Source organism: Cibotium barometz, chromosome 18, assembly GCF_041138505.1.
Source record: "Cibotium barometz isolate CiBa-2024 chromosome 18, ASM4113850v1, whole genome shotgun sequence".
NCBI classification, from domain to species: Eukaryota; Viridiplantae; Streptophyta; class Polypodiopsida; order Cyatheales; family Cibotiaceae; genus Cibotium; species Cibotium barometz.
Window position 1 is genome coordinate 38470521 of NC_141063.1, and position 72089 is coordinate 38542609.

The 72089-nt window shown below is 42.0% G+C and overlaps 1 protein-coding gene across 2 annotated transcripts; it reads left to right on the plus strand.

Moving 5' to 3' along the window:
* Nucleotides 1-1981: 1981 nt before the first annotated feature.
* LOC147629292 (SPFH/Band 7/PHB domain-containing membrane-associated protein family) lies at nucleotides 1982-41442 on the plus strand. Of its 2 annotated transcripts, XM_086812558.1 has the most exons (10): nucleotides 1982-2139; nucleotides 2768-2879; nucleotides 3052-3119; nucleotides 3213-3272; nucleotides 3457-3615; nucleotides 40322-40468; nucleotides 40560-40774; nucleotides 40870-40978; nucleotides 41068-41160; nucleotides 41241-41442. In XM_086812558.1, the coding sequence occupies exons 1-9, from the start codon at nucleotides 2032-2034 to the stop codon at nucleotides 41134-41136; spliced, it is 1047 nt and encodes a 348-aa protein (XP_086668684.1). In that variant the 5' UTR covers nucleotides 1982-2031; the 3' UTR covers nucleotides 41137-41160; nucleotides 41241-41442. The 2 variants fall into 2 exon arrangements, with proteins under 2 accessions (XP_086668684.1, XP_086668683.1); XM_086812557.1 differs by having other exon boundaries at nucleotides 41068-41442.
* The last annotated feature ends 30647 nt before the right edge of the window (nucleotides 41443-72089 follow it).

Genomic DNA, 72089 nt, shown 5'->3' on the forward strand with positions numbered 1-72089 from the left:
TTTTACACACCCATACTTTAGATTGAGGTGTATTCACATGGCTTGTGTTTTGTGGACATTGTTGACATGTTGATATTGACATCGAGCTCTTTTGTGGATTTTTTTTCACATCCATCGATTTTTGTTATTAGGGATTCATGATGGGAGTTTTGGCCGAGATAGAGGATTTTTATGCAGTATGGAGGTGCCTCAGGATGTGGGCAATGTTGCCACATGTATTCACCAACAAGAGCATGACTTATTAGGAGTTTCAGGATGGCTACCTGGCATATGATGATCGTGATTTTTGATTGTGGGGAGCTATCTATGACTCATGGTGTGACATGATTGGGTCCTTGGAGGACATGTGTCATACATGCTCGCACGTGTCACTTTCACAGTGGTGTTTTTTGGCTTTTGTATATGTTGTTTGTCCATGACCATACTCCGATTTCGAGGACGAAATCATTATAGGATGGGATGCTTTGTAATGTAGTGATTTTAGGTGCACAAGTATATGGGGGGAATGGCCTAGGCATATGGGGGCTTAGGGTCGTTTTCATACATGGGGCACATGGGCTTTGGGACTATAAAAAACACGTCTTGTGCATTTGATACCTTATCACCTCATTACCTTTTTGACATATTATACATTGTCACCTTTCTTAAAGCGTATGACCCAAGCTTTCATGGTTGATTCATGGTAGACTTTCCATGTCTAGGTGCTACTCCCTACTATGATGAGTGGGACGTGTACACTCCATGCTAAGTAGCTTTCACTAGATCTTTTTCTTGCATTGGTATCAGAGCTCTTGGTCTAAATCCCTTTCTTGCAAATTCTAGAGTGCATGCATGGAATTCACATAAGAATTTGGTAAAAATTAATGATTCAAGACAATGCTTTTTAGTTGTTTAAGCATCAACTCTAGAGTGCATGCATGGAATTCACATAAGAATTTGGTAAAAATTAATGATATGGTTGATGTACTCATTTCAACAATTTCATTGTGGAACCTACTTGTGCACTTACTCAAAAATGAAATAGACCTACTTGTACGTTTTTAAGATTAAGTCATGGTGGTTGATGTACTCATTTTAACAATTTCATTGTGGGACTTACTTGTGCACTTACTAAGTCAAAAGTGAAATAGAACTTAACTTCATAAACATCAAAATGTTATCATTTTTCCTCAAAAAACAAGTGTTGGGTTCTTAACTTCAATTGATGAAAAGTGCATTGAATGCCGTTGTTTCATAGTTTTGACATGAGTTCACCTTAAGTGAAAGAAAAACTCTTAAGGCTAGTCATAGAAACAAATGGCTATTGAGTGCATGTCCACTCCATTGTCCTTCTCCGAATTGTTGCAAGCAAACTAGGGATTGAGAAAAGGTAGGTTCAACTTAGCTCAGAACCTCTTAAAAATTTGAGAAATCCTTCTCAAATCCTTCTCAAATTGACGGGAGAAGGAAAAAATACATCCTTAAACATTTCAAGATTTAGTTTTCTCAGATAAGAGTATGAAGAAAATGCCTCTTCAACCCATGATTGATGTAAGGCCCAATAAAATTAGCTTTCCTAACACTGGCTTATATTGAACACTCACTAAGCAACATGCCACCCTAATACTTTGACCACTCTTATTAAAAAAAAACGTTGTTTAGTGTATTTTTCAAGGCTTAAAATGGGTTGAAATTTTGATTGCCTTGAATATATATATATATATATATATATATATATATATATATATATAGTGGGTGTTGTAATTTTTTTAAAATGAAATAAATTGATGTGGAAGGTTTTTTTTTGTTATGAAATAAATTGTAGAAAAAAAATTTGGCTAGTGGATCTAAGAAGTCAAGTTTGGATATATCCGGAAGAATTAATAATGGCCAGTTTTTTTTTCCTAGAAAAGTATACTATACTTTTAGAAGGAAAAAAAGAACTGGCCAAAGGTGGAACAAAAGATTTAAATTAGGAGTCAAGTTTGGATTTATCCGGAAGACTGTCTATTGACCTTGACAAGAGACCTCTACAGCACCTACACATAAATTATGCGACCGCCTCCTGCGCCTCCTGCGCGAGGCCCTGACCCTGCTAACGGAGTTCCATTGCCTCCCACCATGGTGTACCTGCCTGTGGCTATCATCGTTGCCGTCGGGGTAAGCTTTCTCTTCTCCGTGCTCTTTGATCCATGGCTAAAGCTTCCCTTTCAAAGGGAGAAACCGTAACTCATCCCTAATCCCCACCTTAAGCGAGAAAGGTCACGAATATGCAACGCAAAATGTTTTTGACCAGGATGGTGTCTGGACGCTGTTGTTTCTACTTGATCACGCCATAGCGGGCCTTTTGATCTCTAAACCCTAACCGTCACCCGAAGCGCGAAAGGTCACGAATGCATTAAGAAAATGACGAACCAGCAATGCTAGATATTTTGTCTTGTTGAATCTCGACGCAGTTTTGCCTGCTTGATCACAGCATAGCCAGCTTTTCCTGTGTCGTTGAAACCTAACCCTAACTGTAATTGATAAAAATCTTTTGACCCTAGGTTTAGTATCAAGAAGGTTGAAGGTTTACTGCATGCTTTTTTTTTTCCCAAATACAAAATATAAGACCTTGTATACTGGACGTGGCTTCCACAAACATATCTATCATGGTTAAGCTAATCTGTTACGAGTTTGTAGACTAAGCAACGCTTAATATATTTACAACCTAGCCCTCACTGAGATCAGTTGAATGCAAGGCTGAGAATTTCATGTTCTTAGACTTTGTCCGATTCTCGTTTTGCAGATTCTCATCCCTGTAGTTGTTGCTAGCTCAAGTTTCTTTCATCAAGTTCCTGAAGGCCACGTTGGTGTATACTGGCGGGGTGGTGCCCTTTTGAAGTCTATCTCAGAGCCTGGTGTGTTTTCTGGCAACACATTTGATTTGCTAGATTATTTTTATATGAGTTAATATATCAAGCTTAATGCAGCTAGGTTAAGGTTAATCAGCATTAACCATCTTGAAGCAAGCCATTGCTCCTCTGATGCTGCACTTTTTTAACAAGGTTCTTCTGTGCTTTATGGTAGTAGGTTTTCATTTGATGATACCTTATGTGACACGCTATGAACCAATCCAAGTCACAATCCAGACAGATGAGGTAGTTTTTGAATTTTCTGCAAATACATGGAATTAGTTCCAATATTTTATTCCATAAATGTCTGATTATGGGTTTCGTTATGTGGCGGTTCAGGTTAAGAACATCCCTTGTGGTACCAAGGGAGGCGTGATGATATACTTTGAGAAAATTGAGGTGAGGAACTCCTTTTTCTTTAAGTAGTTTCCTTCATAGGCAGAGGGAATGAAGTTGCTCTGTTAATGGTGGAAATTTAGCTGCAGATTAGGTAAAGTGTAGCACCCTGAAGTGTTCTGCAATGCTTTGATCTATCAAAATACGAAGTTTCAACTTGACTGTGCTGGTTCTTGTGTGCTTGCAGGTTGTGAATCGCTTAAAGAAACAATTTGTGTATGAGACAATAGTGAACTATGGTGTGACTTATGACAAAACTTGGGTGTATGACAAAATACATCATGAAATCAACCAATTTTGCAGTGCCCATACACTGCAGGAAGTATACATTGACAAGTTTGATCAGGTGAGGCCTAATCTTCTTTTTGGGTAAGGGTGCTTGGAGAAGGTAAAACACTTAAATTGGGAAAGAAAAGTAAGCTTGAGGGACGGAGGGGGAAGGGAAGCAAAAGGAGCGCTTATGGAGAGGAAGGGATGGGCACAAGACTTCTGTTTGGTATGGTATATCTAGCACATTGTCTTTGCTCCCTTTTGTCAGCCTTAATCATTTGCCAAGACTGACTTTTGTTTGGTATATCTAGCACATTTTCTCTGCTCCCTTTTGTCAGCCTTAATCATTGCCAAGCCTGCCTTTTGTTCCCAGCCTTAATCATTGCCAAGACAAAACTTTTATAAAGATACAAATATTAAGGCTCGCGTGCATTTGAGACTACTTGAATCTATGTAGATTCATGTACTTCTTTGCATAGATAGTAATGGCATAGTGTGATTTGTGTGTTATGCATCGAGTTGATGGTCTACAGGTGTATGGTTTTTTTCATGAAGAGAATGTCAACTATTGCCAAATATCTACCTATGCACATGTCGATCTCTTTTTGAATTTATTTTCATTTATCTAGAATGGTATGTGAGCCGAAAAAGCTACCTTCTCTGAGTAATCTATTGAAGCTTAAAAAAAGAGCTGAAGCATGTGTCATGATCTTTATGATACTTGGAGAAGAATTACTCTTAACACAAAAATTAATAGAACATAGACTTCGCACAAATTGAATACCAAAACCTTATGTAAACAATTCAACAAAATAGCATAAACCATGAAAGCTTGAAAATAGAGAAGAGATCATTGTCGACACAAGGTTGGGTTCAATCTCCCCTAGGTGAGTGTGGCCCATCGTACCATTCACCCATATTCAAATATATTGATGCTTGCTTTTACAAAAAGATTCTCCAAAAATAAAGTCTAATAGCTTTTTGAGTCCTTGAACGTACAAGCTTCTTCCAAAAATATAGCAAGCCTAATTATAGAATCTTGGGCCTATTAAAGGCATAAAATACTAATTGGTATGTACAAAGGATTAAGGCCTAGGACTTTTAAAAATATAAATGCCAAATATGAAAATCTAAAACGTGATCCCATGTCTTCCAAGATATCTCATTGTGGTCTCACCCGCGACTAATACACAGTCCGCAATGATGTTTAGGATGGTAAAGGGATAATTGATTTCAATTGTCTGATTCTTCTTCTAGTGCTGATCTGTCACGCAGAGGGAGCTGATAGAAATTATGGAATTGATAGAACTACGTTTTGTAGAGTGTATCTAGTCTTAGGCATTGATTATTTGGCCTGGGTAGTTTTATACAATGTGCATGATGGGGTTGATGGTGTAAAGCTTTTAAAATTTTATGAAGTTAAATGCATGTTGTGGGTGGACGCATTGGAGGAACTTAAGACAAGGATGGGATAAAGATCCCCTAGTTTTATGAAGTCAAGTTTGCATGTAGTGATACTAGTGGGTGGATATAGAGGCTGATAGCAAGGATGATATCTATCATAGAATTAATCTGATAAAGATTCCTAGGAAGTAGTTGAAATCTGTCTAGATGCATGTTAGAGAAAAAGCAGTTCCCAAGGGAAGTAAGGAGCTCTCTGTCAATGTTTGAGTTTGGTGTAGCTGACAAGATAGTTTTAATAAGTTTAATTATTGAGCAGAGCTTACTCTTCAAACAAACGCCATTGTTGACTAGTGGCCCTCCAATTGTTTAGGGGTAATATTTGGTCTCAATCATTGTCATACCTCATCATTAGTAAAGCTGTATGTCATACAAAATGCACAAGTTTGTAAATTTTTGAAGTTTGTGTTTGTCCTAGATCTTATTAGGGGGCTCCTATTCCTCATCCATGCATCCCGTACGCTTTCTTGGTGTTTAAGCCTTGCTTTGGAGGAGCACAACCAACTGATAATATGAGGCCTTGTTATGCCAAGGCCTTAGAAAGACATTGAGCCAAAAGCTCAACGTTTAGAATCTCTGCTTGCAGCAAGTTAAAAGGTAAGCCTTTCTTAATAATGTTTCTTGGTATGGCAAAAACTCTCAGCCCTACAGAATAGATGCATCTATAAAATTTAGGTGGGCTGAAAATGGGCCTTCCTCTTGCCATTAGCAGTCGATGGGGAGAAGCCCTTCTCATGGAAAGTTATTAGGATATCGTCACTTCAGTTGTTAGCAGTCATCTCCTGTCTGTACACTACACCAGGGCCTTTGTTGTGTGTGCCCGCCCGTTTTTGGTATTTTCCCATTTTTCCTCACTCTTCATGTATTATTCCATTTTTTTTTTGAGGTGTGGCGGGCTGTCGGCTGATTCCTAATTTGAGGTGTTGATTGAAGATTGCTTGGGTTGTTCGGGACTTGGAGATCAGGTAGAAGGCGGCCATCACCGTTGGACATCCACCTTGCATATTATTTGCAGCCCTCCCTTCACAAGACCTTGTGAACCCTTGAGATGGTAGACTTGCTTGAGATGGCTGAGAAGCGCGTGAAGATCCCAACACTCCCCACGTTCTCAGTGGACCGACAGTTGGACGGGAACAACTATGGCATATGGAAGGTAATGATGGAGTCCGTTTTGGAGTCTTATGACTTGGCTGATTTCATTGTTGTTGGTGTTCCACGGCTGGAGTTGAAAGACGGGGAGTTACCCTCTATACGGAAGGAATGGGAGGCTCAGGCACAGTTATTAGATCATGTCAATGTCCGCGTCCGTTCTTTCACCTTCCTAAATTGCACACCACAAGTGATCAACCATATAAAGCATATGATGCTGGCCAAAGGGATTTGGCAGCATTTGGCTTCTTTGTATAACAGGGTATCACTAATGAAGAGGATCTTCTTGGAAGTTCAGATGCGGGTGATGAATCCTGCAAAGTCGTCGACGATGCGGGAGCACATTAACAAGTTGCAGGCTCTTCAATAGGAGGTTCTCCAGGCATGGAAAGAGATATCGTTAGAGGATATGGCCATCACGTTGTTGTCCCATTTGCCCTCTTAGTACTCAGCAATTTACTCCTCTTTGATCACCAATGGTAGGCTCAGCATTATCACGTGAGTGTGGGAGGAGCTTGTGCCAATGGTCTTGGACCAGGAAGAGCGATTTACGAACTCTCCACAAGGCGGAAGTTCTGAGGCCTTGACTAACCAACGGTCGAAAGGCCATAACAACAACAAGGGCAAAGGGAAGTCGTCGTTGGAGAGGTCTTCTGTGAAGAAGCCCGATTCAGACCGTGAGAAACTGAAAGTCGAGCGGACGTGTAACGATTGTGGCGAGAAAGGCCACTATTGGAGGAAGTGTTCCAAGCATAATAATGGAAGAGTGTTGATTTTGCACCTGCAGTTGCAAAGACTCCAGCTTTTGTGTACTTGGAGATTTTGGACACAGATGCTTCATCTTCTTTGAGCGAGGAGGCAATTGGCTTCACCACCAGGGATACTCGGGAGTGGATTCTTGATAGTGGTGCTGAAACCGGCCTCTGGTAGAAAGCAAAGTGCGGTAGACTAGCAGTCACCCGTCCACTTGTAGTCTAGATATGAAAATAAAAATAGATTGGAGCTAGAGTGCCCAAATCTGAAAACAAAGCGACATCTGTTGGCCCCAAAGCTTGGCGCCCCTTGCGGTATTTCTTTATTCAATTTCAAAAGTATGTAAGGCTGAGTACAACAAAATCAGCCAAGAGAATACACCTGTATGTCCAATCTGACAGCCCACAATACCTCTTAGCACAGAGGATTCACATACACAGATCTGTGTCTCAAAGCAACACTCTGTACCTCCCTCTGATCAGCCAAGACCATTTAGCAGGGCAGCCATGAGCATACATCTGGCATATCTCATGCACATGATCCAACATCTCAGCACAAACATACATTTACTGGTCAATCTCTGTCTCCACTCTTTTCAATCTGCCATACACCTCCTCTCACAAGGGGCCAGATAGCTCAAATCTGCAACAGACATAAGGCAATAGAAAGAGAGATAGATGAACAAGTTCAGAGCTTACCAAAATCAGCTCGTGGATCTGCACCGGAGGAAATAGTTTCAGTCTGTACTTGCACACTTGTTTCAACAACTCTGCTTCACACGTGTGGGTGTACCTGTCTGTACCTTCCTCGCTGCATCCACTTCAGTGTTGTACCCAACTGTATAGTCCTGAAAATCTGTACTGCACCAATCCGTACAGCCTCTGCACACGTGTCTGAATCTGTCCGTACAGAACTGTACGGACAGTTCTGCTGTCGCCTGAGTGAACTGGTGCGCCTGCTCCCTCTGCTGTACCCGATTGTACTTGCTGTACAGTTCTGTACCTGCAGTACAGCCACCAGACAGCAGTCGTACGTTTGTACCTGCTGTACGGCTTCTGTCAGAACCCACAGCTCCTGTGCCTGCTCAGCATGTCAGCGCCGCCTGCACCAACAGAGAAAACTGTAGCAGCCGTACTGTACTTGCAGTCGTACAGGGCTGAACGGGCTGCACACGTGGATTGTACGGCTGGATTTGCACAGAAAAAACAGCAGCAGCACAGTATTCAGCAGTCGACTTGTTCCCTCTTGCTCTCCACGCTTCCCCAAGCACGTATGCTACACGCTTTTTCCAAAAAGAAGAGAGAGAAGGAAGTGAGAGAGGCATGCACTCCAAAAGTGGAGTTGCCCCCTCCCCATACTTGTCCTAGGGCCCCAACTTTAATAAATATTAAAGTTCCCTAGGGGCCACTAAGGCCTAGGGGAAACCATTCATAAAACATTAAAATACTAATGTTCTAGTTCCCCCCTTCACACCTAGGGATGTCCACACATCATTATCTCTGTCCAGGCACCCCACATGTGAATCATTCAATATTTTGACTCAGCAACCACCATGCTCACACCTGTGCTGTTCCATTTTCACAGGGCCATGACATACCCCCCTCTTGAAAATGGCAAGCGTCCTCGATTGCATTCTGGTGATACAGCAAAATATCCAAAGTGAAATATACAATATGGCAAGATCAGCGTCCCAATCTCTCTAAGCCATGCACATGTAACATCATTTACTGCAAACCAATGGCGTAGTAGTAGTCCAAGTTGTATACCACGGTGAACCATACATATCCACAAAATCCCATGTGACTAGTACACATATATCATAGAAGTCCCGTAAACAGATGTACTGTCAGTCTCAGTACCTACGGGTGAGATAAAAACTGCACCAAGCGACCTCTAGATGTCATCTGAGCCTGTCTGTATCAAGCGAGTGGAGGTGCTACCCCCCTCTTGAGCATCAGGTAATGCTCCAGACCCATGCTCTGTTGAACCTGAATGAGCCACAACAAGAGTCGGCTCTAACTCAAAGGCATCGAGATAAAGCTGCAAAACCTGAGGTGAATCTGTTAAGTCACCTTCCTCCATCCACTTCGCATCCATCGGTGAATAGTTCTTGAACTTCACAAGATAGCGACGGGAAACTTTACCTCATACCTTTCTTTCCTTATGTGCCAGTATCTGCTCTGGAATCAGAACCTCATCAAGTTCCTCAATTTCCGACTGAGCCTCATCTGATACATCCTCAGGCACATCCCCACAGAAAGGTCTAAGAAGACTCACGTGAAAAGCATTGTGAATCCTCCAGTGATCTGGTAGCTTCAAGCGATAGGCTACCTCACCAATCTTTTCCAATACTTGAAAAGGCCCATAATAACGCATGCTCAACTTAGGGAATAAGCGCTCTTTACCCTTTATCTTCTTGAGTCTAGCCTTTTCAAAGCGCAAAAGAACCCAGTCACCCAATGCAAACTCTAAATCGCGTCTGTGACGGTCTGCGGCTTTCTTTTGCTTCTGCCGAGTTTTCTGGAGTGCCAACTTAACTCTCCGATAAGCTTCATCCATGTTTTCCACATACTGATCAGCCTCAAAGATCTTATCCTTCGTATGCAAAATGGGTGGTACCTTCTTCCCTCCTTCCACAATCTCAAAAGGCGCCTTGCCTGTCGAGGTATGTACAGTGTTGTTATATGCAAACTCCACCAAAGGAAGATACTTTTCCCATTGTTGCTTGTGCTCTGACACATAACACTTGAGAAGATCCAACACTGTAGAGTTAGCCTCTTCTGATTGACCATCTGTTTGCGGATGAAATGACGATGAAAACTTGAGAGTTGTACCCATGTTGTCAAACAATCCTCTCCAAAACAAACTCGTCATCCGTGGATCACGGTCACTAATGATAGACGTAGGCAAGCCATGATACTTGAAGATGTTCGCCGTGAACAACTTCACTATATAATCCACTTTGATCGTCTTACGCACGGGAATGAAATGAGCCTGCTTACTGAACTTGCATATGATAGTCCAAATGCCATCATCACCCGTTTGTGTCCGTGGAAGATCAAATATAAAATCCATGGCAATGCTCCATTGCTCTCCCAAGCTCTATCTGGAATAGGTAAAGGCTGTAATAACCCTGGTGTCTTTTGACGGTCAAACTTTACCTTCTGACATACGATGCATTGCCTCACAAAGGCATCAACATCTCTTCTCAAGGTTGGCCAATAAAAGAAAGTCTCCACTACTTTTACCGTGGCGTCAATACCTCTATGACCTGCATACGGTGGAGCATGACTTTCAATCATAACCTTGAGGCGCAATGGCCTGGTAACACACAGTCTGCCATGCATCAATAAAAACCCATCTCTGAGAGTGTAATGCTCATGCCGCTGACCCTCAGACATCTGATCATACACCTTTTCAAAGTCCTCATCATGGGCATACTGCTCTTTCATTTCATCAAGCTCATGATGATAAGCAAGTGAAACTGCAGAGACCTGTGGCCTGCGTGACAAAGCATCTGCCACTACATTCTTTTTGCCTTCCACATGCACAATCTGAAAGTGAAACATAGACAAAAAGTTTGCCCAACGCATATGCTTCTCTGAAAGCTTAGTCTGCGTGAGGAAATAACGCAAGGTCTGATGATCTGTCTGCACAGTGAAATCAGCCCCAAGCAAGTAGTGTTTCCATTTAGAAAGAGCGTGAATTACAGCCAACATCTCTCTCATAAACCTGTAAATGCTTCTCGGCATCTTGCAATATTCTACTCTCATAGGCTATCACATGTCCCTCTTGCATGAGAACTGCACCAATGCTACTTCCGCATGCATCACACTGGACAACAAAAGCCTTTCGGAGGTCCGGTAACACCAATACTGGATCCGAAGTAAGCTTTTCTTTGAGCTTTTTGAATGCTGTAATTTCCCGATCAGCCCATCTAAACGGAGTTGCCTTCTTTGTCAAGGCATGAAGAGGCGAAGCAATTTCAGCAAAGTACCGTATGTACCGCCTGTAATAAGAACACAATCCTAGAAAGCTGCGTACATCATGCACGGTGTAACTTGGTTGAACACAATGCTAATCAATACACTTAAATACACTAAGATTTGAAGGACACTTGCTCAAATACAAGAAGTAAATTGCTGAATTGACAAGAGGCACACAATGAGCCGGAATGGCTGACCCCTCCCTTGAGTAAATTGTATTACTATTGGAGAAATTCAATACATAGCTTCACGGGCATCCATTGCCAAATCCTCCATGCCAATGCAAATGAAATTCAGCATTTAGAAAACAATGGTATGTCGATGTAGATCACCAAGGAACTGCCTTGATGCCCGGCCCGACTTCAGTGCCCATATTCTCTACCATTGGCTCTATGTTCTACCAAGCAAGGTAGCAACATCTTCAAGAGCACATAGGACAAGAGAAATACTACACAGGGCGGCTAAACAAGGAGTCCTGTCCTTCTACTGAGTAAGTAATGACAATACATTGTCCAATTACCTTACCAGTCTTCGTAGAAGTTGTTGCAAGCGGAAGCCTTCGTGTTGGAAGCTTTAGAAGTGTTGATATCTTCGATTTGCCGCAATCCTTCGCGACAAAAGTCTTCAAGAGGATGAAGGGAACCTTGGGAAAGCTTCCCCTATGGTTCAACTTGAGAAAGGAAGGCTGAAATTAGGGTTTTCAGCAAAAAGACCAGAAATTACAGCAAAAATGAGAGCTGTTTTGCTGAATTTCAGTCATTGGGAGTGAGTAGGAGAGTGATTAGCACTTGGAAACACTCTTGGAAGCGTGGAAAACACCCTAGCAAGTTGGATATGGCTATGGAGAGCTTGGAAATGGAGAGAAATGGTGGAAAAACAGAGTTTTCAGCCTCCAAAAATCCTCATGAAGAGAAAACACGAATTTCTCTTAATAAGTAAGTGAATTGGGGTCCAATCAGGTGAAGGGACATGGGGAGATGCCCATTTATGAGTAAAAGGGGAGGATCAGGTCCTGGACATTGAGTCTTGTCCACCTCGGGACTTCAGTGAGTGTGAACTTGGAAGCGGTCATAATTTATAAGTGACTTTTGGGCGCCCAAACTTTAATGAAATGGGAACGCACTCACTTATAAATATTGGCTAACTCCTAAGGGTTATTTGAGCCTAGATTGGGTAATACTTACCACCTGTTCACATGCCACACAACCATGTCAGCAGACAGTTTCACACGCACGGTTCACGGGCGGGCGTCCCCTAGCTCGGAACTACACATAGGTCATGCAGGCATGAAAACAGCATGCAATTTCATTTGCAGGCAAGCACATAAAGATGCTATGCAATGCAGCATTGGCATGAGCAATTTCCGTTCATGAAACCATATAAGACCAGGCATTTCCAGGCAAGTATACGCAATACCAGACCCAGTGGAAAGCCAATCCTCCAGGCGTTTCCGGGCATGTACACAAAGGCACAAGTCCCAGCGGAAAGCCAAGTCCTCCAGGCGTTTCCGGGCATGTACACAAAGGCATAAGTCCCAGCGGAAAGCCAAATCCTCCAGATATTCCGGGCATGATAACATCAAGTCCCAGCGGAATATCATATCCAACTATACAACATGACACGTGTCAATCACATGTATAGGCACCTTCCATAAACTATGGACACCAATCCAATATGTACATAGTGTGAAAGCAAGAGTGAACCATTCGGGTGGCCAAATGGTGACATCCCCCCCCGCTTCTAAGCAGTTGTCCGCAACTGAAATGCATCCAAATATGTCTGAAGCACATGCGGGCAATCTTTGAAGAACTCTTCATCTACCCATTTAGTATCAATGGGAAGATAGTTCTTAAACTTCACAAGATAACGCCTCACAACTTTGCCTGCAGCAAGCTTGCGTTCCTTGTGGTACACAATCTGCTCTGGCTGCAAGATCTCCTCAAGCTCATCCACTTCTGGTGGATCCTCAATGACCATTTCACTGGGCTCCGGCCCTACATACTTTCGAAGGAGACTCACATGAAAAGCATTGTGTATGTGCCAATGACTAGGTAATGCCAATCTGAAAGCCACTTCATTGATCTTCTCGATCACTCGAAAAGGCCCATAGTACCTGGTTGCAAGCTTAGGATATGCACCTTCTTTGCTAGGCCTCTTTGCAAGTCTTGCTTTCTCAAATTTCAGCAATACCCAATCATTCTCTTTAACATCCAATTGCCTTCTATGCTTGTCGGCAGCCTTTTTATGCTTGTCTTGTGACCTTGCAATGGCTGTCCGCACCTGAGCAAAAGCAATATCCAAGTCTCTTACATACTCATCAGCTGCAAATATCTCATCCTTTGTGCGAAGGATGGGTGGCAAAACCACCTTACCATAAACAATCTCGAACGGGGCCTTTTCCGTAGATGCATGCACCGTGTTGTTGTATGCAAATTCCACAAGTGGTAAGTACTTCTCCCAAGAAGACTTGTGATCCGCCACATAACATTTCAAGAGATCCAACACAGTTGAATTCGCAGCTTCACTTTGCCTATCCGTTTGAGGGTGATAAGCTGATGAGAAGTCCAATTTGGTGCCCATATTATCAAATAAGGCCCGCCAAAAGAGACTTGTAGTCCTGGGATCTCTATCCCCCACAATGGACTTCGGCATTCCATGATGTTTGAACACTTGTGCAAGATATATTTTAACCATATGCTCAGCTTTGATGGTCTTTTTGACCGGCAAGAAATGAGCTTGCTTGCTAAACCTGTCCACAATTGTCCAAATTGCATCATTACCCTGTTGGGTACGTGGCAAGTCCATAATGAAATCCATTGTAATACTTTCCCATGGCTGCGTAGGAATAGGCAATGGCTGAAGCAAACCTGGTGCCTTTTGCCTATCAAATTTGACCTTTTGACAGGTGATACATGCACGTCCATGTGTGAAACCGGCCTCTGATAGAAAACCAGAGTGCGGTAGAAGCAATCACCCGTCCACTTGTAGTCTAGATGAGAAACAAAACACAGATTGGAGCTAGAGTGCCCAAATCTGAAAACACAGCGACACCCGTTGGCCCCAAAGCTTGGCGCCCCTTGCGGTATTTCTTTATTCAATTATAATAAAATGAATGGCTGAGTACAATACAAAGACCAGCCAAGAGTTTACACCTGTAAGTCCAATCTGACGGCCCACAAATCCTTCTCAGCACAGAGGATCTATGCACACAGATCTGTGTCTTCAAACAACACACTGTGCCTCCCTCTGATCAGCCAAGATCACTAAGCAGGCCAGCCATGGGCATACATCTGGCATAACTCAAGTGCATGATACATTTTCTCAGCTCAAACATACATGTGCTGTCCAATCTCTGTCTTAATCCCTTGTCAATCTGCCATACCCCTCCTCTCACAAGGGGCCAGATAACACATATCTGCAACAGACATCAAGCAGTAGAAAGAGAGATAGATGAACAGAAACAGAGCTTACCAAGTTCAGCTCGTGAAACAACACTGGAGGAAGCAACAGCACCAATTTGTGCTTGCAGGCACTTGTATCCACAATCCTGCTTCACACGTGTGCTTGTACCTGCCTGTATCCTCCTCCTGATGTCCACTCTTATGCTGTCCTTGAAAAATACAGATCTGAAAATCAGCACAGTACCCGTCTGTATCGCCTCGGGATACGTGCCAGGAGTTGTACTTGCACAAACAGTCGGCTGTCTTGATTCTGGTCGCCTGAATTTGAGTAATCAGGCCTGTCCAGCACCTGTCAGCACCTCTGCAGCAACTGTACTTGCTGTACCTTGCTGCCCGTACACTGTACGGCAGCTGTACAATGTGTACTTGCTGAAAAACAGACTGTACAGCCTGTTCAGGTCTTCTGCGCAGCCAAACCAACAGTGAAAAAGCCCCACAGCCCTGCGCTCCTCAGTCCACAGCAAACCCAGCAGTCGTACAGCACTGTACGGCTGCTGTACGGCCCGTTACAGCTCACAGCCAACAGAAAAACAGCAACAAGACTGGTCTTCAGCAGCCGCCTGCAGCTTCCCTTGCTTTTCCACGATTCTCTTCATGCGCATCAAGAACTCCTCCACTTTTACTCCACGACTCCCCAAAAAGGGAAGAGAGAGAGAGAGAAGAGAGAGAAAACTCCTCCCCAAATTAATCCCTAGGGCCCCAAACTTTAGTAAGTTCCTAGGGCCACTAAGGCCTAGGGGCAAACTCCAATAAACATTAAAACTTAATGTTTTTAGTTCCCCCCTTCACACCTAGGGATGTCCACACATCTTAAACACTGTCCGGGCACCCCCCATGTGAATCATAAAATATTCTGACTCTGCAACCACCATGCCCACACTTGTCCTGCTCCATTTTCACAGGGCCATGACATACCCCCCTCTTGAAAAATGGCAAGCGTCCTCGATTGCATTCTGGTGATGCATCAAAATATCCAAAGTGAAATATACAATATGGCAAGATCAGCGTCCCAATCTCTCTGAGCCATACACATGTATCAATATTCACTGCAAACCAATGGCATAGTAATAGTCCAAGTTGTATACCACTGTGAACCATACATATCCACAAAAATCTCCATGTGACTAGTACACATATATCATAGAAGTCCCATAAACAGATGTACTGTCAGCCTCAGTACCTTCGGGTGAGATAAGATCTGCACCAAGCGACCTCTAGATGTCATCTGAGCCTGTCTGTATCAAGGGAGTGGAGGTGCTACCCCCCTCTTGAGCATCAGGTAATGCTCTAGACCCATGCTCTGCTGAACCTGAATGAGCCACAATAAGAGTCGGCTCTAACTCAAAGGCATCGAGATAAAGCTGCAAAACCTGAGGTGAATCTGTTAAGTCACCTTCCTCCATCCACTTCGCATCCATCGGTGAATAGTTCTTGAACTTCACAAGATAGCGACGGGAAACTTTACCTCGTACCTTCCTTTCTTTATGTGCCAGTATCTGCTCTGGAATTAGAACCTCATCAAGTTCCTCAACTTCCGGCTGAGCCTCATCTGATACATCCTCAGGCACATCCCCACGGAAAGGTCTAAGAAGACTCACGTGAAAAGCATTGTGAATCCTCCAGTGATCTGGTAACTTCAAACGATAGGTTACCTCACCAATCTTTTCCAAAACCTGAAAAGGCCCATAATACCGCATGCTCAACTTAGGGAATAAGCGCTCTTTACTCTTCATCTTCTTGAGTCTAGCCTTTTCAAAGCGCAAAAGAACCCAATCACCCAATGCAAACTGTAAATCACGTCTGTGACGGTCTGCGGCTTTCTTTTGCTTCTGCTGAGTTTTCTGGAGGGCCAACTTAACTCTCCGATAAGCTTCATCCAAGCTCTCCACATAGTGATCAGCCTCAAAGATCTTATCCTTTGTATGCAAAATGGGTGGTACCTTCTTCCCTCCTTCTACAATCTCAAAAGGCGCCTTGCCTGTCGAGCTATGTACAGTGTTGTTATATGCAAACTCCACCAAAGGAAGATACTTTTCCCATTGTTGCTTGTGCTCTGACACATAACACTTGAGAAGATCCAACACTGTCGAGTTAGCCTCTTCTGACTGACCATCTGTCTGTGGATGAAATGACGATGAAAACTTGAGAGTTGTACCCATGTTGTCAAACAACCCTCTCCAAAACAAACTCGTCATCCGTGGATCACGGTCACTAATGATAGACGTAGGCAAGCCATGATACTTGAAGATGTTCGCCATGAACAACTTCACCATATGATCCACTTTAATTGTCTTCCGCACGGGAATGAAATGTGCCTGCTTACTGAACCTGCATATGATAGTCCAGATGCCATCATTTCCCGTTTGTGTCCGTGGAAGATCAAATACAAAATCCATGGCAATGCTCTCCCAAGGTCTATCCGGAATAGGTAAAGGCTGTAATAACCCAGGTGTCTTCTGATGGTCAAACTTTACCTTCTGACATACGATGCATTGCCTCACAAAGGCATCAACATCTCTTCTCAAGGTTGGCCAATAAAAGAAAGTCTCCACTGCTTTGACCGTGGCGTCAATACCTCTATGACCTGCATACGGTGGAGCATGACTTTCAATCATAACCTTGAGTCGCAATGGCCTGGTAACACACAGTCTGCCATGCATCAATAAAAACCCATCTCTGAGAGTGTAATGCTCATGCCGCTGACCCTCAGACATCTGATCATACAACCTTTCAAAATCCTCATCATGGGCATACTGCTCTTTCATTTCATCAAGCTCATGATGATAAGCAAGTAAAACTGCAGAGACCTGTGGCTTGCGTGACAAAGCATCTGCCACTACATTCTTTTTGCCTTCCACATGCACAATCTGGAAGTGAAACATTGACAAAAAGTTTGCCCAACGCATATGCTTCTCTGAAAGCTTAGTCTGCGTGAGGAAATATCGCAAGGTCTGATGATCTGTCTGCACAGTGAAATCAGGCCCAAGCAAGTAGTGTTTCCATGTAGAAAGAGCGTGAATTATAGCCAACATCTCTTTCTCATACACCTGTAAATGCTTCTCAGCATCTTACAAAACTCTACTCTCATAGGCTATAACATGTCCCTCTTGCATGAGAACTGCACCAATGCTACTTCCACATGCATCACACTGGACAACAAAAGCCTTTCGGAGGTCCGGTAACACCAATACTGGGTCCGAAGTAAGCTTTTCTTTGAGCTTTTTGAATGCTGTAATTTTCCGATCAGCCCATCTAAACGGAGTTGCTTTCTTCGTCAAAGCATGACGAGGTGAAGCAATTTCAGCAAAGTGCCGTATGTAACGCCTGTAATAGGAACACAATCCTAAAAAGCTGCGTACATCATGCACAGTTCTCAAAGCTGGCCAATTAAGTATTGCTTCCACCTTTGCTGGATCCATACGGACTCCATGACCAGACACAATATGCCCCAAGAAATGTATCTCCTGCAAGAAAAACTCACTCTTCTTGCCATTAACCACCAATCTATGGTTTCTGAGTTCTGCAAACACAATGGCCAAATGCCTTCTATGCTCTTCCTCAGTTTGTGAATGCACAATCATATCATCAAAGAATGTGCCCACAAACTCTCTATGAGGCCTGAAAATCCTGTCCATCATTCTATAGGCGCATTTGTCAAACCAAAGGGCATAACCAAGAACTCATACAACCCAAATGTGGTTCGGAATGCTGTCTTATGCACATCCTCAGGTCTAATGCGTATCTGATGATACCCGCTTTTCAAGTCAATACGACTAAAAACTGTGGAGCCCTGTAAGCGGTCCAAGATGTCATCGATCCTCGGTATGGGGAATCGATTCTTGATGGTATTCTTATTCAGCGCCCTGTAATCTATACACATGCGCCAAGAACCATCCTTCTTCTGCACTAAGAGCACAGGTGAGCAAAAGGGTGATGAGCTAGGCTGAATCAACCCCTTATTCAATAGCTCCTGCACCTGACTCATAATCTCTTCCTGTTGGGCTGCACTTACACGATACGGCGGTCTATTCGGTGGAGTACTACCAGGAATCAGATCTATGGCATGATCTTCTGGCCTCTCAGGAGGTAATTCTCCTGGCAATGACTCGGAAAAACAGTCTTGAAACCCACTTAAGAAATCAGCCCTGTTCTTATCTAACATTGACAAATTAGACTTAGACTCATCATCCTGTGCATCCTTTACATAAATCAAGTACGCGGAAAGATGCTTTTTCATTATTGATGAAATCGCCGAAGCGGATACAATAGGAACAGATTCCCCTTTGAGTTTTACATCCAATACATGCTCTTTCCCTCTATGAGTCAGAGTAATTTTCCTATTGTAAGTATCCACCACCGCATGTACCCTGTGGCACCATGGCATCCCCAACAAAACATCACAGCCATCCAAAGGCATGATGAAGAACTCCTCGCTGTCCACATAACCCTGCAAATGAAGCCGAAGCTTCCCAATGATAGGAGTAACGGGTTCTGCATACCCTGGACAAGCCATATTTGCCTCATGTAACGGCCCCATCTCCTCTGCGCGAATCCCCAATCGGCCAGCCAAATCTGGTGAAATGAAGTTGGCTCTAGCACCTGTGTCAAAGAAGATCAAAGCATTCTGATCTCTCACTTTGCCCCATGCCCTGCACAACTCTGTAGCTTCATCACCTAGCTGCTCCCCCACAAGATCAGGAACTAAGCCTGCAGAAGGCTTTGGTTTCTTTGGCTTGGGCTCTCCTTTATTGTCAGGGTCCTTTTTGGACATTCTTTTGGGACAATTGAATGACATATGCCACTCTTCAGTACAGTAAAAACACTTTTGAGCATCTCTCAAAGCCTGTCTTTCCTCAGAAGTCCTTTTGGGCATTGGCAACTTCTTAACTTTGTCTCTGAAGACCCTTTAGTATCACGAGAAGCATGCCCAAATTTTTCAGCTTTCTTGCTCAATTTCTTACTGCCTTTAAACCCAGATGAACCACCTGTGAGTAACGCATTAGCTGTCATAGCATTTTCAATCATCTGTGACATGTTCGTTACTCTCGTCTTTATACAATAATCTCGTACCTCCTTGGGCAGCCCACAACAATACTTCTCTACCTGCTCAGATAATGGCACGGCACGATAAGAAGTCACTGGGAGAAGAGCTTCCCAAAACTTCTTGTTATAATCCTCCAAACTATCACACTTTGAAGCATCCAGCTTGTGCCATGCGGTCATAACATCCACCTCAAATGTAGATGTGAGCCATACGGAAGAGAAAACCTGTTTGAATTGGACCCATGTGGTGGGTGCTATGCCCTGCAAAAGAAGAGTAGACCACCACTGCAAAGCATTGCCCTTGAGAAAAGTGGCAGCTTTCCTCACCTTAGAGGGCTCTGTGTAATTCCCACCAGAAAAAGCAGCATCAAACTGCTGTAAAAAGGTAAGTGCCTTCAATTTATCCTTGGCCCCACTGAAAGTGTCAAACTTCACTGCAGCTCCCCCTTCCTTGTAATCTTTCGCCTTTCCCATAGGCGTTAGATTATCATATGGAAGTGGTTTCGTGAGATTGCTGCCCCCAACATTCATACCCATCATTGGGTCAACATTTCCCATTCCCATGCCAGGCATACCATACATTCCAGCCATGTTTCCATACATTCCATTATGCATACCTGGCTGCATGCCACCAAACATATTGCCTTGCATCCCAGGTTGCATGCCTGCAAACATATTTCCAGCCATACCGGACTGCATACCACCATACATATTCCCCTGCATGCCAGGCTGAAAATTGGCTCCAAAAGGCCCATACATACCCATGCCTCCCTGAGGGTAACCCCCAGTCATGGATTGAAACACCGAGCCACCACCAAAATAACCTGGATGCATATTCTGCTGAGGAATAGGTGGCTGTCCATAGAAGGAACTCTGAGAGTTTGCACCATAAGCATGCTGCATAATCGGAAACTGGCCAAAAGATGGTTCCTGTGGGATGGCACCACTATGACCCTGAGGAAGATTCTTCGAACGAACCTTCTTCTTCTTTTTCTGGGACTCTGTGCGGGGCTCTGTGCGAGATCTCAAAAATTCAGCAAATCTCTCACTCTGTGTGAGCTGCATAAAAGTATCCATAACACTAGCCAAGCGATCTTTGAACCGAGCATCATCATCCTCTTTACCATGCACATCTTCTGGCTGTGTTACATCCTCATAAGGCTCAACATCTGCAGCCTGTTCTCCTGCAAAAATATCCTCAGATATATCTCTTTCAGGAGAAGTCTCTTGCTCTTCTTCTTCATGATAGAAGTACTCTTCCTCTGTATCAGACATGATTGCTGAATTTTCAGCGATGGCTTTCTTCAAAGCAACCACGAGCTCACCCCCTTCAGAAAGTTGATGATTGGTCCCGGCAACGGAACCTTGAAACCGGCCTCTGATAGAAAACCAGAGTGCGGTAGAAGCAATCACCCGTCCACTTGTAGTCTAGATGAGAAACAAAACACAGATTGGAGCTAGAGTGCCCAAATCTGAAAACACAGCGACACCCGTTGGCCCCAAAGCTTGGCGCCCCTTGCGGTATTTCTTTATTCAATTATAATAAAATGAATGGCTGAGTACAACACAAAGACCAGCCAAGAGTTTACACCTGTAAGTCCAATCTGACGGCCCACAAATCCTTCTCAGCACAGAGGATCTATGCACACAGATCTGTGTCTTCAAACAACACACTGTGCCTCCCTCTGATCAGCCAAGATCACTAAGCAGGCCAGCCATGGGCATACATCTGGCATAACTCAAGTGCATGATACATTTTCTCAGCTCAAACATACATGTGCTGTCCAATCTCTGTCTTAATCCCTTGTCAATCTGCCATACCCCTCCTCTCACAAGGGGCCAGATAACACATATCTGCAACAGACATCAAGCAGTAGAAAGAGAGATAGATGAACAGAAACAGAGCTTACCAAGTTCAGCTCGTGAAACAACACTGGAGGAAGCAACAGCACCAATCTGTGCTTGCAGGCACTTGTATCCACAATCCTGCTTCACACGTGTGCTTGTACCTGCCTGTATCCTCCTCCTGATGTCCACTCTTATGCTGTCCTTGAAAAATACAGATCTGAAAATCAGCACAGTACCCGTCTGTACCGCCTCGGGATACGTGCCAGGAGTTGTACTTGCACAAACAGTCGGCTGTCTTGATTCTGGTCGCCTGAATTTGAGTAATCAGGCCTGTCCAGCACCTGTCAGCACCTCTGCAGCAACTGTACTTGCTGTACCTTGCTGCCCGTACACTGTACGGCAGCTGTACAATGTGTACTTGCTGAAAAACAGATTGTACAGCCTGTTCAGGTCTTCTGCGCAGCCAAACCAACAGTGAAAAAGCCCCACAGCCCTGCGCTCAGTCCACAGCAAACCCAGCAGTCGTACAGCACTGTACGGCTGCTGTACGGCCTGTTACAGCTCACAGCCAATAGAAAAACAGCAACAAGACTGGTCTTCAGCAGCCGCCTGCAGCTTCCCTTGCTTTTCCACGATTCTCTTCATGCGCATCAAGAACTCCTCCACTTTTACTCCACGACTCCCCAAAAAGGGAAGAGAGAGAGAGAGAAGAGAGAGAAAACTCCTCCCCAAATTAATCCCTAGGGCCCCAAACTTTAGTAAGTTCCTAGGGCCACTAAGGCCTAGGGGCAAACTCCAATAAACATTAAAACTTAATGTTTTTAGTTCCCCCCTTCACACCTAGGGATGTCCACACATCTTAAACACTGTCCGGGCACCCCCCATGTGAATCATAAAATATTCTGACTCTGCAACTACCATGCCCACACTTGTCCTGCTCCATTTTCACAGGGCCATGACAATGTGCCTCTATGTCCTTCCGCATACCCGGCCAAAAGAAATACCGCTCAATCATGTGCGTAGTAGGCATTATGCCTCTATGACCAGCATATGGAGGAGCATGGCACTCATCCAAAACCTTTTGCCTCATGTCAGACACCACACATAGGCAATTATCTTTCATGAGATAACCCTCTTTGATCACATATGAGGCATGTGCATGACCAGCCATCAAATCAGCCCAAATAGTGGCAAAATCAACATCCGTATGATACAAATCACGCATGGTAGACAAGTCCCCATGAGAGGCAACCGAGATAGCTGCTACATATGGTTTTCGTGACAATGCATCGGCCACTACATTCTTCTTTCCTGGGGTGTGCAAGATCTGAAAATGAAACATAGAGAGGAAATTGGCCATCCTCATATGCTTCTCTGACAACTTAGTTTGAGTAAGAAAATACCTCAAACTCTGGTGATCTGTCTTCACAGTGAAATCAGCCCCAAGAAGGTAATGTTTCCATATAGTAAGTGCATGAATTACAGCCAAGAGCTCTTTCTCATAAATGCCAAGAGATAGCTCTGCATCATGTAATCTACGACTCTCATAAGCCACGGCATGTCCCTCTTGATTAAGGACAGCCCCTATGCAATTTCCAGATGCATCACATTCCACACAAAAAGGCTTTTGCAAATCTGGAACGATCAACACTGGACCATGAGTAGTTGCATCTTTCAATTTGAGGAATGCATCTCTCTCTATATTAGTCCATTTGAACACGGCTTTCTTCTTTGTCAAATCATGCAAAGGAGAAGCAATCCATGCAAAGTGCCGAATGAACCTGCGGTAGTAAGAGCATAATCCAAGAAAACTACGGATCTCATGCACTGAACTCAATTCGGGCCAATTCCGAATTGCATCAATCTTTGCAGGATCCATCCGCACTCCATCTTTGGACACAATATGCCCAAGATAATGTATCTCTGACAAGAAGAACTCACTCTTCTTTGCATTTATGAAGAGTTTATGCTTATGGAGCTCTTCAAAAACAATAGCCAAATGAGCTTTATGCTCTTCTTCGGTCTTCGAGAAGACTAGGATGTCATCAAAGAAGACACCTGTAAATTTCCTCTACCCACGGAATATGCGATCCATCATTCTATTGAATGTAGCCGGGGCATTTGTAAGACCAAAAGGCATAACAAGATACTCATAAAGCCCAAATGCTGTCCTGAAAGCAGTTTTGTGTACATCCTCAGGCACTACATGCACTTGATGATATCCACTCTTGAGATCAATTCGGCTAAAGCATGCCGATCCATCCAACTTGTCAAGGATGTCGTCTACGCGTGGAATCGGAAACCTATTCTTGATGGTAAGCTTATTCAAAGCTCTATAATCCACACACATACGAAAGGATCCATCCTTCTTTTGAACGAAGAGGATGGGTGAACAATATGGGGAAGAGCTTGGCTGAACCAAACCCTTCTCAAGAAGCTCATTTACTTGCTTCATGATCTCCTCTTTTTGGGATGCACTTACACGATAGGCTGGCCTATTAGGCGGTGAGCTACCCGGCACAAGATCAATACGATGATCTTCCGGTCGTATAGGTGGTAACTCATTTGGTACCTCATCAGCAAAACAATCATTGTGCTCTTGCAAAAATTTCAGCCTATCATTACTAAGAGTGTTTACATGTACATTATTTTTCTCAACATGATCTCGTACAAAAATCAAGTACGCAAAAATACTCTTTTTCATTACTTTTTTAATTTGTACATGAGATACAAGGGGAATAGTATCACCCTCTTCACCAGCATCAATTACATGTTCTCGGCCTTTATGCATGAAGGTGATCCTGTTAGTCTTGTAAGCCTTGCACGGATCAATACGTATATGCCAAGGCTTTCCAAGCAATACATCACAGCCATTCAAAAGCGCCACAAGAAAATCCTCATGATCCACATAGCCTTGAATGTGTATGCGCAACTTGTCAAAAATAGGCATGACCTGCACTTCTCTACCAACAAAGGCAGCCCCTGCTTCAATTTGAGGACCCATGTCCTCCACTTCAATACCCAAAGCAGCTGCCATCTGAGTGGATATGAAATTCTCCGATGCACAATCATCAAACATGAACAAAGCGGGCTGATTCTTGAGTTGTCCCCAAGCTTTGCATACAACCCTATCTTTGCTATCATGTGAAGTGTTGCCTTACACATCCGGAACCATATGCACATTAGGCTTCGGTACATTAGCATTTTCAGCTTTGTTCTTCTTATTTGGGCATGCTCTTGCCATGTGCTCAGTGCTGCCACAAGTAAAGCATTTGCCTTCACGCATATATTGCTCCTTCTTCTCAGCACTAAGACCAAAGTTTGGTGGCTTACAAGGGCGCTTTTTAGCAAACTTATTTTCAGCTTTTGGACCTGATTTGGCTTGGTTTTGGTCCCTTTTAGGTGGCTGTCCATCATTTTGCAGGTTTTGGACAGCCCTCTCTTTGCCTTGAAATGAGGGTTTAGCCTTATTGGATCGACTCAATTTGAGTTCCAATTGCTCGGTGGCGGTGGCGGCTGCGATTAATTGGTGTAAGGTATGACCAGGATACATTTGTAATCCCGCTTTGTACACGGGTTGCAATCCCGATTGAAACCTTCTCTTCCTTTCCGCCTCGGTGACATGCATAAATGGAGACAGCTCCAAGAGCACTTTCCAAAACTTTTGTACATATGCATTTACCGATTCCCCCTCATTTTGCTTTACCCAATCCCACTTCATTGTTATCTCATTCAATGCATTGGGAGGCAAGAATTGAGCATAGAACCTCTCCTTCAACTCTTCCCATGATCTAACGGGATTCGGTGAGAGTTTCTCCTTGAGCCACCAATGGGCAGCAGTGCCTTTCATGAATATGCTTACATGCCGGATCATGGATTTCTGAGTGAAATTCTCATCACTGAAAGCAATATCAAACTGGGCAATAAAAGCAAGTGCCTTTGATGCATCGTATTCCCCATGATGTGTCAAACTTCACAGATTTGTCTCCGGCTTTGAAGTCACGAGACTTTGATGCATGTGTGTGCATCTCAACATGTTTTCCCCCATGTTTGTCCATTGGGACAGCTCCTGTGAGTGACTGGCATCATTTTTGGACCAAAAGGTGATGCATAAGGCATAGATATATGTGTCCTGTAAGCATGAGGCATGGCATAGATATATGTGTCCTGTAAGCATGAGGCATGGCTGGCCCCTTAACATGCATTGATACATTTTCAGCCATAACTTCTCCCTCACGAGCACACTCGAAGGCATGAGTGGCACGAGAGATACGCGGAATACCTGCACCAACAGAAAATTGCAGCCCATGTTGCATGTGTTGTGCATGCATATTTTCAGCCGGCAATGGCATTTGACATACATTTTGACCACTGCCATAAACATTGTATCCTTCACGGGCTACATGAGGTATTCCTGCATGGCGTGAAGTCACTGATTGTTCCTCTCCCATCGCATGGAGGTTCATCCCCTTAGACATAAGTTCTTGTTCGGGTACTTGTGGGGATTCCAAGACATGTGGAATGGTTGCCTTTTCTACATAGGCATCCTCGATACGAGCCAAGTATGCACGTGCTGCATCTCTCGGTTGCATGTGCAACTCTTGAGCAATCATTGCCATTGCATGATCCATATAAGATTCAGCTTTCTTGGCCTTCAAACGGTCATGTACTAATGGATCCTCGCGGCGATAGAGATTCAATTCTTCTTGTTGTGCATGGAGAAGAGCCTGCATACGAGTAAGTTTAGCCCTCAAGACTATGGACTCTTGTTCTTGCATCTTCTCTTTGCCACGGGACGGTTGTCCCACATATTCATGTTCCCTATTGTGCACCATATGAGTTTGCTCATCTTGTAAAGCATTGGAGGCATGCATTTCATTGTCCCTGCCTCTTGTATTAGCATCTCCAACATTCATTGTATGGTTGTCCATAATGTTCTAAGTGTAGAGATAGCTAGTGTTCACGGTGATCGTCTCTCACGATAGAAGTGAAAGAGAACCGTATGCTCTGATACCAATGTAACTTGGTTGAACACAATGCTAATCAATACACTTAAATACACTAAGATTTGAAGGACACTTGCTCAAATACAAGAAGTAAATTGCTGAATTAACAAGAGGCACACAATGAGCCGGAACGGCCGACCCCTCCCTTGAGTAAATTGTATTACTATTGGAGAAATTCAATACATAGCTTCACGGGCATCCATTGCCAAATCCTCCATGCCAATGCAAATGAAATTCAGCATTTAGAAAACAATGGTATGTCGATGTAGATCACCAAGGAACTGCCTTGATGCCCGGCCCGACTTCAGTGCCCATATTCTCTACCATTGGCTCTATGTTCTACCAAGCAAGGTAGCAACATCTTCAAGAGCACATAGGACAAGAGAAATACTACACAGGGCGGCTAAACAAGGAGTCGTGTCCTTCTACTGAGTAAGTAATGACAATACATTGTCCAATTACCTTACCAGTCTTCGTAGAAGTTGTTGCAAGCGGAAGCCTTCGCGTTGGAAGCTTTAGAAGTGTTGATATCTTCGATTTGCCGCAATCCTTCGCGACAAAAGTCTTCAAGAGGATGAAGGGAACCTTGGGAAAGCTTCCCCTATGGTTCAACTTGAGAAAGGAAGGCTGAAATTAGGGTTTTCAGCAAAAAGACCAGAAATTACAGCAAAAATGAGAGCTGTTTTGCTGAATTTCAGTCATTGGGAGTGAGTAGGAGAGTGATTAGCACTTGGAAACACTCTTGGAAGCGTGGAAAACACCCTAGCAAGTTGGATATGGCTATGGAGAGCTTGGAAATGGAGAGAAATGGTGGAAAAACAGAGTTTTCAGCCTCCAAAAATCCTCATGAAGAGAAAACACGAATTTCTCTTAATAAGTAAGTGAATTGGGGTCCAATCAGGTGAAGGGACATGAGGAGATGCCCATTTATGAGTAAAAGGGGAGGATCAGGTCCTGGACATTGAGTCTTGTCCGCCTCGGGACTTCAGTGAGTGTGAACTTGGAAGCGGTCATAATTTATAAGTGATTTTTGGGCGCCCAAACTTTAATGAAATGGGAACGCACTCACTTATAAATATTGGCTAAGTCTAAGGGTTATTTGAGCCTAGATTGGGTAATACTTACCACCTGTTCACATGCCACACAACCATGTCAGCAGACAGTTTCACACGCACGGTTCACGGGCGGGCGTCCCCTAGCCCGGAACTACACATAGGTCATGCAGGCATGAAAACAGCATGCAATTTCATTTGCAGGCAAGCACATAAAGATGCTATGCAATGCAGCATTGGCATGAGCAATTTCCGTTCATGAAACCATATAAGACCAGGCGTTTCCAGGCAAGTATACGCAATACCAGACCTAGTGGAAAGCCAATCCTCCAGGCGTTTTCGGGCATGTACACAAAGGCACAAGTCCCAGCGGAAAGCCAAGTCCTCCAGGCGTTTCCGGGCATGTACACAAAGGCACAAGTCCCAGCGGAAAGCCAAATCCTCCAGATATTCCGGGCATGATAACATCAAGTCCCAGCGGAATATCATATCCAACTATACAACATGACACGTGTCAATCACATGCATAGGCACCTTCCATAAGCTATGGACACCAATCCAATATGTACATAGTGTGAAAGCAAGAGTGAACCATTCGGGTGGCCAAATGGTGACACACGGTCCTCAAATCTGGCCAATTAAGAATTGTTTCCACCTTTGTTGGATCCATACGGACCCCATGCTTAGATACAATATGCCCCAAGAAATGTATCTCCTGCAAAAAGAACTCACTCTTCTTGCCATTAACAACCAGTCTATGGTTCCTGAGTTCTGCAAACACAATGGCCAAATGCCTTCTATGCTCTTCCTCCGTTTGTGAATGCACAATCATATCATCAAAGAATGTGCCCACAAACGCTCTATGAGGCCTGAAAATCCTGTCCATCATTCTGTTAAATGTGGCAGGTGCATTTGTCAAATCAAAGGACATAACCAAGAACTCATACAATCCAAACGTGGTTCGGAATGCTGTCTTATGCACATCCTCGGGTCTAATTCGTATCTGATGATACCCGCTTTTCAAGTCAATACGACTAAAGACTGTGGAGCCGTGTAAGCGATCCGAAATGTCATCGATCCTTGGTATGGGGAATCGATTCTTGATGGTGTTCTTGTTCAGCGCTCTGTAGTCACCCGAGAAGAAGAAGAAGAAGGTTCGTTCTAAGAACCTTCCTCAGGGTCATAGTGGTGCCATCCCATAGGATCCATCTTTTGGCCAGTTTCCAAACATGCAGCATGCTTATGGAGCAAACTCACAGAGTTCTTTCTTTGGACAGCCATCAATTCCTCAACAGAATATGCATCCAGGTTATTTTGGTGGTGGCTCGGTGTTCCAATCTATGACTAGGGGTTATCCTCAGGGAGGCATGGGTATGCATGGGCCTTTTGGAGCAAATTTTCAGCCTGGTATGCAGGGGAATATGTATGGTGGTATGCAGTCCGGTATGCAAGGAAATATGTTTGGAGGCATGCAACCTGGAATGCAAGGCAATATGTATGGTGGCATGCAGCCAGGTATGCATAATGGAATGTTTGGAAACATGGCTGGAATGTATGGTATGCCAGGTGTGGGAATGGGTAATGTTGACCCAATGATGGGCATGAATGTTGGGGGCAGCAATCTTGCAAAGCCACTTCCATATGATAATCTAACGCCTATGGGAAAGGCGAACGATTACAAGGAAGGGGGAGCTGCAGTGAAGTTTGATACATTCAGTGGGGCCAAAGATAAACTTAAAGCACTCACCTTTTTACAGCAGTTTGATGCTGCTTTTTCTGGTGGGAATTACACAGAGTCCTCTAAGGTGAGGAAAGCTGCCACTTTTCTCAAAGGCAATGCTTTGCAGTGGTGGTCTACTCTTCTTTTGCAGGGCATAGCACCCACTACTTGGGTACAATTTAAACAGGTTTTCTCTTCCGTATGGCTCACATCTACATTTGAGGTGGATGTTATGACTACATGGCACAAGTTGGATGCTTCAAAGTGTGAGAATTTGGAGGATTATAACAAGAAGTTTTTGGAAGCTTTACTCCCATGTCACAGATGATTGAAAATGCTATGACAGCTAATGCGTTACTCACTGGAGGATCATCTGGGTTTAAAGGCAGTAAGAACTTGAGCAAGAAAGCTGAAAAATCTGGGCATGTTTCACGTGATGCTAAAGGGTCTTCAGAGACAAAGTATAAGAAGTTGCCAATGCCCAAGAGGACTTCTGAGGAAAGACAGGCTTTGAGAGATGCTCGGAAATTTTTTTATTGTACTGAAGAGGGACATATGTCATTTAATTGTCCCAAGAGAAAGTCCCAAAAGGACTCTGACAATAAAGGAGAGCCCAAGTCAAAGAACCCAAAACCTTCTGCGGGGTTAGTTCCTGATCTTGTGGGGGAACAGCCAAGTGGTGAAGAGACAGAGTTGTGCAGGGCATGGGACAAAGTGAGAGATCAGAATGCCTTGATATTCTTTGACACAGGTGCTAGAGCCAACTTCATTTCACCAGATTTGGTTGGCCAATTGGGGATTCATGCAGAGGAGATGGGGCCGTTACATGAGGCTAATATGGCTTGTCCAAGGTATGCAGAACCCGTTACTCCTATCATTGGGAAGCTCAGGCTTCATTTGCAGGGTTATGTGGACAGCGAAGAGTTCTTCATCATGCCACTTGATGGCTGTGATGTTTTGTTGGATATGCCATGGTGCCACAGAGTACATGCGGTGGTGGTGGATACATACAATAGGAAAATCACTCTGACTCATAGAGGGAAAGAACATGTATTGGATGTGAAACTTAAAGGGGAATCTTTTCCTATTGTATCCGCTTCGGCAATTTCATCAATAATGAAAAAGCATCTTTCTGCGTACTTGATTTATGTAAAGGATGCACAAGATGATGAGTCTAAGTCTAATTTGTCTATGTTAGATAAGGACAGGACTGATTTCTTATGTGGGTTTCAAGATTGTTTTTCCGAGTCATTGCCAGGAGAACTTCCTCCTGAGAGGCCAGAAGATCATGCCATTGATCTGATTCCTGGTAGTACTCCACCGAATAGACCGCCGTACCGTGTTAGTGCAGCCCAACAGGAAGACATTATGAGTCAGGTGCAGAAGCTTTTGAATAAAGGGTTGATACAGCCTAGTTCATCACCTTTTTGCTCACTTGTACTCTTAGTGCAAAAGAAGGATGGTTCTTGGCAACAGACATAAGGCAATAGAAAGAGAGATAGATGAACAAATTCAGAGCTTACCAAAATCAGCTCGTGGATCTGCACCGGAGGAAATAGTGGTACCAGTCTGTACTTGCACACTTGTTTCAACAACTCTGCTTCACACGTGTGGGTGTACCTGTCTGTACCTTCCTCGCTGTATCCACTTCAGTGTTGTACCCAACTGTACAGTCCTGAAAATCTGTACTGCACCAATCCGTACAGCCTCTGCACACGTGTCTGAACCTGTCCGTACAGAACTGTACGGACAGTTCTGCTGTCGCCTGAGTGAACTGGTGCGCCTGCTCCCTGTTGTACCCGACTGTACCTGCTGTACAGTTCTGTACCTACTACCTGCAGTACAGCCACCAGACAGCAGTCGTACGTTTGTACCTGCTGTACGGCTTCTGTCAGAACCCACAGCTCCTGTGCTTGCTCAGCATGTCAGCGCTGCCTGCACCAACAGAGAAAACTGCAGCAGCCATATTGTACTTGCAGTCGTACAGGGCTGAACGGGCTGCACACGTGGACTGTACGGCTGGATTTGCACAGAAAAAACAGCAGCAGCACAGTATTCAGCAGTCGACTTGTTCCCTGTTGCTCTCCACGCGTCCCCAAGCACGTATGCTACACGCTTTTTCCAAAAAGAAGAGAGAGAAGGAAGTGAGAGAGGCATGCACTCCAAAAGTGGAGTTGCCCCCTCCCCATACTTGTCCTAGGGCCCCAACTTTAATAAATATTAAAGTTCCCTAGGGGCCACTAAGGCCTAGGGGAAACCATTCATAAAACATTAAAATACTAATGTTCTAGTTCCCCCCTTCACACCTAGGGATGTCCACACATCATTATCTCTGTCCGGGCACCCCACATGTGAATCATTCAATATTTTGACTCAGCAACCACCATGCCCACACTTCTGCTGTTCCATTTTCACAGGGCCGTGACAGGTGCTTCCAGGCACATGACTTCTTCCCTTGAGTTCTTACAAGCCATTTCTACTCCAGTAGAACCAGGTGTATGGCGTACTATGCATGATTATGGTAGTGCTATGTGTGAACAGGGCTTAACCATGTGGTTTTTTACCTTGGATATCAAGTGTGAAAGGACACTCTACATATAATATTTTGTACTTCTATATTATATGGATGTGGCACACATGCAAGGGTTGACTTGCATTTTGTGGCTACCACACTTTTGGCTCTCTCTCTCATTTTTGTGTGTGAGCTTCTCCATCTTGCACCTAACCCTAATGTGCAGGTTTGTGTGTGTGAGTGTGTGAGTCCAACACCAACACAATGACCACCAATGATGGCGTCATGGGCATCATGGAGAAGAGCTTGACTGAATGACTCATGACACACAATAGGCCTTTGTAGAAAAGCCAACCATCACGTATCAAAATGTGGCACGGTCATGTGGCATCCAATGCCTGTTTCCACTGTGTACCGAATTCCTCGAAATTCGTGTACGTGTGCTTCATGTCATCTAGTCCTGGACCAACGAGATTGAGTCTAGTGGTTTGAATCAAAGTCACTTGTCTCTTCTTGCTTAAAGCATTGGCCACTGGGTTGGCTTTTTTTGGAAGGTACTCGATCATACCACCAAATTACTGGAAGATCTGGCTCCAGCGGTGTTGTTGGTCACTCCACTGTGAAATTGGCATTGTTTGAATCTAACATAATGCCGAATGGTCAGTGCGAACCTCAAATTCACGGCTATAAAGGAAATGTTTCCAATGTTTCAAGGCTTGAATAATTGCTAGGAGTTTGCGATCGTAGACCGAGTAATTCTTTCCGCAGGTAGTAACTTACGAGACATGTAAGCTACTGGATGGCCATTCTGTTGTAAAACATACGTCGTCTTCAAGAAAGTTCCCCGGACAGCCCGTGGATTGAGAGTCAGATCGCTGCTGCCCGCATGGAGATTCGGTCCATTGAGGAGACGAGAGTGGAGTATAGATACCATGCCAGGGCCTCAATCTGGACTCAGGCCGGTGACAAAGTTACTCGAGACTTCTTTGGGATAGCCAGCCCTCACAGGAGAGACGCTATTCGCAGGCTACGTGGCTAGGATGGAGTTATTGTTTCCGATCCCTTGCAAGTGAGAGCCATCACCACGGACTTCTTCCGGTCTCTTCTCACTAGTGCCCCATTATCCACCCAAGTGATGGATGCGCGCGAGAGAGTCTGGAGACACACGAGAGGTGGTTCCCCCCTCCCTTCGGTCTTTCTTATTGACCCCTTTCACTACAGAGGAGCTGGCAGAGGCGGTGAAGGCATTACCCAGGGGAAAATGCCCGGGGGCAGATGGGCTTCCTCCTTTCTTTCTTTGCCATTGGGACCTCATGGAAGGTGGCCTTCGTGCCATCTTCAATGAGATTATGCTCACAGGTGCCATGCCAAAGAGGCTCGCAGAGGGTTTGATACATTTGATTCCCAAGGAGGATGGTAATAGATTGGAGATCTGGCAGTGGAGACCCATCACCCTTCTAGGGACGACCTATAAGATTTTGGCCAAGGCCATCAGCAGGCGACTTCAGCCTTCCCTCCCAGCATAGTTGCCAGGCGTTTCATGAAATGTGTTTCATAAACGTTTCATTCATTTTCCAGAAGTTTCAAAAACGTTTCATACAAAAAGGGGGGGTACAAGCCTCAAAATTTATATGCAGGTTTATAATATGTTAAAAATATGTTGGTTTATAATATGTTAAAAATATGTTGCCTTCCCTGCAAAACAATATTAAACATGCATCATTTACACATTAAAACATGTTTACAAGCTAAAACTAAAGAATTTGGGTGACCCAGTTACAGTGGGCACCCAACTGAGTCACTGACCAGTTGGCATAAATAAATTGGCAACATCAAGAATCAAGATGTGGATTTCATCATCAATAATGGCAACTACTCAATAATGGCACTCAAAGTGATCACAAAAAGTTTGAATCCTGAGCTGATACAAAAAAAGTAAACTGAAGTTTGAAATACACAAAGTAAAGCATGTTGAAGCCTGAAAGATGCAATCATGCATGAATGATGACAAATAGTAAACTAGAGGAGCTTGATAGCCCCAAAGACTAGAGTCCTCAATATGGAGTGTGGGCACTGCCAACTGGGCACTAAATCCTCAATATCCTCGATGTCCTCTCATCAGTACTCTCCTCGGTAGACTCAATGTCACCCTCAGAAGAGGATGATGCTGGCTCAACTGCCGCACTCGTCTCAACTGCTGCACTAGTACTAGCACCTCCTGATAATGCTACTGTAGATGCTCGTGTGCCATGAGCAGGTGCCATCAACTCCTCATACAACATAGCATATATGTCGCACTTCTCGTGAGAAATCTCTGGGACATCTTTCATCTTCTCAATGTCGATTTTATCGACATTGACCTGATGAGGCTCTATCGGATTGCCCGACTGCTCAATTAGGCGGAGATTGCAATGGCAATACACCAATTGCTCCAACTGAGCAGTAGACAACTTGTTCCTCTTCTTTGTATGGAAGAGGGCCCATGTGCTCCAGTTCCTTTCAGCAGGACCCGAACTGCAATCCTGTAAGAGGACTCGAATGGCGAGGCGTTTCTGCCATTAAAGTGCAGAAACTTTGTAAGTACATGCCCCAGGGTACTAAAGTCTAAGTATAATCATCATTGATCAATGTATTATGTAAATAACAGACTTGTCTTTTAGAGTTGTACTCACCAAGTGAGGGCTACTGATCCCATACTTCTCCCACCATGAGATTGGCTGAAGCTGTGGCTCTCGCATGCATGCAGTCTGTCTACCAAATGCGTGGCTGGTATTCCGATACACTAGCCGCTCATCCTCCAAGCGTCTCATGAGCTCCACGTCTCCTCCTGTCCATTTCTGAATGTAATCTTGCCATCCATCTTCCAACTCTTGCCATCCATATCCTCCTGTCCATTTCTGAATGTAATCTTGCCATCCATCTTCCAACTCTTCGTTAATATATTGGGCCTCACTACGCCAGAGAGGGTGCAATATGTGGGCAACCGCATGGATTGGTCTATGGAACCAATCCCACCGGTCATTCCAAACCCGTCAAATGTCCTCAACCCTGAAAATTAGCCATGAATGATCAAAGCTATTAGCTAACTCCTACAGGCTACGATAGATCATAGTATGATACAATTTACAAGTTACAACAAGAAGGCAACTAGTTGGAAGTTCAGTACCTCTCATCTGTCAAGAGAGTGCATCGATTAAGAGCCTCTCCAATCCGGTCCGTGAACTGGTACAAGAGTCCAAGAGTGCTGCCCTCCAAGTCAGTGATGCGAAGAACACTATAGAATGGTTGAAGAGCTCTCAATAAAGCCTCTGCCTCCTTCCACCAATCTTCTTGCATCACTCTGCGTGCAAAAGCAATTGCCTTCGAGTGCTCATGGTCCTCCCAGCTCATCCACTCTCGACTAACCACTGTGCGCATGAGTCCCTATCGAACTCTCACTACCCTCTCAACCACAAAGAACATATATGAAAACCTGGTTTGTGAGGGCTTCAAAAGCTCAAGGTCACTATTGGCGCGAAACATTGCCCAGACCTTGGGCCTCTTGGTAACAAACTTCACCAAGCTACGCATAGTGTCAAAGATGTCAGCAATCCACCTAATCTTGGATCTTCAATGAGCAAGTCTGGGCTATGGGATGCACATGGAGTCCATACAATCTGTGGAAACTCATCCTCTAGCATCCGTCCCATAGAGACACAGTTGCTACCATTATCTATGACCACTTGCACTATGTTTTGTGGGCCTATCTCCATGATAGCCTCGCGGAGGTGTGACCATATAAATGCTCCTGTCACCACTGTCCCAGGCATAGATGCATCAATGGCACGCAAAAACATAGTGCCCTTGCAAGAGGACACCAAAATATTGTACACATTCCTCTTGCGTATATCTGACCACCCGTCACATAACAATGTGCAACCATACTTGCTCCAAGTGGCTTTTAATGGCTCCATCGCCACCTCCACTGCTTGTTGCTCTCTTTTGAGCTCTTTAGTGCACGAGGTCTCATAGGAGGGTCCCTCCCACTCACATCCAATGCGGCTGATTGCCCTCGTGGCCTTTTTCCATTGTGGTGTGCGCACAATGTGAAAAGACAAAGCACATTGGATGAAAAGCCTAGCGAGTTCCCTAGTTGCATCTTTAATTGCCTGCTTTTGCATGCTTGCTTGAATGCTTGCTCTCTTTAGAGGTTCGAGTTGCCGTGGGAGTGGAGCTACCAGCACCCCCAAATCCTACTTGGCTCTGTGCATCTTCCTCTGAACCCAACCGTGTTCTCTTTGATGCCTCACATGTATCCTCACTAATCCCAATATCCTCAAGCACAGGCCCACAACCGCGTCCTGTTAGTTGCTGTCTTTTCCATTCTTGTAGCTCAGCTTTGATGTTTGCAAGCACAAGTTTGCATGCACCAATGCCTTCCCCGATTAAACCTGTGAAATGGGCCTTAACACGGATTATGGACCCTCCTGAGCAAATCCCGCAAAAATTGCATTTCCACTTTTGTGTGCCTGAACCACCATATTTAGATAGGGGAGTGACATGGGCCCACGTGGCATCCTTACTGCGAGGCATCTTGACAAAAGCAGGGCTGGATTGGCACCCTGGCATAAAAACCCCCAAATTCCAAAATCTGTGTGTTTTTTACAAAATCGAAGAAAAAAAGCACAAATCAGCACAACCAACCTGAGAGTTGGCGGGCACGGCACCTCGGAAGTGCGGGAGGAGCTGGTAGGAGCTGATTTGTGCAAGGCAGGAGTTCCTTCAATCAATTTCCCAGTCGCCTGTAGACGTTTTTTCGAAAAACGTGCTCTCTGGGTAGAATACGTTGAAAAATCGTAGGTTTCCCAGGCATCATGAAAGAAACGCGTTTCTTTCCTATGAAAGGTTTCGTTTCATTCACATGGAATGAAACGCGTTTCATTGCAACACTGCCTCCCAGACTTGATCCATGACACTCAGACTGGTTTTGTTCAGGATCGGAGTATTCTGGAGTATTCCAGACAACATCTTTACCTTTTGGGAGGCGACAGCTTCAGCCAGGATGCGACAACAGGACCTCATTGTGCTACTCCTTGACTTTGAGAAAGCTTATGATAGGGTGGATTGGAGCTTTCTAGAGGGCACTATGAGCTGGATGGGATTCCCCATGGAGTGGATTCGTGGAGTCTCAAGACTTTATTCAGCATCTCACAGCCAGGTTCTCATTCAGGGAGCCCGAGGCAGCAGATTCCCCCTTTCCTGCTCAGTTCGATAGGGTTGTCCTCTGGCACTGTACCTCTTTCTATTTGTCGCCAAGGCCATGAGTAGTTTTCTCTCCGGCCAGGAGACCAGACTTCAAGGATTGCGCCTTCCCCTCGCACGCAAGAGGAGCTGCTAGACTCAGAGTTTGTAGACAACACAGCAGCCTGGAGATGTTGGGAATCTCCAGAGATTCGCGGAGGCGATAGAGATTTTATGTCGTGCATCAGGAGCACAGATCAATTGGCACAAGCCGTGTGGTTTTTGGGTAGGCTCAACACCCACCCCGACTTGGCGACCGGTCGAGGCTTTCCAATGGATCTCGAGGGGCACTTCAGTCCAATACCTCGGTTGCCAGGTTGGGATTGATCTCTTTCCCAAGCAAGAGCTCGCTCCGCTTCTTCTGAGTATTTGGAAGAAGCTTCTATACTGGAGCTCGATGAGGCTATCCCTAGCAGGGGTGGCGAACCAGGTACTGCTTGCCACCATGTGGTACATCACCTTGTGCTGGTCCTTTTCTCAGGCTTGTATTGGCCAAGTAAAGCATTTGATCCAGAACTTCCTATGGGCCGGAAGTGATGGGAGGCCAACCAGGGCCAAGGTGGCATGGAGACTGATCATTCAACCATGTAGCAGAGGGGGGCTAGGTCTCATTGATCCAACCATACAGAGTCATGCCCTGTTGGGCAAGTTGATTGTCAGAGGACTCCAACCCGGTGGTGAGCCTTGGAAGGATTTCCTCTTGGCCCGGATTTCAGCTCGCACTCCAAGCCTTGGAGGCCCATGGCCACAGAGTACTAGATGGATCTTCACAGTGATGCGAGCTCGTGCTTTTAGTCCTGCCTTTGAGGACAGATTCACAGCCAGTCTACTTCATGCTTGGGATCGTCTTAGGCCAATCCTCAGACAGATTGTTCCAGTGGCCTCAGAGGAGCAGCTTAAGCAACCTTTGATCTGGAACCCCCTGACCCGTTTACCCAGTGGCCACATGCTAGGGGCTCGACCGCACATATCTTGGGGCGCCTTGAGCATGGGACCAGCTAGGTCTCTTGGAGATTGGATTGCACACAGCTTCATCTTCTTGAGAAGAAAGGCAATCCCATCGAGCCTCGCCAGGTGAATGTCGACTTGATCGACATCAAGAAGATGAAGAAAATTCCAAAGATCCAACCAAATAAGAGACATTTATTCTATGCTCTACGAGGCGACCATGCAACTGATTCGCACCACGCAGAGTTGTTCGAGAGTCAAAGCCCGAGTTCAAGCCACCACTAGTTCATCAGCCAGCAAGATCTAGTGCTCAAGTTGGCATGAGTAGGAGTACTACACCACAGATAGAGAAGGCGGATCCGGATGATTTATATACTTACACTACAGATTCAAAGGCTGAGGCATTTGATGTTGAGATAGATGTGTAGACTCTAGAGTGTCAGTCGTGAATCTTGAGATTATTTTTATTTCGTTTGTACTCGGCACTTGTGTTATGTGTACTGTTTTGTATGGTTGTTGCATGTGATGCAGCATCCTCGTACTAATAGTTTTTTGAGTTTTTGAGCACTTGTCACTTCCTTGGTCTTGGCCCTTGCCACTTGGGCCTTGCAAGTTGCCCCAGACTTCAGTTTGATGTATCATTTTGATTCAACTTTGATCGAGATGGTGGATTACGATACCTGTTGTCTCTTGGCTCTAGCCTATCGTCTTGATTGTTCTTCAATTATCATTCTTTCGGTTTTTAAAGTTTACAATGTACATGAATGGTTGATGTTGAATGGTCATTGGTAAATCGATATTAAAGTTAATGTTGAATGGCATTACTGCCACCAGACCCATGGAGACCTAGGACCATGTGAATGTATTATCATTATGATTTAATGAATTATGATAGCCATAGACTTCAAATTGTTCACTCTTGAGTTTTTATGCACAAGTTTAACTTTTATACATGAAATCTGTGGTTCCTAGGCTTAAAATCTATATATACACGCCATAATTATACCTAAAAAATTTTAATGAATAAAAAACTTATTTTAAAAAACTTCTCCAAAAATAAAATATTTTAAAAGTATAAAACTTGTATAATACTTCCCGTTTTAAAAACGTCTAGTAACTATGAGCAAGACTTATCTCAGACTATCACCACTCAGACATGTAACGCACCCAAGGGATTACTAGCGAGAGGGCTTGATTTATACTGTTGGCCAGACATCCCTAGACGATCCTCCTCCCCCGAGATGCAGATTCAAGATGCTCTCCGACATCATGGCAGACTCCCATCACAAAGGCTAGCCATTCATTCAACCATCGGATAGGTATTAGCTCAGGATGCTATCATTGTCAGCTAATCATTGTCGCGAGGCTCCCTCTCATAGTTTCTTGCACTTATACCACAAGCATTGACAGCAATTGTTTTTTTTTATTTCAGTTCTTTAAACTTTTCTTTCCATGGCAATATTGAATCACCTTTTGGTCTCATAGACCCTTTGAAGCAAGGATGTCCACTCTCTCCTACACTATTTGGGCTATACATCGATGAGGTGGCTGACTTCATTGGTCACGGTGGTGGGGACGGGGTAGACATCTCAGGTACCATAGTCCACATTATGCTATATGCATATGATATTATTCTGGTCTCCGAGTCGCGGATGGGACTATAGCACGATCTCCATGCACTCCATGACTTCTGCACACAGAGGGGGCTTCCAGTGAACCTTGGGAAAACCAAGGCCATGATTTTCCACACCTCAGGGCCGGTTCGACGACAGGCCATCTTCACACTAGCAGGAGGACAGGTAGAGGTGGTAGACTCATATGTGTACCTGGGCATTACATTTACAACTCCGCAAGGAAGATTTACTATGGCAGAGGCAGCCAAGGATAGACTCACACAAGGGTATGCAGCTCTGGCCATGCTAGAGAGACAGTGTCACCAGGCACACTTCCAGGAGCCCCGCACGAAGGGGTGGTTGTTTGACACACTAGTCACCCTTGCTTTGATGTATGCTGCAGCAGTATGGGCACCTGGGCTCGCCACCTCCACATGGTCTCAGAAAGAGAGGCCTCAGATTCTCATGCTCCCACGGATGATCCGCAACAAACCCTCCGTCCCACATGACATTGTCCGGACGGAGTTTCCAGACGATCTGCTTCATACAAAGGATCAGAGATATGCCGGAAGAGCCCTCCGGAGCCCAAATAAAGGGCCATCACCCCCCGTATCATGTCATGTGGGAACTGAAGCTCCTGCAGGCATCCCAGTAAATGGGACCGAAAGATGGCGTCAAAAGCTTTGCAGAAATCCACAAAGCAACAGTATACATGCTGTTTCCGTGACCTTGCCCCTCTATGATGGCCCGTAGGGTGAAAATATGATCTAGAGTGGAGTAGTTCCGTCTAAAGCATGCTTGGCCCGATGTTCTGTGGCCCAGCCTCTACTAATCTCTGATGCTAGTACTGCCCTGTAAATCTTGGCCATCATGGGGAGAGAGAGAGAGAGAGAGAGAGAGAGAGAGAGAGATTATAGTTCTTGATATCTTTCCTTGCTGGGCATGTGCAGATAGATGAAATCGTGAAGGATGAAATCCAACGTGACTGTACACGCTATGCACCTGGAATTGAGATAATTAGTGTGCGAGTCACCAAACCTTCAATCCCAAGAACCATTGCTCGCAATTACGAGCAGATGGAGGAGGAGAGGACCAAGGTATACAACTAATATTCTATTTTAGCCCTTTCTTAGAGTTACAAACTCATCAATTTGATAATGTGGTTCTGAAAAACCTTGCTGGCTTAAGGTGCTCATTGCTACGGAGCTGCAAAAGGTGGTAGAAAAGGAAGCAGAAACTCAGAAGAAGAAGGCAGTGACAGAGGCTGAAAGGGATGCAGAGGTAAGCATGATCTTCATGAAGCAGAAGATCACGGAGAAGGAGAGCATCAAACGGCAGCAGGAAATTGAAAATGAAATCTACTTGGCAAAAGAGAGGAGTCTTGCAGATGCAAGTTTCTACAGGTAACGATGCAGGGCTTGTATTAAGAGCATGATGGCCATCTTAACAAAGCCTTGGTCAACTCTAATCAGTACAAATCATGGTGGTTTTTTGGCAGGGTTTTGAAGGAGGCAGAGGCTAATCAGATGAAACTCAGTCCACAGTTTTTGGAGCTCAAGTTTATTGAAGCAATTGCCAAGAACTCAAAGATATTTTTTGGTGAAAAGGTGTGCATCAGCATGTACCCCTTGCATGCACATAGAAAATAAATGAATGTGTGAAAATTGATCTATAAAATTGCTTTTGATATTAACAGATACCGAACATGGTCATGGACCAAAGACTTCTTGGTAACTATCTGGCCAGAGACGACATCCAAGCATAGATGCCGAGGCAATCATACTGCAAGGTATTTTATAAAATGTGGGCAAATGTAGATCAAGTGTGTACTATGGACATTCTTGGCTAATGGCTGTTGTGTACTATCAGAAACTTCATCATCTTTGAAGTTCCATGTAGCAAAGGTGCTGCCAGGAAGGGTGTTGGTTTTAAACACCCAATGGTTGCAGAAAAACCCTCCTTATTTTCAGAGAGTAGTGTGGAAAGTTTATACACAGACCGAATTACAGCTATGGCATGCCCTAAAATGCACAGGAAGTGAGAAATAACAGTGCTGCTGCACTTCAGAGAAGTACATGTAGTGTAGTATTTTTTTGGCATCGCATCAAATCACCGGTTGGGAAGGGGTGAGGCCAGGGGGTAAACGAACGCGCGCGCGCGCGAGAGAGAGAGAGAGAGAGAGATCATGCTTTTGTCAGGGTCCCAATCCAATGCCTGATACTAGCATGCACCTCCATGCACATTTTGGAGAAGAGAACCCAAAATAAAAAATAAGGCTCCAAGAAAAGCAAACCTGGAACAAGAATAAACACCAACATGGAATGAACTGAATTAACCTCCACCATTGTGCTGGCTCTTCTTTGAACAACTTGTCCTGGAGCTCTTGTCTCTGCCTTGATCTAGGAATGGATCAAGGCTACTAATAATGCTTTAGGAAAGGATCAGCCTTGATTCACTCGATCCTTGTGAATTTGCAAGCCAACTAACGGACCTTAACAACATTCATCTTCCTAGATAACTAAACCTGGAAAAACTATGCCTTACTCAAGATTCAACTTCTCAAGCTTTTCTCTATCAACCATAGAAAATCGTCGTTCTAATTTATGTCATGTCACATTATCAACTTGATCTTATTTTCTTCGTGTCACTTCTCTATCTCCGAAGTCTAGCTTGAGCCTCAATAGCTTCTTGTTTTCTTTCGATACTTAGAGCAAGCGATAAAAGTTCCTCCCAAATATAACCATTTTGCTACTTTTGCAACTTGTGTTGATATGTCTTTAGGAGGTCCACTTCTCAAATAGTAATGCTGAGGCCATAGCAGCTATAAAACGCGTTTTTTATATATCGGACGCGACGGGACGTTTTTTAACATCCAATTGATTAAAAATCGTGAAATTTTTTTTTAAATTTTTTTCAAAAAAAACATAAAAAACGTTTTTAAAAAATAAAAAACGTTTTTTATTTTTTTATTTAAAAAACGTGAGTTTTTTATCATTAATAAAAAACTTGTTGAATGTTTTTTTTTATAATACATATATTAATAAAAACCTTTTTTTAATGCTTTTCATGTATGTATGCATGTTAACACCTATATGTATATGTATATATATGAGTATATACACGTGCATACATACATGAAAAACATCAAAAAAAGGTTTTATATATATATATATACATGTTAACACCTATGTCTATATGTACAGATATTTGTATATGCACGTGTGTATATATACATGTGTGTGTGTACATAGATATGTATGTACACACACGCGCGCGCACATATATATATATATATATATATGTATGTATGTATGTATGTATGTATGTATGTATATGTATGTATGTATGTATGTATGTATATGTATGTATGTATATATGTATATATATGTATGTGTGTGTGTATATATATATGTGTGTATGTATGTATATATGTGTATGTACATACATTATATATATATATATATACACACACACACACACACACACATTTTTTATTATTAAAAAAATAGCGTTTTTATTTTGGCTTGATAAAAACGACGTATTATACACGTATTATACTTTGCCGTATTATACGTCCCGTCTCGTACCTGGCTGTTATGATACTACCACTACCAAGTGCATTCACTTTATGGTTTGGAAATTCAAATGCTACACGTCTACTTGACCTTGCAAATGATGTCTTCTTGACTAACTAATGTATACTCTTAGGCCACCTTGAGCAAGTTTAGCTCTTTTGGGCTTTAGAGATACTAGTATTGAACCTGCACGTTGCTGCGGCGGCAACCATGGTTTCAGAAAAGGATCGGTTCTCTCTCTATAGTCATCTCTCTCTCTCTCTCTCTCTCTCTCTTTCTCTCTTTCTCTCTCTCTGTGTGGATCCACAGGCTCAGAGAGTCCATTGTCAGGAGCAAACGCCCGACTGGTAGGGAGTCCACACAGAGACAGATTATAGAGGGACTACTCGAGAGGACACACAGCCGACAGCCTAGCAATGGGCACCCCGTGGGACTCTAGTTGAGAGAGCTATCCGATTGGGTGGATCCAGACCCCCGAGGGTTCGCTGATCCTCACATCGGAGACGGTGCCTACATCGGCGGATTTAGAGCATCATTGTGAGGCATCGGGGGCTCGTCTGACTAGGCATCTCACTATGGCAGATATCTAGGCCATCCGACAGAGACCCATGCTAGAGCTCCTAGGATGATTACCACTCCAACCATATACTGTTGTACTCACTGTCACTTTTGTACTCCCTCATATTCATGTATCCATGTACTCATGTACCCCATTTTGACTAGTAGCATTAGCTTCCCACTCTCCCTAGTTGCTGCTTTCGGATGCTCCCTACGACTGATGTATTGTAGGGCTAGATACTTACCTTCAGTTCTTTCTTTTCTTTTCCAGACAGTGTATCAGATGTCACATGGTTGTAACTTTGGTCTCATAGGTCACTTTGGCCTTTTGAAGACGTTAATATAACATTTCATTTCTCTCTCTAACTCACTCCTAGGCCTGTCCCCATCTCTCTCTCTCTCTCTCTCTCTCTCTCTCTCTCTCTCTTCCCCCCTCTAGGCATGCTCCCATCTCTCTCTCCTGTGCCAAGTTCATTAGTGATCGACCATGAGCTTCAAAGGAAGCTGTGCTAGACCATGAGCTTCAAAGGAAAGGTCACAAAAAGCTGCGCAATCGGGGAATCAAACCTCGGTCAGTACAGTGCAAGGGTACTATGATACCACTACACCAGTTGCGCTTGACTCTGTTGAAATTCGTGGTGCTTATGCTAGATCAAGATGAGTGGAGGAGAGAGACCCTATAAATACAAGAACAAATCTTGTTTATTAAGTTGCTTATGCATACAACTTGGCCTTTGCATCACACACACCTTTCTCCTATCCTTTTACATGACCTTAGTCTCTTAATACCCTCCCTCAATACCAAGTATGAAAGAATTGGAATAGGTGGTATTGGACATAGGTTGCCTTTATAACATTAGGCGTACAAGGTTAGGAATATAGGTGTTGTTACATTGAGATTTAAAACAAGTGCTCAGAGAAGTTAGAGGTTGATACAAAGTTAGCCTCTGACTCTTTGTTAGGACATTTAGAAGTGATATGTCGTGTTTGTTTATACTTGTTACATTTCATCTTGTTGGGATATTTGATCCAACAATTATTTGCAAAATGACCTACCTTTTTGCAATGGGTACACCTTACTTTGCTCACTTGATGTGACAAAGCTTGTTCGATATTCAATGGAGTGGATGCACTTGAAGATTTAGTTCCTCCCTTTGGTCTCTTTTCTTTATCAAGACAAGATTGAATGACTCCTTCAAGGATGGGATTAGATATGTTTTTCAGGGTGGTGACCAAGGTGGGGTACATCTTCTTGATTGCTTTTAACAAAACAGCCACTGCATCATCTTCATCCATTCTCGCATTCACTGATGCAAGTTGAGCCATAAGGCTCTTCAAATGAGAGATAAAGGCTCCAACGCCATCTCTCTCTTTGAACTCCAAGTTGAAAAATTCAAATTTAAGTGAGATCTTGGAATTCTTACCACGACGAGCTCCATAGAGCTTGTCAAGCTCATCCCATTTTTCCTTTGCAGTTGGAAGTTGGTCCACATGGTGAATAAGAGCCTCATCAAGATGGAGCATGATGATGGCTTGTACCCTCTTATCATCTTTAATATCTTCAGCCTTAGTTCGATCAATAACCTTAGTGTCGGAGATGAATGGCCAAAAACCTTTGGACATCATCTTATACTTGACAAGAACTTGCCAAAGTATGGAAGCCCTCTCCTGAGAACTTCTTAATTTGGTTGTTTTTCTTTGACATTGAGTATTGAAGGGGGAGGGTACAAGAGTGTTAATGGGCTGATTTATGAAGAAGAAAACCAGAAAATTTGTGATTTTTTTGGCTTAAGTAGAAAGAGAATGGCTTATGAGAGTGCAACAACCCAAGCCAAGGATGTTGCATAAAAAAAGATTAAGTTGATGAAGCTTATGGTTTAGCACTTAGGGTTTGTGTCCAATCACTAATTTTGATGGAGATGAGCTTCATTAGTATCAAAGAACACTTTCTTTGGTGATTAAGATCACCATTAGTGTTTAAGATTACCATTAGTCTTTCAGATTACCATTAGTGTTTAGCAATACTATTAGTGCTTAAGAGCGTATTTTTAGTATCTAATGATACTTGTATTGGTGATTAGATGTACCATTAGTGTTTAAGAACACTCTTAGTACTTAACACTCTATAATAGCTTTCCTTTGTTGAATTAGTTGTATCATTAGTGTTAATTAACACTATTAGTGTTTAAGAACACTATTATAAGCTTTTGAAGAAGCTTTCATGGTAGAACACAAGAGCAGCTTGGTTTTTTGACTCCCACGCATGATTCAGGCCACCATTAGGGTTGAAATTTGAGATGCTAAGCCCTTAGGCCATGGGCTTTAAAATCCCTAACTTGCCTCAGGCCAATGGTACCCACACAAGGCGAATCGTTGTACGACATCAGCAGCGTTGAAAAATGGGCGCCGGTCTGCTCAGTGCTCAGTGACGCGGCTCAGAGAGATGAAAACCAGCAATCGCCTGTACGAATTTGAATGCCCGAAGGTATTCTTCAACTTCCTAGTTGAAAGCACGCGAAGATACTGCCTCCACAAGCAGTTGGAAGGCCTCCACTGGCTGGGGGTAGATGAGACGCACTCAAAATACTTTTTTGACCTACACCTTGCAAGTTGCCTAGCTCTAGATACCATGTTAAAATTCGTGGTGCTTATGCTAGATCAAGATGAGTGGAAGAGAGAGACCCAAAAAATACAAGAACAAATCTTGTTTATTAAGTTGCTTATGCGTACAACTTGGCCTTTGCATAGTACGTAATACCTTTTAACTTTACCTTTAAATAGGTGAGCTAGTGGACCATAAGTCCATTCACACACACACCTTTCTCCTACCCTTTTACATGACCTTAGTCTTTTAATAGACCGCCACAGGCGGTACAAGCGGAACACAGAGAAGAGACTCTGTCCCCTCTTCTTGTCTTCTTCTGAGTTGTGCTTGTCGACCAAAAACTGAGTGAAAATGAAATGTGCAACATATGCTGTGTCTCAGAGAGATTGCAGAGCTCTCTCTCTCTCTCTAAAGACGACGATAGACCCACCCCTTCTCGTGCTAGGATTGGGTGCCGGACGCTTCTCGCTCCCTTCGCAGATCAAGTCTGAGTTTTCATACTGTCTGGCGGACAGATTCTCCGGTGGCTGTACCTCGCTCATGTTCGGGGCAGGCGCAGTGCCTTCCGGGTCACTGTTCACCCCTCTCCTGAAGAATCCAAGGCTAGGCACCTTCTACTACGTGCAGGGAATCAGCGTGGGCGGCGCCCAGCTGAGTATCTCCCCGTCCGATTTCTTGCTGCAGTCGAGCGGGAACGGGGGATTCTGCCTCTTCGATCACTCGTCTGGTAGCGCCGGCCTATACAGCGTTGCGGGATGCGTTTGTGTTGGGCACTAAAAATTTTCCCTAGCTTCGACACGTGCTATGCGCTAGGCGGGAGGCAGTCAGTGGACAGTACGTGCCCATTTTGTTGACCGGCAGAGACAGCATTGTGCCGCCCGCAAAGTGTAGTTCAACCGTCGGCACGGGGTTCGTAGGTACCAACTCCGACTTCTCCATCATCGGCAACATGCAGCAGCAGGGCTGTCGCAGCTACTTCAACTCGGGTTTTGCTGCCAGCCAGTGCTAACGTAGGTTAAATGAGATAATTTAGGTTACATACATCGGTGCCACCTACGAAGTCGACCATATAATAAAACTGTTCAGTTCATCACGAACTTATATCGCTGAAATACCAAAGGACAGTTTGCCAGGTTCCAAGATTTCTCTTTTCTCTCCTTTCCTTGTCATGGTTAATATGTAATAGATACCATCAATATTTTTTGTTTTATAGGTCTAAGATGATAAATGTTGATCTTTCATTCTTTTAGTCAATACACAATTGTGCTAGCATTGGTTGCACACATAAGTTTCCTTAGTTTCTTAGGATATATTTTCCTTTAATCTACGACATGAATTGCTTGGACATCTTGTTCCTTCAAACCATGCTTGGATTCCTTGAGCCATTAGCTCCTCAAATCATGCAGTGTATTGGATCCACTTAATCTTTAGCATGTACTATGTATTGGATCCGCTTAATCTTTAGCATGTAAGATTTGGAAACTCCTAAGTTTTCAAATATCATTTTTAAATTTCATGGGACACTTGTTGCTTGAGCACAATAACATAGTTATTTAACTCAAAATAGTCCTTGCAATTGCTTGCATTCTTCACTCCTTTTAACAAAGGTTAGTAATATTCAAAGAGGATATAGCATGCGGTGTATCTACACAACATGCTCTTTTACAACACAAAATTTTAAACTTAAATTGATACAATAACAAAGATAGCGAACAATCGTATATTACAATAGATGGCCAAGATTCACACCTATGTGCCGTGTGAATCAATAGCTGATTTAGAACTATTAAAATGGAAGTTGTATGCTAATAAAAGCTAGGGTGGAAACTCATAGTGATGACTGATAAATTGAACTAGCCCTTAAAGAATTACTAGAAATTGATATGCAGTTATCGCATCTTCCATGCCCATCTAGGCTCAGCTTGGGTCTCTTTGGGTCCCACAAACTTTAAACTCAATGTCTAAGAGTAAAGTTTGCGAATTGTTGTGATAATGGTCCACCTAGCATGTAGCCTATTTGGTCATGTGCAAGTCTTATCTAAGCCATCTCTACTTCACTTTGTCACCAAGCGCACCATCGCGTGTGAATATATGGATGTTAGATGCTAAATCATGGCTACTCAGAGAGCTAGACTAGACGGTGGCTTGATGTTGCAATATAAGGGTGGATCATTCATATTCAACAACACCCCTCCCTCCTCCCACTTGAATGTTCAGTGAAAGGTGAACTACCTTCTGAGTGTTTAATGTTGAGTCGATAAGGATGTTGCTTCGTTTGGTCCCTACTAAAAGCATTTGTGAAGATGTTTGCACAACCTATATAGTCATGCAATTTACCATCTTGATCTTTCTAAACATGGTTCACGCACAGTGATATTAAATTTCAATTTTGTTTCATCCTAGCATGAGACACACACGTCCTAGTCATGGCCGTGCAACTCTAATGTCCTATTATAACACTATTGGTTACTTTTGTAGGTTGATTTTGTGCCACTATTAGCAAGTGTATAATCGTATAGGATAGATGTAAAGCATGCAACCTTATAGTAAGCATGTGTTGATGTTAGTACAAGAGTAGAATGTTTCTTATTATTGATTCGAGAAATATGTCTCAAACAAAGAGAAAAGTAATACCTTCCTATTGTGTGGTGTCTAAATTGCATTTCCAATTTGAGCCATAACAGACACTAAGGGTTTTACCCATAGTAAAGTTGTTACCATATTCTTGATGAATATTGTAGATATAGCTTGGCACTATGCAAGAAGATTAGGACTCCCAACCAATGTCCTGTAGTATAAGGTTTCATTCATAAGAATTAAAGTGTCTTTGACTTCTTCAGGTAGACCTTCATCAAGGTACAAGATTACTTGCATTCATTCATGCCAAATGCATTGAGTATCTCCCTTGTATACTATTGTTTTTTTGTTTTTTTTGTTTATGCAAGCAGACCTCCATCCTCAATCAATAATCCATAAGCTTAAGATTGGTCATCTCAAACTCTACACTAAGCATCTGTTGTGTGTGTGGTTTCTTTTCTAATTCCAAGATAAGGCCATCTACATAAAGAACAATGATGATATACTTCCCATGCTTAAAAAAGACATACAAGCTTGCATCTAAAGGGTCGTAAAAAAAATTAATGCTCACAAAGTAAGCATTAATCTTTTTGTATGATACTGGCATGTTCAAATAAGAGAGCGCCTTTAATAATGTACAAGCTTTGCTTTGATAATTAAAAACCACAAACCTTGGGGGATTCTCCACATGTATCTACTTCTCAAGGTTGTTGTTGAGGAAAGTGGATTTTACATCCGTTTGGTAGAGATGCCACTCCTTTCTACTGCAAAGGTATTGGTGTTGATGACAGTATCCACTTTAGATTTCGGAATGCCTCCTGACAAGCTCCTGACTAAACATATTCTGCATCCTTCACGGTCAAATTGTATAGGGGTATTGGCACCTTCACCAAGAACCTAATGAATCTGTTGTGCCATTTGATGAATCCTAGGAATTTAGCTAGCTCCTTAGCATTCTTGGGCGATTGCATTTTTATAATGATCTTGACTTTTGTCGGATTTACTGTTGCTAGTCCTTTTACAGACACTATGTGCCCTAATAGAGATTTGCTCATACAACAAAGGCACACATAGATGGATTGAGGTTCAACCTGGCTGTTCTGCACTTCTCCAAACACATCATCACGTGCTTTATGTGGTCTTTTTTCTTCCAAACACACTAACGTCATCCACAAAGACCCTCATGAAGGTGGTTAAATATTTGTAGAATATTTCTTGCACCATCTTTTGGAACGTGGTTGGAGCATTCTTTAGCCCGGAAGTCATCACATTGGAGGAAAATGCCCCCCATTTAGTTACAAAGACTATTTTCTCCTTATCCTTCGGAGCCATCATGCGCACCTGTTTTTACCCATTGAATCCATCCAAAAATGAGTATTCCTCATGTCCTACTAGCATCTAGTAGAGAATCTACTAATGGTAGAGGAAGTGGATCCGATATGGTGGAGGCATTCAGTTTTTGGTAGTCTATATAGAACTTGAGCTTCCCATTCTTGTAGGGGACAATGACTATGGGTGATAGCCATTCTGCTTTGTCAATCAAATAGATGAATCCCACCCTCAATAGCTTATCTATCTCCTCTTTGATTTTCTTGGCATAGTTAGGGTTCATTCTATACCTACTTTGCTTGATAAGAATTGTATCATCCTTCAAATTCACCTTGTGTTGATAAAAGCTGGGATCAATTCTTTTCATGTCAGTCATGCAAACACATCCTTGTAGGATCTCAACAGCTACTACAGGAGTTTTCCTCTGAATTCTTAACTCGATTTTGCACTAAATCTGACTGTCCTGGGCTATTTATCATCTCCTAGGTTTACCTCCTCAAGCTTATCTTCATGTACCCTGATATTACCTCTCTTTAGTTAGTCTTCTTCTTTCTTGAGAGAAACCATGGCCTTCTCTTTCTTGGCATGTATCTGTGCTATCCTGTCTTGAGTGTCTTCCTCATCTTCCTTTGTACTTTCTCCATTAATCATCACCTCAGGATGAGTGACCAGGACTTATGGATCGTATCTCTGGACAATCCGCTCTGTCTACTTCGAAGAGTGACAGAAGGTCTAGATTCTCTTTCAAGATGTGCTCTTCCTCATTATCTCCACTGTGAAAAAAAAATGATCTACTATTTTAATGCTCTATCCAACCATCAAATCAAAATCATGAGCTTAGGGTCCCTAGAGACATAAGGATGCTAAAAAAAGACGGTTGTGTAACTATTGAACCGTGATCCACAAGCTGTGAAAAGAAAAAAATGATATATTTCCTCACTTTGATTGATAATTGCACTAGGGATATTTAGATTGAATGTTTAAAATCTGAGGCTTTTGGAAAGTTTGAGAAATAGCTATTTGTGATTTAAAACTAAGACAATAACTAGATTAAACAATTCAAGATAGAATGACGAGGAGAAATCATGTCTTGATGACTTCTTGGCTTTCTACATAAAAAGAGACATTACTTTTTTTTCGCAACAAAATACTATTGCAAAAAAAAAAACTAGCCAAATTTTGATTTAGAGTTCCATGTGTTCATGGATTCTTATGACTTTTCCATGGAAGTTCTTTGATGTAGGAGTCACATGAAGGCTAGTTTCGATCGGCGGTCTATTATGCAAGTAGAAGATTGTCAAATCCAAAGAGAAACTATTCCACCACAGAAAAGGAATCACTAGGGATGATCTACTTGATCAAAAAATTCAGGCATTATCTGTTAGGTAATGTTTTTGAATTTCATGTGGACCACAAAGCATTCTTATACCTAGTAAACAAACCAGACCTAGTAGGAAAGTTAGCCAAATATATGCTATTATTACAAGAGTTTGAGTTCACCATCAAGCACACTTCAGGAAACATGTAGTGGCAATATTTTCTATCTAGAATGGAGTCAGGAGAAACTCCAGATGGGGTTTCTAGATGCTCACCTCTTTCTTCATCATAGATGGAGAGATACCAAGCTAGTATGATGGGATGCTGCAGTTCCTCTCCACTTGTCTTTTCTAGAGTATATATCGAGAGATCAAAGGAAAAAGCTGACTCTTTGGAGCAAGTCATTCATGGTGGCTAGATTTTGAGAAGGTGTGTTCTTGAGCATGAATAGTAAGTTGTGTTGGCAAAGGCACATCAAGGGATAAGTGGAGGCCACTTTTTCGAAGAAGTCACGAGATGAAAAGTGTTTCAAGCATGACTGTGGTGTGGCCAATAGTATTGAAAGATGCCCAAAAGTTTATAAAGGATTGTGACATGTGCCAAAGGCTAGGGCAGCCAAATGATGCAGACAGAATGTCTCACACTTTGATACTACCACTTGGCCATTCCAGAAATTGGGTCTGGACATCGTAGTCCCATTCAAGCCAGCAACTCAAAGAATGGGTGACAAATATATACTAGTGGCCTATAGATTATTGCACGAAGTGAGTAGTGTTGAGAGCTTTGATAGCCCAAGCTCATCTACATCTTCATCTATGGCAGTACATCATGAGCTTGAGAGGGGCTATTGAGATTCAAGCTCGATGCCAGCGTGTGCCAGCTGTGCTATGTGCTGGCATGTTAGGTAGCAGCATGTGTAAGACATAAATGACCGCGTCCAGCTGGTCATAGTGTGTGGACATTAGCTAGGGTTAGCTGTGTGTGGACACAACACATAGTGTGTGTTGTGTATTATGGATTATGGCTTTATGCATTGTGTGAGTAGGGAGATGGCTTCCCTCTATGGTTAGGGTTTGTAATATACATTAGGGTTTGCTCCTGTGTGTGTGTCTCCTCTCCCTCTACCTGTTTTTCTCTCTTAGAAAGACTATAAGGCATTAAGTGCCAAAGTTTATGTATGAAACTCATGACAAGATTCGAATACCCGATATAGAGATAGTCAACGATCAAGGGAGCCACTTCTTCAATGAAGTGATTAAGTAGCTGATAGAGCAACACATGATCATAACATAAGAAATCAACAATCTACTACCCATAGGCTAATAGAATCCGAAAAGGAATTTTGGTCAAGACAGTAGATGAAAACAAGACAGACTGGGATACAAAGCTGCATTCTGCATTATGGGCATTTAGAACAGCTTACAAGAATGCAACGAGACTTACGCCATTCAACATGGTGTATGGACTGGAAGTAGTAGTGACCATGGAGTTCCTCATACAAGCCTTAGGATAGGTGTGGTAGAAAGACTCTCTCCAGAGGAATCAAAAGTCCACATAATCGAGCAACTCCTTAAATTGGATGAAAAGAGACTACATAGTGCATGGACAGCCAAGATTGTGCATAAAAGAAGATAGCTCCAGGTGGATAAAAACACAAATTTAAAAATCTTCGAGGAAGGAGATGCAAGCTTGCTATTCTCCTCAAGAATGGGACCTCACCCAAGAAAGCTAAAGATGAGATGGACAGGTGCATTTAGAATCATTAGGAAAATGGGAATGGGAACCTTTGAAATGGCAAGCCTGAATGGAGAAAGATTAAAGAAAATTATGAATGGATATATATTGAAGCCTTATCATGGAAGGATGCTAGAACAAGAAGACCCGAGTAGGACAAGCGCATCCTCCAGATCCCAAAGAGTGTCCAAGGAGCAAAATATGAATCCAATTAGGATTAGGAATTGGAAGTGGGATATGATTGTGGAGAGAGAGAGAAAATGGAAAAGAACAAAATCTAAAAATAGGAACTATCGGTGTGAATATGATCTTAGTGTGCACAGAAAGCGAGGAGCCAGCTAGCAACTGCATGGAGGTGGCAGGATCTTAGTGTGCAGAGGGAGGAGCCAGCTAGCAACTACATGGAGCTGGCAACTACATGGAGCTGGCAACATGGATGTGGCGGGAAAATTGATGTTGTCGCTCCAAAAAAGGATGCATGGATGGAAAGAAAAAGGTGTCACATCACCTTCGCCCCACCACGGCCTAGCCATAAATGACCTCGTAGCTTGAGCAATAGGCACTTATACACAAATTTTGAAAAGGATTAGAGAGAATCATGGAAATATCAAGCTGGGATTACAAACTTGAGGCAAGATCCACCAACTAAAGGCAAAGAAGCTTACGGTGGACCTATGTTGCATCCATATGCACCGAACACTTTTCCACCAATGGGGCCACAAGCTTATGGGTCTTTTACGGAACCTTCACATGCAAATGCATTGCATACTCCTCAAGCTAGCATGCACCATGTTGATGGGAATCATGGATCTATTCTTAGAAAGGAGAAGATGCCTCCGTCTTTGATGCATCAAGGTGGAACAAGTATGTTGGGTATGCCTATGCATGGTCCTATGAATGGGGCCAAGAATATGAACACGATGATGCACTTCATGCAAAGAATGATTGATAGAATGGAGCAAAATTTCCAACGCATAGTGAACAAGTCCAATGCTTTGATAAAGAAGAATCGTTTTGGATTACCTAGATTAGAAGAAGAACTCGGCAAAGGCCATAAAACTATAGTGAACCAATGTTGCATGTTTATGCACCAAACACATTTCAAACAAGGGGACAACAAGATGCCTATGCTTGGAAAGAGCAACTAACCTCCATATTCAATGCAACAAGGTGGGGCGAATGCATTTGGTATGCCTATACATCAAGTTGATACATATGGATCAAGTATGCCTATGCATCAAGTTGATACATATGGATCAAGTATGCCTATGTATGGTTCTTCTTCAATGCATATGCGCAATCAAAGATACCCTTAACCCTTTTCTACAATGAGCCACATTGTCAAACACTCTTCTCTTCAAAATGAGTGATTGAAGAAAGGTAATGCACAATGTTTGATGGTGAAGCTACTACAAATGAAGCCAAGATACAAGGAGGATCAATGTATGTGAATTGTTAGTGCTGACCCTATTGCTTTGAGTGGGGATAGAAGACCTATTATACCCTCAATGTTGCTAGATTTGGGCTTTGCCAAAAGCAATGGAGGATCTCCATTCACTTTTACATTTCGCCAATGTATGGAGGTGACTATGTGGGCCTCTATGCACATATTATGTGTATTGAATTGGAGGGCATGCTTGTTGTAATTTCTGGATAGCAAGAAGATGAAGATTCTTTGTTGTCAAATCTTTCTCGACAAGTCACCAATGTATCTGTGGTCAAAGGGGATAAGTAAGCTGAAAATGGATATGATTGGACAGCATTCATAAATGCTTTGATTGAGGAATTTTCAGCTCATTACTTGATTACACGAGGTTGTGAGAACTTGGTCATTGATGACATTTTGGATGAGTACTTGTTTGTTGGTGAGACGAATGGAATGATGACTCATTTGTTGGTGATACATGTGATGACCATGCTTTGGAGGTGACGCATTGAGTGGTTCATGAGAATGCATTGTATGATCCATTTTTGAGTCCAGTTTGGAAGACATATTATTGTGAATTATTTGACTATGAAGTCTTAGGGGATGTGGATCACGATGCAAACAAAGAAGAACTTTCTCATGAGATGAGATTGTTTACACGTGTTGATGATATTTTGGTGGTTGATGTTGATGATCATGGTGCTACCATTCATCATGAGGACGAGGATGTCTATAAAGATGCGGATGATGGTAACCTTGACAATGAAGATATTTATTATGAGGATGCATGTATGTTCTATGCTTTGCAGTGGGAGATCTTCAAGGGGATTTTTAGTATGACAATAAAGTTCATGTAGACATGGAGTTTGAAGTGTGCATTTTCAGATTTTGTGGATGTCAAAATGATTCTATGGTTTATGGGATTAGGGCATTCACTTTCGGATGCATTCCTTGTCATATGAGATGCATGACTATGTTGCACACCATGGTTTTGGTATATTGGCTTTGGATGGTGGAAATACTCTTGCACATGGTATATTACATCTATGTTCCGGATTGATGGATATACCGGTATGCTTTCCTTTTGACCCCAGTATATGTGGAAGCCAAGTTGTGCGAGTTGGAAATTATACTAGCTATCCTTTTGATCCGGGTGGCTACTTGTGCTTGTTGAGGAGGTTTGATTGTTGGTCTCTTGGTTTGCCTTTTAATTCGAGAGGTCAAAGTTTTTGATAGGTTATCCTTTGGCTACCTTTGAGGAATCAATTGGTGCATAAAAACAGTGATTATGGCTTGTTGGAATTTTTGAAAATCACTGTTTGGATAGCCCTATACCTTTTGGTTTTGGATGCAAAATGCGAGGAAGCTTTATGAAGTGCATATGCCATTATGGAGTACATGATATGGCTTGATTTGAGGGCATTGCGGGGGCGGGTAGTTTATAGCCATACATATGTCTTTTTAGCTCCAATATACATGGCTCACACAGGAGCACGCTACTTGACATGAGTCCTTGATGGTATACTTCATCCATGAAAGTTTGTACATGTATACCTAAGGTTTCACAAGGACAAAACCTCTTGGTGGGTGGGGATGGTTTGTAACAAGTAAAAAGGGACTCAAGTCAATTTGGGCCCAAGGCCAAGGGATGAAGGGGATGTGAAAGGGGCCAAGGGTTAAGACTAGGCTTGGGCATGATGCCCAAGGACATCAATAAGTGTAGTGTGAAAGGATGGCCTAATATATAAGTGAATATGTGCCAATGTCATGGAAACCTTTTGATAATCATGAATACACAAGTCTCTTACTCTCTCTTCTCTCTCTAAACTTTGGCTAATCATCTTAATCTAGGCTAATCCAAGGCTAATTAAGCTAAATCCAAGTTAATCTAGATGCTACTTTCTATATATATATATATATATATATATATATATATATATGATAATCCTTCTTAATTCCTCTCCTTGCGTCGAATTGCCAACAACAATTTCTTTCTTTTTTTAAAGTATTGAGTGCTGCCAAAAGCTTACTTTAAAGATTTGTTTATTAAAGTTTTTAACTCAAGCTTTTGTATTAAAGCTTGATCATTTAAGCTTTAAGCCTTTGGTTAAAGCTTTCCAATTTACACTTTTAAATTTAAAGCTTTAAAAAAAAAAGCTTCCCCTCGCTCTCATCTTAATATAAAAGTTCAAAAAATCAAACTTCAAAACATTAAAAATTTATATACATATATTTCTTTTATTAATTTTTTTTATCAAAGCTTCCAAAAATCAAACTTCAAACCTTTAAAAATGTATATACATATATTTCTTTTATTAAATTTTTTTTAAATCAAAGCTCCCAAACTTTACAAAGCTTCACAACGCTTATTTTTCCATCAAGGGAGATCTTCAACATCAAAGATTTTCATTTTCTCAAAGCCTCTACAAAGACTAAATTAGGGGTTCAAGAATAAATTCAGCACCAAGGAGACTACAAGTAAAAAGATAATCTCAAAGGTTTTATCAAGATTTGCCCATTTAAAAAGCTTTATCCAAGATTGATTTTTACCCAAAAAAAAATCAAAGATTTCAAAACGCTTGCTTCTTCAAAATCAAACATCGAGGGTGACAATCAAGAGAAGATCTTCAAGGCTTTATCCAAGGCTTAACATCAAAACTCTATAAAATCAACAATATCTCATAGTTTGGTCAAGCTTTGCTTATTGTAGATTAAATCAAAGCTTTCAAATGATAATGCATTATCAAGGAGCAACAATCCCAAAATTATTCAACCACAAGACCAACAATTTCAGCTAATAAAGGAAAAGCATGGACAAAAATCTTCAAGTGGAATTTCGCAACAAATCTCATGCACTTTAACATATTTCTTGGGCTTCACCGAATTTTGAATCATTCGGATTTCTTGCTAATCGGAAATTTACAAATCAATTTATCCAACATCAAGGAGTTATTTTCTTTTTGGATTACACTCTATTTAAAAATTCTACTTTCTTATCCACATCAAGCAGGACAACAAAGTTTAATTTTCACTCAATGGGAATCAAATTAAACCAAGGGTTCAATGACACTCTGGGCATTAAGAATTTTTATATTTTTGGCTTCTTCGACATTTCTTTCATAAAAGCTTCCAAAGGGACACAAACAAATCATATTGAGCAGCATCAACCAAGAGAAGAATTTCAAAAGTTTTGTCATGTTTGCTTTTACAGATTTCAACAAGGGTTGTTATTTTTCACGAGTCAACCACCATGAGGACGATAACTTTTGTCTGGAGTAAGAGGGTGATTCTGAACATAAAGGTATTTTTGATGATCTAGGTATGTCTAAACCAAATAAAGTTTCACCTCATATGCTTCTATAAATAAATGTATAAATCAAAATCAAAGCACATGAAGTAACATATACTAAAATTAGCTCATAAATTTTATGGACCTTTCAAGATTATACAAAAAGAATATCTTATACTTGATTCTATTAATAACCATGAGACTAACACTTCACGCACTTCCAACACTTATGTCAAATGTCTTGAACCATCCTATTGAACATGCTGAATGGATGCCAGAAAAGTTTTTCCATTCTTACCAAAATCTCATCCATGCAATTGATATTAATAACAAACCGTGCAAGAGGAAATGTAACCTCTTTGGGGACACCCATTATTTTTTGGGATATTTTATTTTGGATGCACCTTTTATTTATAACATCTACCAAGATTAATGTGTTTAATCAAGCACTGTGTGCTGGTATGATGTCTACCAAGATTAATGTGTTTAATCAACTATGTGCACTAACTAATATTATTTTGGATGAAGGCAATGATTGAGTGGCAGATTATGTGTTAATTCGTGAGTGGAACATGTGTTGGAACACTATGGGGGGATGGGCATGGAGCGAGGTTTTTTTTATAGATAGCCACTCTCTCTATATATCCAGGTCTTCTTTTTCTTCTCCCCTCCTCCCTAATCCCAGCCTAGCTCACCTCCTCCCTCCACCTCCCTAGCCCATCCCATCCAAGCCCCTCCACCCTGCCCCCCTTATGCTCTCTCTCCCCCTCCAACCCACTACAAACCAAAACGCTCTCCCTCTACACACTCTATCTCTCTCCCTCTCTTTCTCTTCATCCTTCAACATGCACCCTCATGCTTTCTCCACCTCTGTCTATCCCTCTCGCTCTCTCTCTCATTGCCACTATACACTCTCTCCCCCTATCTAGCACTCTCCCTCTCTCTCCCTCCATTCCCTCCCTCCCTCCCTCTACACAATCTATCTCTCTCTCATCCTCCTTCAACATGCACCCTCATGCTCGCTCCACTTCTGTCAATCCCTCTCCCTCTCTCTCTCTCTCCCTCTCTCTCGTTATCCCTTTACACACTCTATCTCTCTCCCTCTCTTTCTCTCCCTCCTTTAACATACAGCCTCATGCTCTCTCCACCTCTATCTATCCCTCTCTTTCTCTCTCTCATTATCACCGTATGCTCCATCCCCTTGTCTAGCCCTCTCTCTCTCTCTCTCTCTCTCTCTCTCTCTCCATGCCCTCCCTACCTCCCTCCTCCTCTCTCTTTCTCCCTCTCTCACTCTCCCTCTATGCACTCTTTCTCCCTCTCCCTCTACACACACACTCTCTCTCTCTACCTCTCTCTCTATTTCTCTTTATCCTTGAACACACACCCTCATGCTTTCTCCACCTCTATCTATCCCTCTCCCTCTACACACACACTCTCTCTCTCTACCTCTCTCTCTATTTCTCTTTATCCTTGAGCACACACCCTCATGCTTTCTCCACCTCTATCTATCCTCTCTCTCTCTCTCTCTCTCTCTCTCTCTCTCTCTCTCTCTCTCTCTCTCTCTCTCTCTCTCTCTCTCTCTCTCTCTCTCTCTATGCCTTCCCTCTCTTCCTCAGTCCTTCAACAGACACCTTCGGACACCTATACACACACCAATATGATCCAGTTGACTCCTCGAGCTATACTCCTAGGTCAACACTAACCTTCAACACCTCTGATCTTCAATCTATATAGCACAGCTGACCTCCTCTGACATTCAGCTGACCAGAATCCTCCCCAGCTGACACACAACTGACTGAAAACTACTTTCAAATGTTTATATTGACCCCAGTCCAAAATGAGTCCTCCAGGATCCTCTACTATCCTCCCGCATCGATGGTTGACTTCAAACCTACTACCCCAGAAACTTTCTGAGCACTTGGCTGACCCTTTGTTGACCTGAATACACCTCTCTTGACTGAACTTGACTGAAAACTGACTCAGCAAAATTAGAATTAGACCCGACTGATTCCAGAAGCTTTAACTGAATCAGATTCTTTCTCACTTGTCGCTGACTCTCCCTTGCCTTGAGGCTACTCTTATTTTAACAAGATATCACACTTAAGTCTCTCTGTTGTGAGCAGCAAGCTCACATCTACTACTGACCAAAACTGACGCAACCGATCCTACTAGATTAGAATTCCTCTCCTCTGTGTCCTCTGAGAATCTCCGCTTCTAAAAACATTCCATCCTTATGAGAATCCATCACAATGGACTCTTAGGCTGAAACACCATCACACCACTAACCCGTCTGACTGTTGCTCTGCTGACAGCAGTTGACTACTCAAACTATCAGACCTGACTCACAAACACTTCCCTCAAATCCAAACAAGCCAAGCCATGCCATGCCCTCTACACCTTCAACTGATATCTTATTTGATCCTGAGCTAACCTAGACTGACTCTGTATTCCCTCTCATTTGACTCTGACTAAGTCAGCGCACTGACTTAGAATTAGATCCCCATCAAATCGACACACACAGATGATCTATCACCATGAACTCAATCAAACACAATCATCACGACATAAACTTCAAAAAAAAGAAGATAAGATCCAAATTCTTTGTCTGCTTTAGATAGACAAAAACACTTTAATGTCTCAACATCCATGAGACATGGGCTCACACATATTAAAAGAAAACACAAAACCTTTGAAGTCCTCCATAGATAGACTTCAACACAACTTCAATACTCTGAAACCACTACTACTAACAATAGGTCCTTCTCACACACAAACCAACAGTCAACTGTGGCAACAGTTAAACAAGAATTACACTAAGTCAAGTATCTAACAGAGAAGCTGCACAGAGATCCTAGGGGACACACCTCCTAGACAACTCTCCGGTCTTCAACTCTCTCCCTGCTCTGATACAATCAATCCCTTTCACACATTGCGTTGTCCTTCTCTGCAATCTTGGAAAAAACTACAGGAACTCTAGCTTGCATAAAGAAAGATGTCCTACTACAGGAGACACACTTCACTACAGTCGCTCTCTCCTCTGGTGGTCTCTCTAGCCACACTTGTGAAAACCACACTTGATCAACCACAATTCTCCATCTTCTACCCCGTCACCGCCTTGCTTTCTTCAAGAAGGTTGCGTAGCCTAGTTCCTTAATTCTCCCACGTTGTTTATCCTTTTTCATTTATGCACTTGCGTTTATCCTCTTGGTCGCCACGTTGCTTTCGTCACTTGGATTCACTTCATACCTTCATGTACACATTACATCTACTTCTACATGATGTTTGGATTGGGGTCGGGTTGCTCCTCACAACGTGCAAGGCTACTAGAAGGGAAACACTCATGGATGGCTACTACCAAAGAATGGTCCATGCCCTTGCCCCCAACAAACCCATTAGAAGCCTCACCGTAATCATTGAAAATAAAAAATTAAAGCCACCACAAGCACAAACATCTCAATTATAGCATTGGGCACTATGGCCCTCTAAGCCATGATCATAGACTTACTATTATGGCTCGCCCTAACCCCCCTTGAAACACATCCACCAACAAGAGATTACCTAGTGAATCGCAACTGTCGTCGTGGAGGAGGAGGATCTTTCCAATGGGGCTGAGCTCTAACCCTTGAGGTCTCCAAGCTCTACAACTCCTTAAGAAGCAATTCCGCCACGCCTCCGCGAGCGTTGTCACACCACCACATTGCACTACGGGTACTCATCCCTACTCTCACCTCACCTCACTCACACACACTCACTAGCATGCATTAGAGAGAGAGAGAGAGAGAGAGAGAGAGAGAGAGAGAGAGAGAGAGAGAGAGAGAGAGAGAGAGAGAGAGAGAGAGATTAGAAAGAGGATTAGAGAGACTCAATTACACAATGGGAGAGTATGTTGTATTATGAGAGAAATTCACTTATATACATGGCCATAAGTGTTCACACTCACTTAAATTGTGGCTGGCTGGCACTTTAGGCTCATAAGAGGCATAATGCTATTACAATGACTACTCTCATAATATATCCATGAAGTACATCACTTGGGACTTCATCCTATGTGCTACCACATGCTCTTGAAGTGGGAATTGCCATAAATACTCCATCACACCATTACGGGCACCCATCCAAGTTGTAGCTTTGGACACCATTGCTTCATATCTTGAATGTATGACCCTTTGGTGTAACTACCTTGACTCATTGATGTAAGATAATGGCGGTAGCTCTTGTTAGCCCTAGGAATGGGTTAACACTTACTCTCCCCAAATAATGAAGGGCGAAAAAGCAAATCAACTAAAGAAAATGAAGAGCACTTTCAACCACAAGTTTACTTAACCCTACTCTCCATATGATACGATGAGGCTTGCCAAATCAAGATCACTTCCAACCACAAGTTTACTTAACCCTACTCTTCACATGATACAACAAGCCTTGGTAATCACACCCTAAATCTCCAAATGACCTTGCCAAATCCAAATTTAGGCTCAAAAGTGTAGATATATTTACTTACATCCTTGACTAATTACAAAGTTGGTAAGCAACATTTAGCTTGATCAAATGTCAATATAAAACATTCCTTCACCAAAAAGGGGTGTAAACATATCAACCACACCTCAAATCCCCTAGAAAAGAGACACAAGGGAAAGAGGGTCAAAGGATGCAAGACAAAGAACTAAAGATGCAAAAGTGCTAGAGTACCCTAAAATGAGCAAAAATAGAAGAAAATAGAGGTATTGGAGGAATGAGATGGAGTCAAAATTCAAGAAGTTCTCTTACCTTCATCTATTATTTAATTTTATATTTCACCTCTCAAATAATCATTCATTTGTTCTTTCTTTCTCATAGGGTAACACATTGTTTCACATTTACATGTTCATTGGCACCACCCATAAACTAATGCACAACACCACCAACACATAATATGATTGAGCCGCCTGGACATTGACAATCTATAAATACATCTTTGAATTTAGGGGGCATGGTGGTCAAAAACTTGGTCTATAGTATGTTTCATTGCTCGAAAAAAAACACCTTGCAAGAGTACGTTTCAGGCATATGATTGTACTTGGAAACCACATGAACTCCTTTGCAAGAGTATGCATGAAATCTCCAACCATGCACACATACCTCTTTAAATGGATGCCCATGTTTAAAGGAATCTTCAGATTGTACCTTGGGCTATGTAGTATGGTTGTATAATTGATGACGTGTTTGTACTTCTCCTAGCGTTTGCTCCCCTTTACATTCTCAACTTCTTCTTCATTTTCACCCCCAATAATCAAGTCATCCACATAGATGGTGATGACCAAAATCCCCTTATCACTCTTTCACACGTAGAGTGAATGATCAACATCTACCATATGAAAGCCAATGTTATCATGCCATGCTCTTGGTGCCTGCTTCAAGCTATACAAGGCTTTACATAGCCTATACATATAATCTGGGTGACTCAAATCCTCATAACCAGGTGGCTAGTCCAAATATATTTCTTCTTATAACTCCCCATGCAAGAGCATATTCTTTACATACATCTGATGCAAAACCCAACCTTTGACATAGCCACTGCAAATAACAACTCTCTTGTTTTCCATCTTTGCAATGGGGCTAAATGTCTCCTCATAATCAATGCCATAGGTCTAAGCATAACCTTTGTACCTGCTAATGCTTCCATCCGAGTTGTGCTTCCCTTCGTAGACCCACTTACATCCAATAGCCTTTTTACCCTTAAACACCAATTCCCATGTCTTATTTGCATCCAATGTAGCTATTTCTTCATCCATGGATTTCTCCCAATGTACATGCCCAAAAACATCCTCAAAACATGTGGGTTCAACCTCCTGCACAACCTTTGCCATGTATGCATAATGGCGAGCTATATAATAATCATACGCCAATATCTTAATAGGGTTTTTTACCCTACCCAACATGCATTCTGGATGTGTCATGTGACTGCCTTAGCCTTCCTTATACTAGGCATCCTCATAGCTGGAATCCCAAACTCCACTCAAGGCTCTGTTGTTGTAAGCCACTAGACTCTCCACCAACATATGAATTCCCTGCTAAAATGTCAGGCATACCAAGAGATTCATCAACCTTCTCTTTACCTTTGTGTGATACACTTGCTAAACCTATAGGATTTATTTTGTGATGCAGCCTACCACTCCATGGTCTATCAATAGAGCCAATGCTAGAGGCCTCTCTAGGTCCACCCAATGACTGTGATTGGCTAACCTATATTCTGTGTAACCACTTGCTCCTATGCATCATCCCTAATTGAGTTTTTTATAGTAGTATATCAACTACTCATCTCATCAAAGACAACATCCCTACTCACCCTCATCTCACGTATGACAGGGTTGTAACATTTGTACCCCTTTTTCTCAAGGGAGTAACAAATGAACACACATTTTTCTCAAGGGAGTAACAAATGAACACACATTTTTCATCCTTTTGATCCAACTTATTGCATAGCTCATCAGGAATGTGTACATATGCAATGCATCTAAACACTTTTTAGTGCGACAAATCTAGTTTTCTGCTGTTATGGGAGTCATGTTTATAATCTAAACTACAATCACAACACTGCTTTAGCCCAATAATGGGGAGACATGCTCTTTTCAGCCAACCATTAATGTACAAGCAACCTCTACAATGTGCCTATTCTTTCTCCCAGCAACACCATTTTGTTGTGGAGTGTACTTGTATGTGAATTACCTTTGAATTCCATGCTTTCTCAAGTACTCACTAAACTCATTGTTTTGGACGTACTCTCTGAACTCACTGGAGAAGTACTCTCCCTCTCCATTTGACCTTAGGCACTTAACCTGCAAACTTGTTTGCTTCTTAGCCAACCGCCGTTGAATTCCATACTTTCTCCAGTACTCATTGAACTCACTAGAAGTACTCTCTAAACTCATTGGAAAATTACTCCACGTTTCCATCTGACCTTAGGCACTTAACCTGCAAACTTGTTTGCTTTTTAGCCAGCATTCTCAAATTTTGAAAGTGAGTAAATACTTCACCTTTCTCTTTCATAAAATAGACCCACACCTTCCTTGTGTGGTCATCAATGAAAGATACATGACATCCTCTCATTGATGCCATCTGTATCGACCCCCATAGATCTGAGTGCACCACATCAAGTGCTCTCTTACTTACATTCATGTCATATGGAAATGCATTCTTTGTTTGCTTTCCAAACTGACATGCTTCACATACTTTATTTATTCCATCCACCCTGAACTTTTGCAAACCTTTAACAATTTTTGAATTCTGCATAGACTTCAATTTCGCTACTCATTCTACTTATAAGAATTTATGAATTTTGCATAGATTTCAATCTACTTGAATTTGAGTAGAAGGCATGTTCTAAAGTGTTCTTGCTTTGGGAGGGAGAGTCTTCACCTAAAAACTTCTCTTCTATGATTATTAACACAGACTCAAAATCCCAAAAGTTGGGAACATTCTCCCTTACAACAATAGAGGCCTTGAATGGCTTGTATTCTTTGCAAATCCCATTCAAACAGATGCTCACCCATTCATCATCTTCCACTAAGATATTAATAGATCCAAGGGATTCAATAATACCCTTTATCTTCATCAATGCATACTCATTGATGGACATGTTCTTCTTCTCCATTATATGCAACTCCTGTTTTAGCCTGTTTTAGCTACAACTTCCTTGCCTTTGTGTTTATCTAGGATATCTTCACCAAGTTATTCCATGTAACAACAAAAGTGTTGGCATCTTGTATATGCCCTATTATAGTGTTTGGCACACTAATTAAAAGCCAATACATAACTTTCCTTGCACCCTAGTTCTAGTATTTGAACATCTTTATCTCTACTAGAGTAGTGTTCTCTTCAGGTAATTTCAAAGGCTCTCCTTACATAGTCCCACAATCCATTAGGAAATTGGTCATTATGAACGTCCACCCATGGAAGTTATTCTTGTCAAGCTTCTCACTAAAAATTTAGTTGATATTTCCAGGAAAAATCTTTGCGTACAACTATAAATCTACAAATAGATAATTTGTATATGCAACTTGCAACATAACAGTATCTGCTCTACTGCAACTCTTTTAGAGCAGTACTTTTGTCCAATTTATATGTCATAACAGTATCTGCTCTACTGCAACTCTTTTAGAGCGGTACTTCTATCCAATTTATATGTCATAACACGTGACCATAGTACATGTACATACACCATAATCAGTAATGCATATGTAATCACTGTCTGCACACCCAAATTACGCTATTGTATCGTAATAACCAGAGTTTGGACAAAGATAGTTTCAAAAAAGAGCTTCCTAGAAGTGTCTAAAAACACCGTGCGCACTGGCCAAACGGAGACCGAAACGCAAATTTGGTTGTAAATCTTTAGTGAAAGTACTTTGTACAATATAAGTATCTCCAAACCTGTGAAGATAGGTCCTCAATTGGAGATGCATATCTCCTAGAGCTACCCAAGGGCATCGTACCAAAACAAGAAGGAGAAGAGATGATGATGCTCTTACCGTGTAAGGCTTCCTTTGCCTTTGTGGCTTCTTTTGCTTACCGCTCAACTCCTTAGCCTAAACCAAGCTATGATACCATGAAAAGATTGGGAGAGGAGAGAGAGCTTGAGCTTTTGTGAGCACACACACACACACACTCACACAACAATGGAGAAGACACACATAGAGACAACAATGTAAGCACACACACTCGCACAACAATGGAGAAGACACACACATAGATGGAAGGCTAAAAACGTCTTTTGCTTGTTGCTCTCAAAAGAGGTCTACAAAAGATACGTGAAAACCAACATAAGTACTAGAGTATTATGTACAAGCCGTCCATAATGTGAACACGCTAAGTAGGTGAGCTAGCAAGATAAGTATGCCATAACTCAATTGGACTAGAGGTAGGTGTAGTCTAGATGTAGAATCACCAGCAAAGATCCATCGTTGTCAGCTCTACCGAATGCACCAGCAGTGGTGTAAAGGTGGAATGGTTATCTAGGCAAGTCATGAGTGTCAGCTCATATTGAGCTTGACATCTCAATAAGATTTAGGATAAGCACAAGAGATTAGGTTAAACAAAAGTGATTAACATAATAATTAACATAATGACAATATAATGGAGAAGAGAATGAGACTTATTGATCTTGCATTAGAGGTCCTCTTAAATAGGCAAGTACAAAAAGTGATTTACAATGATTGAATCAAGATTAGGTGCTAATGAGATCCATAATCTTCTCCCAGATTCTCTCCCTGAATCTAACCTGGCCCCCTATTCTCTCCCTAAATCTAGCCTAGCCCCGCTATTCTCTCCCATGATTCTAGCGTTCCTAGATGCAAGGTGAGCTGATTGGCATCTTGTTGGCCACTTATAAAAGAAGAGATTCCTCTATAACTTTGAAGACATCGATAACTTTTAAGACATCTATTGCTAGATAATTATAAAGATAAATTCATTTATGTTCTTTCTTTCATTTTACATTGATGAATGTTGTGCACATAAACACTCAGTATATGTTGTTGGGATTCAGACACCTAAGAAGACAACACGTGCTTAAAGGCGAATGCTAAGATATCCTAATCCTAGGATAGTCTAAAATCCAGATATTCTCTTTACTCTATAGTATTGATATTGATTTCTTAAATCTATCATTAAGGTCCTTCTTCTAAGGTCAATCTTAATATCCACAATACTAGGGCCTTAATTTCAATGCAAAAGGTCTATCCTTTGTAAGTATTCTGACCTTCAAACATTGATTTAAAGGTCCGTCTAAAGTCATGATTAGAGCACTTTACTTCCCTAATTTCTAGAGAGAGAAAGGGGTAATTTACATTACTCTATTCCTAGAGAGAGGGTCTTTATTAGGCTCATTCTTCATTAAGGTCCTTCTTCGAAAGTCAATCTTAATATCTATAAATCTATATAAGGCCTTAATTTCAATGCAAAAAAGTCTATCCTTTGCTAAATTCGTAACTCAATCTAAGGTCATTGACCTTGAGCTACTTAAGGATTCCTACCTTCAAATATTGATATTAAAGGTCCATCTAAAGTCATGATGATTAGATCATTTTACTTCCCTAATTTCTAGAGAGAGAAAGGGGTAATTTACATTACTCTATTCCTAGAGAGAGGGTCTTGATTAGGGTCATTCTAGGACACTTATTTGGGTGCTACAACACATTAATTGATCAATCCATAAGAGCAACATTTCACATGCTCCAAGGTCATTACTTAAAACTAGCCATTCTTCCAAATTGGAGAGAGAGATAGAGTAACATTTTTCATTCTCTCACTACTACAATTTCACCCTCTACAGCTGTAATCTCTTTAATCAAGATCTACTTGATTAATCCTTTAGGTTAACCCCTTAAATAAAATAAAATTTCACCCTCTACGGCCTTAATCTTTTTAATCAAGATCTACTTGATTAATTAAATAACATAAGATATCGAGATTGAACTCTTTAAATATGCACACAATCCTTAATGTGCACTTTATGTGTAAATAAACCAAAGGCCTTAATCTTTAAATAAGAGACCTTGATCATATACTTTCTTGATTTCATTTACAATTAACTTTCCAAGTATTATGGGTAATAGTTCCCATTTAACAATTCTCATATTTACTATTCCTAGAAAACCCTTAACCTAACAATTTATGGCAAAAATATGTGCACATTTGGGTGCTCATTTAGGTGCATTCCACCTAAATTGACCCCAATTCAATATAAAATCCTAGAGATTTTGTCTAAAACCTTCTTATGGGGTTCCTTAATCAATCCCTATAGAGACTTTATTTTATGACTTTATCCAAGAAAAAATTCCTAAGGTTACATTTTTAACCTAAGGTCTAAAATCAATTAATTAATCATTAACTAAACCCACTTTCTATGGTTAAGAGGGTACATAAACACTCTATAAATCTTCTCATGAGTATTCCTCTTCAAAAATCAACTTCTAGGCTAAGAGAAATTGTTTAAGCTAATAATAATTAATTATGATTCATTTTTGTTGATTTTTAGAATTAATAAATTCTAGAAATCCAAGCCTTAGATAAAAAATCATTCTTTGATTCCAACCCCATTGACATCTAAATTCCATTCACAACCCTTAGACAAAAATATTTTGATTTGCAAAGGCTATGTATACACTAAAGTACATTATAGTTCATTATCTAATTATGGTTAAAAAATAAAATCTTATGGGCATAAAATATTAAATGAGACAATATTATCTAATTATGGTTAAAAATTCAAATCTTATGGGCATAAAATATTAAATGAGACAAAGAATTCAAAAACTATAATTAAGAATTATCAAACAATGGAATTTAAGAGAAACTGCAATTAATTGAGAGAAATATGCCATGTTTTATGAAAATCAATGATAAATACCTTTAATAGAGATTTTGCATGGCTACAATAAGGATTTGATGTGGACAAGAAGGTCTACACAAACTCCAATCTTCTCCTTGAGTTTGAAGTATCCCTTCCCAAGGTGCAAAAATCTCCCAATTGCACCTAATTATGCATAAAATAATATATTTGGCTATGAAAAGAGTACTAGGGTGTAAGTTGTGTACTATAAGGATTGCAAAATCTCTCAATTGCACTCAATTATGTATAAAATAATATATTTGGCTATGACAAGAGTACTAAGGTGTAGGTAGTTGTACTACAAGGACTATAAGAGCATTTAAAGCTTCTCTTCACAAAGAAAATTCATGGATTTCTCTCTTGGGGCGGGGGGATTTTATAGCTAATGGACCCCCTACATGGACCGTAGATGCTCTATCACTTGATGGATGGCTGGGATCACTTGTGGAGTTGCAACTAATGCATGACTTTCATTTTTGTGGGTTAGACTAAAGTAATCTCAACCATGTCCTAGTTAACTAATTGAAATATTCAGCACGAATTACATGTGCACACACCTTAATTTCACATTTTCTCTCTCCTAAAATGTGCACAAATTACCACTAAAAAGCCACAAAATAATGCATTTTATGATCTTTCTTTACACAGGGTAAGAGGGATCTTATAGACTTGGGTCTGATGCATTTTTGTTTGGGGATGAAAGTTTGGCAAGATTCAGATGTTATCTTCATCTTGCAGCAGCAAAAGAATGCAGTGGAGATTCTGAACACGTTTGGGATGTCTAAGTGTGCAAAGCAATGAGGACCCCCATGGAGGTCGGTGGAAAGCTATATCTAGTGAGGACAATTCACCCCACTGATCTAGTGGGAAGTTTGATCTTCTTATGTAACACAAGGTCGGATATCACCTTTGCAGTTGATGTCCTGATAAGCAGGTTCTCAAATTAGTCTTAGAGATCCATTGGAAGACAGGGATGCGAGTATTGAGACACATCAAGGGTATGATAGAGTATGGTATCACCTACAAATCGTGCAACACCTTGACTAGATATTGTGACTCAATTTGGGCAGGAGATTGTTATTCTAGGAGGTTAAATTTTGACTAATGTTTCTCTCTTAGGTGTGGAGTTGTTTCGTAGATCAGTAGGAAGCAGTCAATAGTGGCACTTTCTTCTAAAACGGAGGCGGAGTACAAAGCAACATATGGAGCTTGTCTACTATCTAATAGCTAAGAATTGTAAGGATGTCTTCATGAAGGCTCTCAATAAAGAGTTGTTGGAGCAACATTGTCTTCGACTTAACATTGGGCCAAAAGCTTAGTTTAATCTCAGGTGGACATGAGGGGGGGTGTTGGATATTAATGCTCTGCCCTTGTGTGATGACGCAAGGTGACATTAGGTTGCTCTATGTTGTAATGCCCCCTTTATGAGGAGAAGCCATTTGTGTTGTGAGCATGCCCGAGCACCCATTATTGGTGCCCAATTTAGACATTAAGACTATAGGTGGACGGATGGTTAGAGAAGGCATATAGAGTCCTGGCATCATGCTGTGAGAGCCTCATGCTAGTGCAGGCTTTCATCCCACACGATTGGGAAAAGAGTGATCTTTTTAGGACATACTTCAAGATAGTTTTTACCATCTTTTACATAAAATATGGGTTTTTACCATCTAAATTTACACAAAATATCCAATTTTAATTCTTTAAATATATACACAGTCCTTAATGTGCACTTTATGTGTTAATGAACCATAGGCCTTAATTCTGATTAAGAAACCTTGATCATTTATTTTCTTAGACTGAATTATTTAAGACAATTTATGTGCACATTGGGTGCACATTATGTGCTAATGAACCATAGGCCTTAATTTTGATTAAGAAAACTTGATCATATATTTTCTTAGACTCATTTAGCATCAATTATTTAAGACAATTTACGTACACATTGGGTGCACATTTACGTGCATTCCACCTAAATAAAAACCCAATTCGACATAAATTCACAGAAGTTAAGTCCAAAACCTTCTTATGGGATTTTCCCTATTCATTCCCTAAAGAAACTTTATTTTATGACTTAATCTTAGAAAAAAATTCATAAGGTTACCCTTTTAACCTTAAGGTCTAAAATAAACAAATTAATCATTAACTAAACCCACTTCTATGGTCAAGAGGGTACATAAACACTCTATAAACCTTCTTATGATTAATTCCTTTCAAAATTCTATGGTCAAGAGGGTACATAAACACTCTATAAACCTTCTTATAATTCCTTTCAAAATTCTACTTCTAGACTAAGAAAAAATAATTTAGCTAATAATCTTAGATTATAATTAATTTTTATAGTTTTGCTAATTTTGTTAATTTTTAAAATTAATCAACTCAAAATTAATCCCCTTAGATACAAATGCATTATTTAATTCCTTCCCCACTCACAACTAAAATTCCTTCACAAACCTTAGTTAAAAATTCAAATCTTAGGGGCATACAATATTAATTGAGATAGAGAATTCAAAAAATATAATTAAGAACTCTCAACTAATGGTACTGAAGAGAAAATTGTAATTGAATAAAAGAAGTAGACCATATTTTGATAAATACAAATGATAAGTACCTTTGATAGAGATTGTACAAGCTGTAAGGTGTTGGATAGGACTTGCAAGATTGCACAAGCTCCAAGATTCGCCATGAGTTTGGAAAGTCACTTTCCAAAGTGCGTAAATCTCCCAATTGCACTAAATTATGCATGAAATGGCTATGATAAGAGTAGTAGGGTGATTGTAAGAGCTATAAGGTATAATGAAAGCTTTCCCTCCTTCACTTGAAAAATTTGTGGGATTCTCTCTGGGGGGAGGCTGGCATTTTATTGCATCTAGACTCCTTACATGCGCCATAGATGCTCAAACACTTGATGGATGACTGGGATCACTTGGGGAGTTACAACTAATG

Coding starts and splice junctions, on each gene's coding strand:
- LOC147629292 (XM_086812557.1), top strand. CDS start 2,032: ATGCGACCGCCTCCTGCGCCTCCTGCGCGAGGCCCTGACCCTGCTAAC. Junction 3,273..3,456: donor TATACTTTGAGAAAATTGAG/GTGAGGAACTCC, acceptor GTGTGCTTGCAG/GTTGTGAATCGCTTAAAGAA. Junction 40,469..40,559: donor TGGAGGAGGAGAGGACCAAG/GTATACAACTAA, acceptor TGCTGGCTTAAG/GTGCTCATTGCTACGGAGCT.